The 53,540-nt window shown below is 42.5% G+C and overlaps 1 protein-coding gene across 1 annotated transcript; it reads left to right on the top strand.

Moving 5' to 3' along the window:
* The first annotated feature begins 15,836 nt into the window (after window positions 1-15,836).
* LOC115170186 (myosin heavy chain, fast skeletal muscle-like) lies at window positions 15,837-38,982 on the top strand. Its single transcript, XM_029726552.1, has 39 exons — window positions 15,837-16,064; window positions 16,428-16,571; window positions 16,808-16,964; window positions 17,169-17,196; window positions 17,513-17,621; window positions 17,724-17,816; window positions 18,740-18,800; window positions 18,938-19,036; window positions 19,383-19,486; window positions 19,887-20,025; window positions 22,988-23,106; window positions 23,259-23,408; window positions 23,502-23,672; window positions 24,353-24,656; window positions 27,543-27,607; window positions 27,701-27,788; window positions 27,905-28,022; window positions 28,245-28,368; window positions 28,991-29,127; window positions 29,535-29,790; window positions 29,983-30,225; window positions 30,579-30,755; window positions 30,845-30,990; window positions 31,137-31,227; window positions 31,500-31,889; window positions 32,009-32,135; window positions 32,765-32,883; window positions 33,037-33,233; window positions 33,354-33,537; window positions 33,669-33,834; window positions 34,614-34,738; window positions 35,059-35,367; window positions 35,562-35,765; window positions 35,873-35,998; window positions 36,147-36,317; window positions 36,608-36,712; window positions 36,808-36,903; window positions 38,421-38,552; window positions 38,862-38,982. Exons 1-39 carry the CDS (start codon window positions 15,849-15,851, stop codon window positions 38,880-38,882), a joined length of 5,811 nt encoding a protein of 1,936 aa, XP_029582412.1. The 5' UTR covers window positions 15,837-15,848; the 3' UTR covers window positions 38,883-38,982.
* Window positions 38,983-53,540: the final 14,558 nt, after the last annotated feature.

The following is a 53,540-nucleotide window of genomic DNA, read 5'->3' as shown; positions in this document are numbered from 1 at the left end:
AACTGTTGCCAAACCCTGAAGCTATTGTTAAATGCCAGCTGTCAACTGTACAAAAATTCTGAGCTTGTTTTCCAGGCAACATATCTCAGTGTTAAATATTTTACAGTAGCCAATGTCAGCAATGTGAGGACAGGGTCGACATACATTTTCAAAATATTGTGCTGTCCTGCACCGGATTCCTCTGTGTTCCACAGCATAGGTTGTCGGAGGTTTACTTTTACAGCAAGTCTATGAAAGGCTGAAATTTTGAATAAAAAAATATTTGCTTTAAAATAGAAAGAAATTCATATTTTTTTACGGCCATCTGGTGCTCTCAGTTGTGATAGATCTGGAGTTGAACAAATGGTGCTACTGGCCCGAGAACACTGTTGTAACAGCTGCGTATCCTGTACACTAATAAAACTTGAAACGTGAAACTGTTTCTCTCCATCCACAGTAACATCAAATGTCCTGATAGACGGAGAAGGGTAGGTGGCGAAGAGATATGGGTTGATGGATGACCCCATTGTTTTCGAGAAGGACCTTCCCAGAGCTACACCACAGGACAGAACTGTCAGGCAAAAGGCCCAGGACCACCGACTAACACCCAGCTACACCACAGGAGAAGACTGTCAGATATACACAACAACTGCTGTAGCTACTAACATACTGAACCCCCAGCCAAACGTAAAACATTTATAGTATTCACTCATGACTGTCGGCGATGGATTGATTTCTAACTGAGACACTTATATAAAGAGTTACAGTAATCCAGACATGAGGAAATAAAAGCATTTACATGTTTCATAAGATCAGTGACTGAGATGAAAGTCTTGACTTGAATTATATTTTAATTATACTTCTCCAGCCGGTCAATACAAATGTTATGATCAAAATTAACCCAAAATAACTAAAATATAGCATTTACCACTGGCTTCGGTAGCCAACAGAAGGTCACTACTGACATTCAATAAAACCGCTGTGAAGTTATCAAAAGCCCGACTGGATTCTTTTTTTAATAAGTTGTTAATGCTCAAATGAGCCAGCAATTGCTTGAAAATAACTTTTTCTAACATCTTGGATAAAAAAGGAAGCTTAGAGATAGGTCTATAATTACTCAGTGAGGAAGGGGTCTAGATTGGGCTTTTTAAGGAGAGGTTGGACAAAACATTTTTAAAGTGGGCTGGAACGGAGCCAGAGGTCAGTGAACTATTTACAATAGACAATGTTGGGGTCAACAGTAGGCATAACGTCTTGTAGGGACCATGTCCAAGGGGCAGGAGGAGGTCTTCATGTGAGCAACATTTTCAGGGACGAAGTAGAAGCAGTAGACGGTCTCAGAGTAGTTGCTATTCCTGAAAATAGTCTTGCATCTTTACTTCTCTACGAGACTATTGTGTGTCAGTTTAATTAACATAATACAAAAATCCACATCAAAATCTGTCAGTTTAAGATAAAGATTTGTTTTGCATGGGCTGCGTCTCAATCCACTGTATCCTCCTATGTCGGCCTTCCGCATCTGGCGTGGAAACTGGCCGAGCTACAGCGGTGTTTGTCAGACCATGAGACATCCCGAAAACCAGCCTTCTCACAAAAACATTTGTAGCATCCGAAAGGTTTAGCCTACAAACTAATTTGAAACTCGTCTGAAGTTGGTAACGCTGATGTGCCAACTTCTGTCTATAGCATCCAAAACAATATGACCCCACTGGGGAAAGGAGAGACTCTCACAGAACATGATGATGTTCCACGTTTTGTTCTATGACCCCCAGCAGTGTCACGGGACTCGTCTGAAGGTAACCCATTAAAATGAATGGAAGAATGGAGGTAGTTTTGGGCCAACAAAAATATGGGGTTAAATATGTGTAAAAAATCTATATATATCTTTCCTGAGTGTAACGCCCTGGCCATAGAGAGGGGTTTTTTGTTCTTTATTTTGGTTAGGCCAGGGTGTTACATTGGGTGGGCGTTCTATGTTCCTTTCTCTATGTTTTTGTATTTCTTTGTTTTGGGCCGTGTGTGGCTCTCAATCAGGCACAGCTGAAGCTCGTTGTTGCTGATTGGGAGTCACACATAAGGAGCATGTTTTTCCTTTGGGTTTTGTGGGTAATTGTTTCTGTTAGTGTTTGCACCTGACAGGACTGTTTGGCTGTCAGTTTTCTCGTTTTGTTTTGTATAGTGTTCTCTCTGCTATTAAATATTCTATGATGAACACTAACTCCGCTGCACCTTGGTCCACTCTCTCTCACGGCAGTCGTTACAGAATTACCCACCAACAACGGACCAAGCAGCGGAGGAAGGAGCAGCACAAGGAGGACTATAGGAAGCAGCACGCTCGGGAAGTCATGGCATCCTGGTCGCTGGAGGTGTTGGAGTCCAGGATTGACTGGACATGGGATCAATTATTCGACCACTGCAACAACCTGCCGAGGGAGAGCGACGGACACTGGAGGCAGCCCCAATAATTTTTTTGGGGGGGGGCACACGGGGAGGGTGGCGGAACCAGGAAGGAATTCTGGGCCAACTCCCCGTGTTTACGGCAGGCAGCGCAGTACTGGTCAGGCACCGTGTTATGCGGTAAAGTGCACGGTGTCCCCAGTACGCGTGCATAGCCCGGTGCGCTATAGGCCAGCCACCCGCAAGTGCCATGCGAGGGCAGGCATCACCAGTGCGCCTTTTCGGGTCAGGGTATCCTGCACCGGCTCTGCGCACTGTGTCTCCAGGGCGCTGGGAGGGTCCAGTTCGTCCAATGCCTGCTCTCCGCCCGTGCCGGGCCAAAGTGGGCATTCAGCCTGGAGTATGGGTAAAGAGCGTCAAGTCTAGAACTCCAGTGCTCCCCCACAGCCCGGTTTATCCTGTGCCTCCTCCTCGGACCAGGCCTCCAGTGGATCTCTCCAGCCTGGTCCGTCCTGTGCCACCTCCCAGGACTAGGCCTCCAGTGGGTCTCCCCATCCTGGTTAAGCCTGTGCCTCATCCTCGGACCAGGCCTCCAGTGGATCTCCCCATCCTGGTCAGTCCTGTGCCTGCTCCACGGACCAGGCCTCCAGTGTGTCTCCCCATCCTGGTCCGTCCTGTGCCACCTCCCAGGACCAGGCCTCCAGTGGGTCTCCCCATCCTGGTCCGTCCTGTGCCACCTCCCAGGACCAGGCCTCCAGTGGGTCTCCCCATCCTGGTCCGTCCTGTGCCACCTCCCAGGACTAGGCCTCCAGTGGGTCTCGGTCCATCCTGTGCCACCTCCCAGGACTAGGCTGCCAGAGCTGCCCGCCAGTCCGGAGCCGCCAGAGCTGCCCGCCAGTCCGGAGCCGCCAGAGCTGCCCGCCAGTCCGGAGCCGCCAGAGCCGCCCGCCAGTCAGGAGCCGCCAGAGCCGCCCGCCTGTCCGGAGCCGCCAGAGCCGCCCGCCTGTCCGGAGCCGCCAGAGCCGCTCGCCTGTCCGGAGCCGCCAGAGCCACCCGCCTGTCCGGAGCCGCCAGAGCCGCCCGCCTGTCCGGAGCCGCCAGAGCCGCCCGCCTGTCCAGAGCAGTCAGAGCCGCCCGCCAGCCTGGTGAGTCCTGTGCCTACGCCTAGGGCCAGGCCTCCTTCATATCTCCCCAGCCTGGTGAATCCTTGGTCAGTGCCGCCGGAACTGCCAGGGACGCCCGCCAGCCGGGCGCAGCCAGGGACACCCGCCAGCCGGGCGCAACCAGGGTCGCCCGCCAGCCGGGCGCAGCCATCGCCGCCCGCCAGCCGGGTGCAACCAGGGTCGCCCGCCAGCCAGGCGCAACCATCACCGCCCGCCAGCCGAGCGCAACCAGGGTCGCCCGCCAGCCGGGCGCAGCCATCGCCGCCCGCCAGCCGGGCGCAGTCAGGGTCGCCCACCAGACCTTCGGCACGGCCAGGTGCGCCACCTAAGAGGGCGACGCCAAGGGTGGAGCAGAGGCCACGTCCCGCACCTGAGCCACCGCCGTAAGAAGGCCCACCCGGACCGTCCCCTTCAGAGTCAGGTTTTGCGGCCGGAGTCCGCACCTTTGGGGGGGTACTGTAACGCCCTGGCCATAGAGAGGGGTTTTTTGTTCTTTATTTTGGTTAGGCCAGGGTGTTACATTGGGTGGGCGTTCTATGTTCCTTTCTCTATGTTTTTGTATTTCTTTGTTTTGGGCCGTGTGTGGCTCTCAATCAGGCACAGCTGAAGCTCGTTGTTGCTGATTGGGAGTCACACATAAGGAGCATGTTTTTCCTTTGGGTTTTGTGGGTAATTGTTTCTGTTAGTGTTTGCACCTGACAGGACTGTTTGGCTGTCAGTTTTCTCGTTTTGTTTTGTATAGTGTTCTCTCTGCTATTAAATATTCTATGATGAATACTAACTCCGCTGCACCTTGGTCCACTCTCTCTCACGGCAGTCGTTACAGAATTACCCACCAACAACGGACCAAGCAGCGGAGGAAGGAGCAGCACAAGGAGGACTATAGGAAGCAGCACGCTCGGGAAGTCATGGCATCCTGGTCGCTGGAGGTGTTGGAGTCCAGGATTGACTGGACATGGGATCAATTATTCGACCACTGCAACAACCTGCCGAGGGAGAGCGACGGACACTGGAGGCAGCCCCAATAATTTTTTTGGGGGGGGGCACACGGGGAGGGTGGCGGAACCAGGAAGGAATTCTGGGCCAACTCCCCGTGTTTACGGCAGGCAGCGCAGTACTGGTCAGGCACCGTGTTATGCGGTAAAGTGCACGGTGTCCCCAGTACGCGTGCATAGCCCGGTGCGCTATAGGCCAGCCACCCGCAAGTGCCATGCGAGGGCAGGCATCACCAGTGTGCCTTTTCGGGTCAGGGTATCCTGCACCGGCTCTGCGCACTGTGTCTCCAGGGCGCTGGGAGGGTCCAGTTCGTCCAATGCCTGCTCTCCGCCCGTGCCGGGCCAAAGTGGGCATTCAGCCTGGAGTATGGGTAAAGAGCGTCAAGTCTAGAACTCCAGTGCTCCCCCACAGCCCGGTTTATCCTGTGCCTCCTCCTCGGACCAGGCCTCCAGTGGATCTCTCCAGCCTGGTCCGTCCTGTGCCACCTCCCAGGACTAGGCCTCCAGTGGGTCTCCCCATCCTGGTTAAGCCTGTGCCTCATCCTCGGACCAGGCCTCCAGTGGATCTCCCCATCCTGGTCAGTCCTGTGCCTGCTCCACGGACCAGGCCTCCAGTGTGTCTCCCCATCCTGGTCCGTCCTGTGCCACCTCCCAGGACCAGGCCTCCAGTGGGTCTCCCCATCCTGGTCCGTCCTGTGCCACCTCCCAGGACCAGGCCTCCAGTGGGTCTCCCCATCCTGGTCCGTCCTGTGCCACCTCCCAGGACTAGGCCTCCATTGGGTCTCGGTCCATCCTGTGCCACCTCCCAGGACTAGGCTGCCAGAGCTGCCTGCCAGTCCGGAGCCGCCAGAGCTGCCCGCCAGTCCGGAGCCGCCAGAGCTGCCCGCCAGTCCGGAGCCGCCAGAGCCGCCCGCCTGTCCGGAGCCGCCAGAGCCGCCCGCCTGTCCGGAGCCGCCAGAGCCGCCCGCCTGTCCAGAGCAGTCAGAGCCGCCCGCCAGCCCGGTGAGTCCTGTGCCTACGCCTAGGGCCAGGCCTCCTTCATATCTCCCCAGCCTGGTGAATCCTGGGTCAGTGCCGCCGGAGCCGCCAGGGACGCCCGCCAGCCGGGCGCAGCCAGGGACACCCGCCAGCCGGGCGCAACCAGGGTCGCCCGCCAGCCGGGCGCAGCCATCGCCGCCCGCCAGCCGGGTGCAACCAGGGTCGCCCGCCAGCCAGGCGCAACCATCACCGCCCGCCAGCCGAGCGCAACCAGGGTCGCCCGCGAGCCGGGCGCAGCCATCGCCGCCCGCCAGCCGGGCGCAGTCAGGGTCGCCCACCAGACCTTCGGCACGGCCAGGTGCACCACCTAAGAGGGCGACACCAAGGGTGGAGCAGAGGCCACGTCCCGCACCTGACCCACCGCCGTAAGAAGGCCCACCCGGACCGTCCCCTTCAGAGTCAGGTTTTGCGGCCTGAGTCCGCACCTTTGGGGGGGTACTGTAACGCCCTGGCCATAGAGAGGGGTTTTTTGTTCTTTATTTTGGTTAGGCCAGGGTGTTACATTGGGTGGGCGTTCTATGTTCCTTTCTCTATGTTTTTGTATTTCTTTGTTTTGGGCCGTGTGTGGCTCCCAATCAGGCACAGCTGAAGCTCGTTGTTGCTGATTGGGAGTCACACATAAGGAGCATGTTTTTCCTTTGGGTTTTGTGGGTAATTGTTTCTGTTAGTGTTTGCACCTGACAGGACTGTTTGGCTGTCAGTTTTCTTGTTTTGTTTTGTATAGTGTTCTCTCTGCTATTAAATATTCTATGATGAACACTAACTCCGCTGCACCTTGGTCCACTCTCTCTCACGACAGCCCTTACACTGAGCTTTCTTATATCTCCTAGATATAGGTCAGACACTTCTTCACTGTCTTTTTTTCAATTTATGAATATAATTCAATGCATTTCTCTGGGCTATAGGAGTAAAGGACAAATGCAAATATGTATTTTTTTATTCCTAAATGGTTCCTAAAATTCTGAATCAAATATCTAAAGTATTCGTGGTATGACCATCTTAAAACAATTCCATATGTTACCTTAGTAGAATCAAACCTACATTGCAAGCTCCATGCTCTACCGACCACCTGAGCTACAGAGGACGTACACTATTATAGTATTTTACATACACGTTATAATACATTATTATAGACATTATACATACAATACCTGTCAAAAGTTTGGACACACCTACTCATTCAAGGGTTTTTCTTTATTTGTACTATTTTCTACATTGTAGAATTGTGAATACATCAGAACTATGAAAAAACACATATGAAATCATGTAGTAACCAAAAAGAAGTGTTAAACGAATTCTTCAAAGTAGCCACCCTTTGTCTTGATTTCTGAATTACCCTAGAGGCACCAACTCCACCAACTTTAAGGACTTTTGGAGATCATTCCACAAGAGAGGCGCAAAAATACTAACATCAGATGTACCTGGCACGGTGGAGATTGAAGGGATTTATCTCCAGGGTTAGCCATCCCTGAGTCCAGGTCTGGTAACTTACCTGTCTGAAGGTTAATAATGAGGTAAGGTATGGCGAACGTTTATGCAAGAGTGCTTCAAAGACAAAAAGAGCGCAATGCATCGATCTACGCGACTTAAAGGAGGGCCAGCCTACTTGCTGATACAAAATGCAATGATGTTTACTGGACCTATCATCTGTAATAAACTGCGCACAATGGCTTCAATACAGTGGCATCTTCATTCATATAGACTACGTTGTCATAGACAATAACGGGAATGAATGTTGACTAGAGTATTTGTTTTCTGCTATTTAACAAAAGGCAGGTGCTGATCCCATAGAAGAGGCCTATTTGAATGAGTAATTTCCAGTGGTGAAAAAATAACCCAATTGTCAAACTTGAGTAAAAGTAAAGTAAAGATACCTTAATAGAAAATGACTCAAGTAAAAGTGAAAGTCACCCAGTAAAATACTACTTGAGTAAAACTCTAAAAGTATTTGGTTATCAATATACTTAAGTATCAAAAGTACTTAAGTACTTTACTCCACTGGTCATTTCTTAACTGAGTTGGAAGTTGTCCCTGAGTGCTTGGTGTGTTCAGTAATAGTTTTATAGCCTTGACCTCTATGGCAGCTGTTGTTTCTGTTGGACACTGAGGATACCAGTTTGACTGAAGATGTGATGAAAGGATCTATTTTGTCCTGAAATCCACCCCACGAACAGAGCCATATTCTGAGGGACTGACTGTAATTAACTGTCAAAACTGTCATAATAACTGTCAACGTAATTCAACGACCGTCTTAATAATGTTGTATGGAATAGATCGTGAAGATGAAGTGAGGTGCATTTGTTGGATCGGAATCAGATTTGCTGCATTCATTAGTCTGGCATCTCTGTAAGGTTGTCCTAGTGTAGTAGCTATAATAATGTGGCATACAATTCTCTACACTCTTGGGAAAAGGTTTACAAGACAGTTAATCAGCTGTCCCCATAGGATAACCCTTTTAGATTCCAGGTATAAACCTTTTTGGTTCCAGGTAGAACTCTTTTGGGTTCCATGTGGAACCCTCTCCGGGAAGGCTTCTACATGGAACCCAATTAGGGCTCTACCTGCAACCAAAAATAGTTCTTAGGATAGGATAGCCATATTACCTTTTTCTAAGAGCAGTGTTTCTCACACAAACAATGTAAACTGAGGTGAACTATAAAACAACAACCTTCAAACAATACGGCTGTGTTATTTTAACTACGACTGTCTGCTTGGCCTTGAAGCCAACCTTTCCTGCCTCACTGGATTCTATGTTTAGCTGTCCCATAAATGTCTGAAGTCTCCGCTATGTATGTTGCATGGTAGACATAGTGGAGATCTGAGATCAGACGATATTGATGTAATACTTGCTGACAAATATCTACAGGCTGGGCTCATTGCAACTTGAAGCCCCTGGTATAAGTGTAACATTACTGAATACATGAAATGCTTTTATCTTGGTTGTAAACGTGTAGACTAATTGACAGCTTAGGACAATAATGTTTTTTCTGAATTTTTTTGTAATAGCCTTGTTCTGGTCAATGTTCTTAACCTATATAGTTTAAATACCCAAATAAAACACCATTTAAACCAATCACAGTTCCCAACTTTAAAGCCAATTATCTCAGAATCATATTTTTTGCAGATAAAACCTTATAGTCCCAAACTGTCATAATGTTATCATTATAGGAGCTTGTTTCAAGTAAGCGCTGACAGCATAATTCCACTGTGTCTAGTTTTGATGAACGCTATAATAAATGTATTATCATTTTATAATTTATAGTCTGAGGACAGTGGAAGGCAAGTTGATAAATACATTTGTTGGGATAATTGAGAGTAACATTTAGGTTCTGTCACTGACTCACAGACAGCCAGGAGGAGAGGTTCTGTCACTGACTCACAGACGGCCAGGAGGAGAGGTTCTGTCACTGACTCACAGACGGCCAGGAGGAGAGGTTCTGTCACTGACTCACAGACAGCCAGGAGGAGAGGTTCTGTCACTGACTCACAGACGGCCAGGAGGAGAGGTTCTGTCACTGACTCACAGACGGCCAGGAGGAGAGATTCTGTCACTGACTCACAGATGGCCAGGAGGAGAGGTTCTGTCACTGACTCACAGACGGCCAGGAGAAGAGGTTCTGTCACTGACTCACAGACGGCCAGGAGGAGAGGTTCTGTCACTGACTCACAGATGGCCAGGAGGAGAGGTTCTGTCACTGACTCACAGACAGCCAGGAGAAGAGGTTCTGTCACTGACTCACAGACGGCCAGGAGGAGAGGTTCTGTCACTGACTCACAGACGGCCAGGAGGAGAGGTTCTGTCACTGACTCACAGACGGCTCTGTACCAGTTTGCTCTGTCAGTGTCCGAGATTTCTTTCAGACACCCCTAGGTGAAACAATTAGCATGGAACATCAGTCGTCATCAGCAGAACTAACACTGCAGAACTAACACTGCTTTGTCCTCTCATGTTATGCTACCTGAATGCTGAGTACTGGCGACACCAGGCGAACCTCTGTTCAACATAGACGCTGGCAACCAATGACAAGACACTGGAACTCATCATGGCTCTGGTTCCTATGTCAGTGCTGCGGGCTAGCTATGAGCTGTGGCCTGCCCAATTCTGCATTGGCACTGCTACAACTTCTCAATCCGTCCCGGCTTCACCCTCGAGATCGTGGGCCCGTGATCCTCTGCTGCTATAATGTTACATTTGATTGATTATGAGATTGTGGAAACTACATGAGTTCCTGCAGTGTTGCTATGTGATCATGATTGTGTCAGCCCTGTGTCCCAGTAGCTATGTTGCATAGGTAGAAATAGCCTCATATACCAAGATGACAGCTCATCCTGCCTCAGCTTAGCCACCCGGTGATGCAGCTAATATGGCAGGTGGTTCGGCTAGGTTCATTGCATGCGTGTTCATACTACTTACGGTTGCCAAGTTAGATAGGAAGAATATTCCCATGTAGCAAGAATATTCCCATGTAGCATCTTGCCTCATCGAGGGCGGTGTCGTCGTATTAGAAATACGTAAGGCTGCATTAGCTGATGCTACATATAGTTAGCATTCACATATAGACCTAGTGCTCAGTCATGTAATAGAATTAACTTAGCTGGTCTATTGTAGAGCTCCTAAAGGGTGATGAGTTTACCTGCCAGTACCATGCCTCATCAAGTTTACTTCTGTATGACGGCGTCAGCCGTGGTGAATAGCCGACATGTTGCCGTCTTTGCTGTCTACTTGATATAAGTACATTGCGTATATCAACAGGTGGTTTGCTGGGTCATATTGCTTAAGGTTACTAGTTAGATAAGGAGATATTTTAATGTAGACCCACCAGATGATTTCTCATTTAGTTTCAGCGAGAACACCCGGGAGTGGGTCTCCAGGGCAGCTGGGTTCGTATTGCTTAAGGTTGCTAGTTAGATGGGTAGAATATTCCCATATACCAAGATGACAGCTCATCTTGCCTCAAGCGAGGGTACCCAGCGGGGCGTCATATGAGAAATATGAGACATACGTTGAACAGGTCATACTATACTGTACATGGTTAATATTCACACATGCATACAGTATGTCATACAGTCTTGTAATGGTAGGATGAATTTAGCTGGTGTGTAGTATACAGTCTTGTAATGGTAGGAGGATTTTAGCTGGTCTGTAGTATACAGTCTTCTAATGGTAGGATGAATTTAGCTGGTCTGTAGTATACAGTCTTCTAATGGTAGGATGAATTTAGCTGGTCTGTAGTATACAGTCTTGTAATGGTAGGATGAATTTAGCTGGTGTGTAGTATACAGTCTTGTAATGGTAGGATGAATTTAGCTTGTCTGTAGTATACAGTCTTGTAATGGTAGGATGAATTTAGCTGGTGTGTAGTATACAGTCTTCTAATGGTAGGATGAATTTAGCTGGTGTGTAGTATACAGTCTTGTAATGGTAGGATGAATTTAGCTGGTCTGTAGTATACAGTCTTGTAATGGTAGGATGAATTTAGCTGGTGTGTAGTATACAGTCTTGTAATGGTAGGATGCATTTAGCTTGTCTGTAGTATACAGTCTTGTAATGGTAGGATGAATTTAGCTGGTGTGTAGTATACAGTCTTCTAATGGTAGGATGAATTTAGCTGGTGTGTAGTATACAGTCTTGTAATGGTAGGAGGATTTTAGCTGGTCTGTAGTATACAGTCTTGTAATGGTAGGATGACTTTAGCTGGTCTATAGTATACAGTCTTCTAATGGTAGGATGACTTTAGCTGGTCTGTAGTATACAGTCTTCTAATGGTAGGATGACTTTAGCTGGTCTGTAGAATACAGTTTTGTGATGGCAGTGGTGTATAGTACTTAAGTTAAAATACTGTAAAATTATACTTAATTAGTTGTTGGGGTATCTGCACTTTACTTTACTATTCATAATTTTGACAAGTGTGTGAATTGGACCATGTTCTGTCCTGCTAAGCATTCAAAATGTAACGAGTAATTTTGGATGTCAGGGAAAATGTATGATTTTCTTGCATAATTTTCTTTAGGAATGTAGTGAAGTAAAAGTAAAAGTTGTCAAAAATATAAATAGTAAAGTACAAATACCCCCCCCAAAAAAATACTTAAGTAGTACTTTAAAGTACTTTACACCATTGCACTTGTCAAGAGGACATCCCTGGTCATCCCTACTGCCTCTGATCTGGTGGACTCACTAAACACAAATGCTTCGTTTGTGTTTAGTGTTGGAGTGTGCCCCTGGTGATCCGTAACTTTAAAAAAAAATTGTGCCTACTGGTTTGTTTATTATAAGTAATTAGAAATGATTCATGCTTGTACTTTTACTTTTGATACTTTAATACATTTTTGTAATTACATTTACTTTTGAAACCAAATACTTTTAGAGTTTTACTCAAGTAGTATTTTACTGGGTGACTTTCACTTTTACTTGAGTCATTTTCTATTAAGGTATCTTTACTTTACTTTTACTCAAGTTTGACAATTGGGTTATTTTTTCACCACTGGAAATTACTCATTCAAATAGGCCTCTTCTATGGGATCAGCACCTGCCTTTTGTTAAATAGCAGAAAACAAATACTCTAGTCAACATTCATTCCCGTTATTGTCTATGGCAATGTAATCTATACGAATGAAGATGCCACTGTATTGAAGCCATTGGGCGCAGTTTATAACAGATGATAGGTCCAGTAAACATCATTGCATTTCGTATCAGGAAGTAGGCTGGCCTTCCTTTAAGTGGCGTAGATCGATGCATTGCGCTCTTTTTGTCTTTGAAGCCCTCTTGCATAAACGTTCGCCATACCTTACCTCATTATTAACCTTCAGACAGGTAAGTTACCAGACCTGGACTCAGGGATGGCTAACCCTGGAGATAAATCCCTTCAATCTCCACCGTGCCAGGTACATCTGATGTTAGTTTTTTTGCGCCTCTCTTGTGGAATGATCTCCAAAAGTCCTTAAAGTTGGTGGAGTTGGTGCCTCTAGGGTAATTCAGAAATCAAGACAAAGGGTGGCTACTTTGAAGAATTAGTTTAACACTTTTTTGGTGTTATTTCATAGTTTTGATACTTCACTATAAGATCTACAATGTTGGAAATAGTACAAATAAAGAAAAACCCTTGAATGAGTAGGTGTGTCCAAACTGTTTTCTGCAACGGTTCTGGACAGCTGCAAGGTGGACAGACTTTTGTTCCACAGCAGCTCTATCACAGCTGATTCAGTGAATCAACTCCTTATAGTCTTGATTCAAACCAATCAGGTGTGTCAGCTCTATCACAGCTGATTCAGCGAATCAACTCCTCATAGTCTTGATTCAAACCAATCAGGTGTGTCAGCTCTATCACAGCTGATTCAGCGAATCAACTCCTTATAGTCCTGATTCAATTCAATCAGGTGTTTGTTAGTGAAAATAGCCTGTTCACACTGCTAGCAGCTCTCCAGGCCCAGTCTTGGTCCACTGCATTCATCTACAGCACACCTTTACCCCTTCCTGTCCATGTACTGTTTTACCACTCCTTTACACTGCTCACCCCATTATGAGAATCCTCAGCTTTGGCCTTTGTTACCGGGTGTACAGGTGTGCCCTCTAGCCTGGAGTGTCAGCTAAGCACAGAATAACTTTTACATTGATCTAAGATCTGTTTTGTAATTTCCCCCGTAATGGTTAAGTTGAGGACTTGGTAAACTGATTTTAAGGAAAACTTATATACCCAACTGTGGATCTAAGAGAAAAATGTCCCGCGGATACAATGACAAATGTTAAATATCATGTAAGATATCTACACACCTGCCCATTAAAATACCTTTAATGTCATTTTAATGTCATGAACTCAATTTTAATAACCTGCATTGTAAGAAGACTCTCTCTATCCACAAACGTGTCTCGAAAATATGTTGTGGCAGCTGTTTGGAAGAGTTGGCCGATACTCAATCACTTCAAAGGCTTTAAACAATACGCCATGACTGCAGATATGATAATAGCATAGCCTAAGAAATTAAAAGATTGTTTGCCTTGCCTACTCAACATGTGTCTCCTGCAGCGCCCCCTATGATGTTTCCAACAGTGACTTTATTAATACATGACATTGTCACATTGTTGCTAATGAGTTGGGAGAACGTTGTGACATCTTCATTTTGCTCGTAGGGGGATGGAATGAGACGCTGCATCTGAAATAAACAGAATGCCACATTAGTTCATCTGAACCAATTGGAAATGAATAACTTTTACACAACAATTGATTGCAGATATTTGACAGAAAATATTCACTGGATATTAAAAGCTGTGAAGTGATTGACTTGGGAAAAAGAAGTGTTGATTTGATACCACGAACCTATGTCTCTTAACAACTACAAATCACAGCACTATATACCATATTAAGGATACATCTCACATGTAATCTCCATTTTGGAGAAACAAATTGTAAGGCTCGGGTGTAGAGGGTGTGAAGTCAGGCGCAGGAAGCAGAGAGTACAGGGTAGTGTGTGACATTGTCACACACAGCGAACATAAGCCACCTCACGGAGATACAGGGCGCACACAAAAACAAATGCCCCAAACACTGGGGACTGAAAATAGTCAGAGGAAACCCACGACTGAAACAGCTCAAACACGAGCGTCTACAGAAGCAATACACAAAACAATCCCACACACAGAGCAGACGGGCCTGCTGGCTAAAATAACCCGGCTAATCAGCCTAACCCAAAACAGGTGCAAACAATAAACAGAAAGGGGGAAAAAGGGAATCAGTGGCAGCTAGTAGGCCGGTGACGACGACCACCGAGCACCACCCGAGCAGGAAGGGGAGCTACCTTCGGTAGGAGTCGTGACACAAATTCATTGTTTCAGTATTTGTGGTTGTTTTGGTAACATTTTATTTGAAGGGGATATACATAAGGCATTCATAACACTTTTGTGAAACCATTCATAAAACCTTAAAGCAAGTTTTGTAGTGTCATTCATTGTAACAATCAAAACACATGTATTCAGCGTCATTCATAAGGAATCTTCAAAATACAAGTCTTTATTTTTACGGTGAAAATGTGTAATTTTAAAGTCCATGTACCCAACACCATGACAGACACACTATTCAGTGAACAGGCTCGGGTAGTGTAACAGGGTTGGTTATGCTTCTACTAGACTCTTCAGAAATATCTATTCTAATGTTTATGTATTCAGATTGGTTGGTTGAATTTACATGTCAATAAGGTGTTATGCCATTGGCCATACTTGCAGATAGCGGGAGATTGCATTTTTCTCAGTCTGAGATTTACATGGAAGCAGTAGGTCAAGTTTTAAACTAAATCATTGCATTTTATTTATGTAAATTACAGTGTGTTCATGTTTAGTATGTACAGCAGCTCAAGGTCAGCCATAGAGCTCTACTCTAGTAGCAAGTTAGATGGACATGTCATTTGTAGACATTCCTGCAGTAGGCAACCTGATCCTCCTTAAGGTCTCAAAATAGTCTAGAACAATCAATGGTAAAATAATAAGGAGTGTGGTGCTCCTCGAAGTGGGTGGGGCTAGAGAGACACAGGCACACGGAGGTCTCTCATCCAATCCATTTCCTTTTCCAGAGTTGTCCATAATTAACTTTTGCTTGGTTGTCCCTTCAAACCAGATATAAGGAGGCTGAGGCCCCAGTATCCATGAGTCAGATACCTTCTTCCTCTGTGGTAAGACTCCTTAGATTTTTACATTTGTCTCATATTTGTGCTCAGCATCTGAGGCGGTAGCTAAATGCACTGTTTGAGTTCGTAATTTAATGTATTGTAAGGCTTTACAATATGCAATCAATTGGCATTGATTTAAAATGAAATGTGTAACATTTTACTTTAAATGTGTTTTGCTTCAAATCTGTCACTTTCATTCAAGGTCAATAGTGCTGCACCTGCATTTGTTTCAGGTGGTGGTGTAGAATGTAATTGGATTGTCAGGGCTACTTGACAGAATGCACAGTAAAGTAGAAAAATTTAAGTTACCAGTTGCACATGTAGTTGAATAGGACATGGCTGTAATGATGGAGTTGAATGATGCCATTCAAAATGTTTCTTGCTCTTCAGGGGCTAAATTACAAGGTTTCAGACTTGTGTGTATTCACAACACGCTAATGTTTCACAGGATCCTGCAAGACGTACAAATTAAACATTAGGAGGGGAAAAAGGTGAGACATGGTTTGTCTTCACATAAAAAGTGCTGAAAATAATTCTGTGTGAGATACCTCTTGACTGTGGAGGAAGCACCACAGAGTCATTCATGTTTCTTGTTTCATCGCTTTCCTAGTGATCCGTCACCATGAGTACGGACGCGGAGATGCAAATCTACGGCAAGGCTGCCTTGTACCTTCGTAAACCAGAGAGGGAGAGGATGGAGGCACAAGCCTCACCCTTTGATTCAAAGAACGCCTGCTATGTGACAGATGTCAAGGAGCTGTACCTTAAGGGGTTGATCACTGGCAGGACAGAGGGAAAGTGTACTGTCAAAGTTACAAATGCTGACGGTACTAAAGTGGTTAGTCTGATCAGAAAAGTACTGAATCAAAAAATGTTTCTCCAAATTATCAAATACATGCCAAAAGCCAATATTAAATCAATAACAAAAATAGATTTATGAGCATTTCTTTGTTCTTTTTTAAGCAGAATATAACCCTCCAACAAAACACTTTTATTGCTGCTATTTCAAAATGGTGTGGAATTATTGATAATGACAACTCAAGAATCTCTATTTGTCAGTGGGTGATAACAAAGTACTTGGATTAATTACATTTTTGTATGCTTTTAAAAAAAAAATTATTTAACTTGTATTTAATGAGCAAAAAGCTTTGAGTAATGTCCAGCTTGATCTGTGTGAAATCTAGATTTCTGACTGTTTCAGGATAAAGATTTCAAAGAAGCAGACATCTACCAGATGAACCCCCCTAAGTACGACAAGATTGAGGACATGGCCATGATGACCTACCTGAATGAAGCCTCTGTGTTGTATAACCTCAAAGAGCGTTATGCAGCATGGATGATCTATGTAAGAAACCTACATAAACATACACACGTACTGTAAATGAACATAAGAATATCCCACATGCATGAACATGAGAAATACACACATACAGTACTACACATAAATGAACAGTAGAAACCAAAACATACCAATACAGTAGACCCACATTAGTATACCATAGTACACCCACATCCTCACATAAATCCAGGTAAAAGTCAATCTGACTTTGCTAATCGCCCAATTGGATCCCTTTCATCCAGACCTACTCTGGGCTCTTCTGTGCCACGGTGAACCCCTACAAGTGGCTCCCCGTGTACGACGAAGAGGTTGTCAACGCCTACAGAGGGAAGAAGAGGATGGAGGCTCCACCCCATATCTTCTCCGTCTCTGACAACGCCTTCCAGTTCATGATGATTGGTACGAGCTCTCATGGAGAAATGAATGGATGGATGGGATCTGCTGTCTTCTAGTCTAAGTTAGAACAGTTTGCTGGGAATCTCTCATTTCAGTATCCTTGAATGGAAAATATTCCAAAATTAAATTCATGATGATGCTTATGAATACAATGATGTGCTCATATTGTTGATTTATTATAATAAGCAGCATGTTTTTTGTTTCCAGATAAGGAGAACCAGTCCGTCCTGATTACGTAAGTTGTTTTCTATCATTTCACTTGAGAAAGTGTTTCTATTCTAATATATTGGGAGACTTGGGTGTTATAAAATACAGGACATTATGAACGGATTAGGCTATCTGTAGTAATGACTGGGTGTTATAAAATACAGGACATTATGAACGGATTAGGCAATGCCTAACAATGACTTGATGAGTGGGAATATTTATTAATTATTTACTTATGTTAGAAAACGTGTCTACAGTGTATTTTTCAAAGATATTTCTTAGTGAAAGCCAATCTGACGTTCAAACATGTGACTCAACCCATCTTTCTCTGTTATATAAACCAGTGGAGAATCCGGTGCAGGAAAGACTGTCAACACCAAGCGTGTCATCCAGTACTTCGCTACCATTGCAGTTTCTGGTGTCAAGAAGGAAGTAGACCCCAGCAAAATGAAGGTAACACATTTCAGTTTGGTGTAAACTTTTTTTCAAGTGGTGAATCATGTTTTAAGTAAAGCGTTTGATAGTTTCTGAGCAACTTGTGTTTGTCTCAATCAGGGGTCTCTTGAGGATCAGATCATTGCAGCTAACCCTCTGCTGGAGTCTTACGGTAATGCCAAGACAGTGAGGAACGACAACTCATCTCGCTTTGTAAGTATGAAGGGCATACTGTGGAAGTGACCTTCAATTGGAAAAAATATTTTAGTAGTTCCCTATAGGTGCCATAATACCCATAAAACCTAGCGGTCAAACAGGGAAATGCAACCAATCGTTTTTCCACCATTTATTTCTCCCATAGGGGATTTTAGAAACAGTTAAAATAATGGCTGTGTTCCATGTAGGCTTACCCTGGTGTGATGTTTTTATAACCATGTAAATCAGAATAGGTGACTTTTATCAATATATGTCTCCATCTACTCTCAGATTTCAAAATGCTAATTAGCATCAAAGTAGACATCATGAACAACTACAAATCCCTGCAAGCTCCTGCTGGTCATCTCTAGCTGACACCTTTGCTAACAGCTATTTTGTCAATTTTGTAAATTTAAAACTTACACAAGACAGAATGTAACATTTTAAATAAATGTAGCCAGTTTATTCATTATCAAATTTAGCTAACATTAGAAAGTTTATCCAGAGATTCTGACCTTTGCATAAATTAGGCAGTCTCGTCCAGATCATCATGGCATTTGTAGTTCTTTATGATAGCCACATTAGCAGCTAATTAGCATTTCATTTGTTGTGGGAAAATACAGGCAAAGATCTTTCCCTAAAAGTCACCTTGTCTTAGATTTACACGGTTATCAAAACTACACACTAGGGTAAGCCTACACAAAACACAGTGCTTGTTTTAAGTGTTTCTAAAATCCACTATTGTGAAATGAATGGTGTAAAAACGTTTCGAACCATTTCCCTATTTGACCGCTAGGTTTTATGGGTATTATGACTCATACTGTGCTGCTCTATAGTTTAGTCAATAGATGTGCAATAAACTAACTTTTCAAGGGGTTTATCAAAGTAAAATGCTAGATTTATTTAGTTAACCTATTTCTATCCCCCATGCTCTACTACAGGGTAAATTTATCAGGATTCACTTCCAAGGAGGAAAACTGGCTAAAGCTGACATTGAGACCTGTGAGTTGGTTTTCCTTGTTTCTCAATGCTTTCCTTAAATCAAACAGAATATTTGTTGGAGATTGAATCATCAAATGTAATGTTATCTTATGTTCTCTCTTCCTTTTTCTCCCTCTCCCTGTCTCTCTCTCTCTCAGACCTGCTCGAGAAGTCCAGAGTGGCCTTCCAGCTGCCCGCTGAGCGAGGCTACCATATCTTCTACCAGATGATGACCAACCACAAACCTGAGCTAGTTGGTAAGGCAAAGTACAGGTTTAGGTGGAGTTATTCACACCTCCATCTGTGGAACTTATTCAAATGTTTCCTAGTCCACACTGTTAATATTATTACAATGAGTACATCCAAGTTAACAAGGCATCTAAACATGGGTCAGGTCGTTCAATGTCTTTTATTGGAAAGATCAAGTACTGCAATGTGATGCACTAGTCCAGGAGCCTCAGTCCACCTCTTTTGATGCTATGCACTATATACTGCATGTATCATTGAGTCCATCTATTGAGTAAAGGAGGGAGAGATACTGTAAAGGTAGGACAGCAGAATTCTCAGAGATTTAACTGACAAGCCATTCTCTGTTGTCCACAGAAATGACGCTCATCACCACCAACCCTTACGACTTCCCCATGATTAGCCAGGGTCAGATCAGCGTGGCCAGCATTGACGACAAGGTTGAGCTGGATGCCACCGATGTGAGTGATACAAAGTGTGAACCAAACTGTAGATATGGAATGGGTAGGACCACAATACACACTGAATGCATTGCGCAAATCCAGCTTGATAGCAGCTGGGCACCTTCTGTTAGTTAGGCATGTGCTTCAAGGCACTCTTCATGCCTTCACACTTCACCTTGAGGCACATACCTGTAAGACTTCCACAAGAGACTGCCTCTAAGTGCCCTGTGGAACTGTGTAAAACTCATGTTGTGCTGTCATATACTAGTTTGTTGGCCAAGAGTAATCATGTGGAACAGAGAAGCCAGTTAATTCTAACCATCCCATTTGTTCTGGACTGAACACAGAACAGTAGTGTACTGTAACTGAGTAAACTACCGTTCAGTTCTTCACTGTTGTACTTCGTCTTTAATACCAGGATGCAATTACAATCCTGGGCTTCTCTAACGATGAGAAAATGGCCATCTACAAGCTGACAGGAGCTGTAATGCACCATGGCAACTTGAAATTCAAGCAGAAGCAGCGTGAGGAGCAGGCCGAGTCAGATGGAACAGAGGGTGAGTCCCACTCGTAAGACGTAAGATATGGAAAGCATTAGTCCCTTTCCCAGTCCCCAACATAGAAATACAACACGTAAGAAGTTAACTCCACGGTAACGGAATTGTGTTGAGATTTTCATTTAAAATGTATGACAAACAAAAATCATACATTTTACAGTTTAACCACCCATTTAACTCTATGTACAATGAACACTTTTAACAATTTACACTGAACATGTCACAAAAACACATTTACAGGAAGAACTGTGCAGATGCAAAGTTTGGTAACAAGAATTTTGGTAAAATCTGCCTCAGTTTTTCTGTGCCCACTTTTTCCTAAAACACTCTTAAATATCTGCTCTGAATTAAGATTCAACGATGTCTGCAAATAGCACTGCTAGGTGATTTGAAAAGTCAAAGTAAATCAATAATATAATAATCCTTTTAGCAAAAACATTTAATAATACTCTTAGCAACAAACAAAATCTTTAATTTACAATATTTAGAAACTGAGAATAGAAAGGTTCAGTACTTTTGTGACGCATCACAGCACAGTTAAAAATATATGGCGAATAGAAATCAAAACTGGATGGTGTTCAGAGATCGATGGGAGGGAAGCTAAAGGGTGGGACTAAAAACAAACAAAAGATAAGTATTGTAAAATATCCATGAAATGTATATAGTATGTATAAGCTGGAATAAGAAGCCTGAGTGTTGTTGTCCATTAGTTTATTCCAATTAGGGGAGAGGTGGTAGGGTTAGGTGAAAATAAAGACTTTGGACATCACATTAGAGCTCAGTAGAGCACAGCACAATATAGTTCAGTACAGCAGAGTTCGGTACAGTACAGCAGAGTAGATCATAGTTCAATACAATACAGTATAGTACAATACATTATAGAGTACTCAACTTGCGTGTTCAACTTTGTACTGTACTGAACTCTACTGTATCGTACTATACACTACTGTACTGAACTATAGACTACTGTACTGTACTATAGTATACTGTACTATACTCAACAATACACTACTGTACTATACTGAACTATACACAACTATACTGTACTACACACTACTGTACTATACCATACTGAACTATACTGTACTATACTATACTATACACCACTATACTATACACCACTGTACTGTACTATACTGTACTATACTATACCTAACTATACACTAACGTACTGTACTATACACTAATGTACTGTGCTATACTATACTGAACTATACACTACTGTACTATACACTACTTTACTGTACTATACAGAACTATACACCACTGTAATGTACTATACTGTACTATACTATACCTAACTATACACTAACGTACTGTACTATACACTACTGTACTGTACTATACTATACTGAACTATACACTAACGTACTGTACTATACACTACTGTACTGTACTATACACTACTGTACTGTACTATACTATACCTAACTATACACTAACATACTGTACTATACACCACTGTACTGTACTATACTATACCTAACTATACACTAACGTACTGTACTATACACTACTGTACTGTACTATACACTACTGTACTGTACTATACACTACTGTACTGTACTATACACAACTGTACTGTACTATACACTAATGTACTGTGCTGTACTATACCATACTATGCTATACTAATCTGTACTATACCATACTATGCTATACGATACACAACTGTACCATACCATACTATACTATACCATACTATATTGTACTATACCATACTATGATATACTATACACAACTGTACCATACCATACTATACCATACTATATTGTACTATACTATACTGTGCTATACTATACCATACTATACTATACCATACTATACTATGCTATACACTACTGTACTATACTATACTGTACTACACTATACTACACATTACTGTACCATACTATGCTATGCTATACACACTGTACTATACTGTACTATAATATACTATAGTATACTGTACTATACTATACTGTACTGTGCTATACGATACGATACGATACTGTACTGTACTGTACTATACTATACTATACTATAATATTCTATACTATACTGTACTATACCATACACAACTATACTATACTGCACTACACTATACTGTGCTGTGCAATACTATATTATACTATACTATACTAAACTGTACTATACACTACTATACTGTACTATACTATACTATACTATGCTATACTATACTGTACTTTACTATACTGTGCTATACAGAACTGTACTATACTGTACGGAACTGTACTATACTATACTATACTGAACTGTACAATCTTGTGAACCGAACTGTATTTTATGACTACTATGATTTCCCATTGTAGCCAATTCAATTACATTCAAGAAATTCTGTTACCGATTAATAATTCATAAACAAAACTGATATTAGTAAAAACACCAACTAATTGGCAGGTCTACCTTTACTTGTTAATTCTGTAAAGTTTCATTGTTCTCCCTCCTCATGAGGTAACAGAATTTTAAAGCACAAGGCAATGTTTTTTAAAGATACAGAAGGCAGAAACATTTCTCCAAAACAAAATCTAAGTGTTGATATTAGTTGTATTTCTAATACCTTTTAAGACTTTTTCTGCTAGCTGTTTTATAAGGCCCCTTGTCCATCTGTTTGACCAGAGCATTTGTTTATTCCTCATTTTCAAGATGGCAAATGGTAAAACATATATATATATATATATATATATATTCCTTAATTTCTCGAAAAATATAGACTCTTAGCTTTCATTTGACACCCAATTTGACATGCTCCTATAAACTTCCCATGTTGGTGCTCATTGGTCCTTTTACAGGGAAATGAACAAGACAGACGGTGCCACATGAAAGTCAGGCAGGATATACATTTGAGACCAAATTCCAATCTCCAGAAATGATTTGAATAATGGATGTGTGTGAAAATGAAAACTTAACCTATGAAAGACATCAGAATCAAGTGATCTGTTCTCGTTGGTTTTCTCTCCAGTGGCTGATAAAATCGGCTACCTGCTGGGCCTGAACTCAGCTGAGTTGTTGAAGGCTCTGTGCTACCCCAGAGTGAAGGTCGGCAATGAGTACGTGACCAAGGGACAGACTGTGTCTCAGGTAAAGCGGTTAAACACACAGCATCAAACATTTTCTAACCACCTGAATTATTTTGGGAACAATTGCATTTGCTTTTTCATGTTGTTTTTCCCAACCTTATCACTGGACATGGTCAATATCTCATGTATTAATTTGAGGTATTATCATTGCAGGTTTATAATGCAGTCATGGCTTTGGCCAAGTCCATCTATGAGAGGATGTTCTTGTGGATGGTCCTCCGTATCAACGAGATGTTGGACACCAAGAATCCAAGGCAGTTCTATATCGGTGTGCTTGATATTGCTGGATTTGAGATCTTTGATGTGAGTATGAGACCAGAACAAGACATTTAGTTGTGATTGAGAAGGATTACAGCCTTGTATGATGAAATGATCCCTTTTGAAATTCATCACCAGTACAACAGCATGGAGCAGCTGTGCATCAACTTCACCAATGAGAAACTGCAACAGTTTTTCAACCACACCATGTTCGTCCTGGAACAAGAGGAGTACAAGAAGGAGGGAATCGTCTGGGAATTCATTGACTTCGGCATGGACTTGGCTGCCTGCATTGAGCTTATTGAGAAGGTAAGCTGTCCTGTAAGGATTATAATGGGATGCAACAGCAAAGCTCATAGGGAGCGCATTAAGAGATATTAGCATAATGGTACAATTTAACTGTTGAGAACTCAATATGTTTCCTATTATGTCCCCCTAAATGAATATAATCCTATAAAATGATGCTTGCTAATGGAATAAATGTGATCCTATATGTAAATGTTTTTACATCATATATGCACAGTCACTTTAACTATACATTCATGTACATATGTACATACTACCTCAATTGGCACGACCAACCAGTGCTCCCACACATTGGTTAACCGGGCTATCTGCATTGTGTCCCACCACCCACCACCTGCCAACCCCTCTTTATGCTACTGCTACTCTCTGTTCATCATATATGCATAGTCACTTTACCATATCTACATTTACATACTACCTCAATCATCCTGGCTAATCGGTGTCTGTATGTAGCCTTGCTACTTTTATAGCCTTGCTACTGTATATAGCCTGTCTTTTTACTGTTGTTTTCATTTCTTTACTTACCTATTGTTCACCTGATACCTTTTTTGCACTATTGGTTATAGCCTGTAAGTAAGCATTTCACTGTAAGGTCTACACCTGTTGTATTCGGCGCACGTGACAAAAAAACTTTGATTTGATTTGAAATATCACTCATTTGATATACATCTCTTTTTGTAAAGCCATTGGGCATCTTCTCCATCCTTGAAGAGGAGTGCATGTTCCCCAAGGCTTCAGACACTACTTTCAAGAACAAGCTGAACGATCAGCATCTTGGCAAAACCAAGGCATATGAGAAACCCAAGCCTGCCAAAGGCAAGGCAGAGGCCCACTTCTCCCTGGTGCACTACGCCGGTACTGTGGACTACAACATCACTGGCTGGCTGGAGAAGAACAAGGATCCCCTGAATGACTCAGTTATTCAGATGTACGGGAAGTCCTCAGTCAAACTGTTGGCTGCCCTGTATCCTGCTGCCCCACCTGAGGGTAAGACTAGGATCAAGTCAAAAGATTGAATTAAGCGATAGTTACAACTCAGACCCACATTGTCTTTAAAGCAGTGGCCACCAACCTTTTCAGAGTCAAGATCACTTTCTGAGTCAAAATGCAAGCCAAGATCTACTGCTGAGAACTTTTTAAACATGACTTAGAAAACACAAGCCTATGCAACATTCACCAATTAAAAACAGTTCTGTAGCAATGAGGTTTGTTCAGTAGGCTACAGGCCCAATATATTATCACTGTATATAGGTTATACTTGAATTGCCCTGCCAATGTTGTTCTTCTCAGACCATTTTGAAATGATATATATATATATATATATATATATATATATATATATATATACACTGCTGAAAAAAATTAAGGGAACACTTAAGCAACACATCCTAGATCTGAATGAAAGAAATAATCTTATTTAATACTTTTTTCTTTACATAGTTGAATGTGCTGACAACAAAATCACACAAAAATAATCAATGGAAATCCAATTTATCAACCCATGGAGGTCTGGATTTGGAGACACACTCAAAATTAAAGTGGAAAACCACACTACAGGCTGATCCAACTTAGATGTAATGTCCTTAAAACAAGTCAAAATGAGGCTCAGTAGTGTGTGTGGCCTCCACGTGCCTGTATGACCTCCCTACAACGCCTGGGCATGCTCCTGATGAGGTGGCAGATGGTCTCCTGAGGGATCTCCTCCCAGACCTGGACTCAAGCATCCGCCAACTCCTGGACAGTCTGTGGTGCAACGTGGCGTTGGTGGATGGAGCGAGACATGATGTCCCAGATGTGCTCAATTGGATTCAGGGCTGGGGAACGGGCGGGCCAGTCCATAGCATCAATGCCTTCCTCTTGCAGGAACTGCTGACACACTCCAGCCATATGAGGTCAAGCATTGTCTTGCATTAGGAGGAACCCAGGGCCAACCACACCAGCATATGGTCTCACAAGGGGTCTGAGGATCTCATCTCGGTACCTAATGGCAGTCAGGCTACCTTTAGTGAGCACATGCAGGGCTGTGCGGCCCCCCAAAGAAATGCCACCCCACACCATGACTGACCCACCGCCAAACCGGTCATGCTGGAGGATGTTGCAGGCAGCAGAACGTTCTCCACGGCGTCTCCAGACTCTGTCACATCTGTCACGTGCTCAGTGTGAACCTGCTTTCATCTGTGAAGAGCACAGGGCGCCAGTGGCGAATTTGCCAATCTTGGTGTTCTCTGGCAAATGCCAAACGTCCTGCACGGTGTTGGACTGTAAGAACAACCCCCACCTGTGGACGTCGGGCCCTCATACCACCCTCATGGAGTCTGTTTCTGACCGTTTGAGTAGACACATGCACATTTGTGGCCTGCTGGAGGTCATTTTGCAGGGCTCTGGCAGTGCTCCTCCTGCTCCTCCTTGCACAAAGGCGGAGGTAGCGGTCCTGCTGCTGGGTTGTTGCCCTCCTACGGCCTCCTCCACGTCTCCTGATGTACTGGCCTGTCTCCTGGTAGCGCCTCCATGCTCTGGACACTACACTGACAGACACAGCAAACCTTCTTGCCACAGCTCGCATTGATGTGCCATCCTGGATGAGCTGCACTACCTGAGCCACTTGTGTGGGTTGTAGACTCCGTCTCATGCTACCACTAGAGTGAAAGCACCGCCAGCATTCAAAAGTGACCAAAACAACAGCCAGGAAGAATAGGAACTGAGAAGTGGTCTGTGGTCTCCACCTGTAGAACCACTCCTTTATTGGGGGTGTCTTGCTTATTGCCTATAATTTCCACCTGTTGTCTATTCCATTTGCACAACAGCATGTGAAATTTATTGTCAATCAGTGTTGCTTCCTAAGTGGACAGTTTGATTTCACAGAAGTGTGATTGACTTGGAGTTACATTGTGTTGTTTAAGTGTTCCCTTTATTTTTTTGAGCAGTATATATATATATATATATATATATATATAGAAAGAAAATAGGTCTATGATCACAATGGTAATAGATCATGTGTTGTATTACTTGTGATCCACAGCTGAGTGAGCATAATAGTTTCCTTTTTTTTTACTGGACTGACGGCCTGCATCTGATAGTCAGTCTGAGGGGAGGGAGGGAGCAGAGGCGAGGCTGCCTCTCCCCCGACTCATTGTCCCTCCGCTCTCCCTCCCTCCGCTGAGAAAACGGGACACGGTCTTCCAGCTGATGGTGAAACTCTAGTCGCGCTGCATTATTTCTGTCTCATGCACCAATTCATGTTGTTACTGCTGTGACAAGAGAAAGTGAAATATTCCTCGATATTAAAAAAAGCCACAAGCCACTAATGATAACAACACAAGCGTATCAGAACACTTTGCTCTACTCATTCATTACAGCTGCAGTGCTGGTTGTAGCATGAGTGGAAGTAGGGAGAACGCGCATTTTATGTCTCATAAAAGTGTTGAACAAAGTGTTGAATAACAACTTAAACATGAACTAACTCATTAAAACAGCATCTCTCTGCTGTATTCGTTGAGTCTCTCTCTAGTCATAGTTTCAATGGATTTAAAATCTCAAAGTAGCAACTTTGCTGAGCGTCCGATTTTTCTTTTTACAGTCTATGGCGCGAGGAAACTGTACATGCATGGTGATCTAAGCTATCTGATTGGCCAGCAGTAGGCCTATACGTGCAGTTGATTTGCTCTCAGCCTTCAGACATGAAACGGTTCAAAATCCCGATCGACCTGTTGGTGACCAATGCTTTAAATTCTTTGAATGTATCACAATTTATCAGGGTTATTTACTGGGATAATTTATTCATTCAATAGGTGTTATTTTACACAATCTCATTGGCAGTATTTGCATTTGATTCTCTCATTTCTAATCATCTTTTACTCATCCACATTTGAACAGACACAACCAAGAAAGGAGGCAAGAAGAAGGGTGGTTCCATGCAGACTGTGTCCTCCCAGTTCAGGGTAAGCTCTTGAAATGTCTATATTCAGTCCTTCAAAAGGTGCATTGATTATCATAAATGATTTCTGAGAACATGGTTTGTAACCCTCTTACAGGAGAACTTACAAAAGCTGATGACCAACTTGAGGAGCACTCATCCTCACTTTGTACGCTGCCTGATCCCCAACGAGTCAAAGACTCCAGGTACAAGAAATATTGACTTGAATATTACATTTAATCAATACAGTATCAGTAACCTTAACAAGGCCAATCCTTTAATCTGTTAATAAGTATTAAAGAGACTTGGTTTGTTGTTCCAGGTCTGATGGAGAACTTCCTGGTTATCCACCAGCTCAGGTGTAATGGTGTTCTGGAGGGGATCAGGATCTGCAGAAAGGGCTTCCCCAGCAGAATCATCTATGCTGACTTCAAGCAGAGGTACACTCATGCAAACACAACACACACACAAAACACACACACACACACACACACACACACACACACACACACACACACACACACACACACACACACACACACACACACACACACACACATAAAGCTCCACGGGTTTTCCCAGCATCAGAATAGGCTTAGCTTTTATGTAATATAACCGACCTATTACAACTTGACATGTGTTAAAAATATCTCCTCATTCAGGTACAAAGTACTGAACGCCAGTGTCATCCCTGAGGGCCAGTTCATGGACAACAAGAAGGCTTCTGAGAAGCTGCTTGGGTCCATTGATATAAATCACGATGATTACAAGTTTGGACACACCAAGGTCAGTCAAATACCTCCAGCAAAAGCTGACATCAAAACACAACAACAGATGAACCATTCAACATCTCTCCAGTTGGTTTTTCCACTTAGAAAAGCCTCATGAGCTTCAACTGTAGAATCCAAAGTATAAGCTTGTTTTACTCCAATGTTTGTAAATGTAGACTAATAGTTTATAGCCTCAAAACATGGTTCAACCTATCATTTAATAGCATGGATGGTCAGTCCTTGCATCAATAGCTCTGTCTATGAATTTGAGAGTGGTTACATATCTTCAGCTCCATCCTTCTTTTTTTAAACTGAAATAGGGGCAGGGAGTACACTTTGTTATTGCTTCAACTGCTGATTTTAAACTAATGAAAAAGGTGGCTAAAACATTTAACAATTGTTTTCTTCAAATTCCTACAAGTATAGGAAATCAACTCATTATCATGTGCATTGTGTTAGAGTGGTATGGCTTCAGTTATCTGTAGCATCTACAACTCTGCAATAACTTTGTTTGTAAGCATTGCAAAGTTTATGTTGTTCAAATGAATCTAGAGTGTTGTTCCCCTGTTTTGATCCAACCCTTTCTATCTGTCCCCATCTGACTGTGGTTCCAATGGCCATGTTTACCTGTGTCTCAGGTGTTCTTCAAAGCCGGTCTGCTGGGGGTCTTGGAGGAGATGAGAGATGAGAAGCTGGCCGTTCTGGTCGGCATGGTCCAGGCTCTCAGCCGTGGATTCCTCATGAGAAAAGAGTTCACCAAGATGATGGAGAGGAGGTGAGGAAGAGTAGACATCTTGGCAAAGCTTTCTGTGAACCACCTGTATGTAATGCATTATGATTACATACTGTATATACTGTGAGTTGATCAGAATGAGAAAGTAGGTGTTATAATGCTCTATTAGTGCTGCAGTTTGGGATTCGGCAATGCTGTTCAGTTTTCATTTGTATTGGTGATATTTACCCATTCATTCTTAAATAACATAAAATGCCTCCTGATTTAAGCATGACCTGTCAGTCCTTGCATCTAGAACTCTGTCTATGAATTTAAGAGTTGTTCCATTTCCTTAGCCCCGTTCCTCAGCTGGAACACAAAGTGTTGGTGGGGGGGGTTGTTCTTCGAATCCCAGAATGTAGCTTTAAGCATGTCACTCACCATGTCACTCTATCCTCTCTGTCGACCAGAGATGCCATCTTCACCATCCAGTACAACATCCGTTCATTCATGAATGTGAAAACCTGGCCATGGATGAAGGTGTACTTCAAGATCAAGCCCCTGCTGAAGAGTGCTGAGACTGAGAAGGAGCTGGCCAACATGAAGGAGAACTTCGACAAGATGAAAACAGACTTGGCTAAGGCTCTGGCCAAGAAGAAGGAGTTGGAGGAGAAGATGGTGTCCATTCTGCAAGAGAAGAACGACCTGGCACTCCAAGTTGCATCTGTGAGTGAGAAATTATCATCATAAGGCCATATTTTCATACACATGAATACACAAAAGCGCACAATTTTTTTATTTCCCATGTTAAATATATATTTCATGAATATTGATTTGCTCTGATCTCTATGACTAAATCAAGTCTATATTTTGAAAAACAAAGTGAGGAGGCTGATTTTTCTCCTGTTCTGAAATCAGGAATCAGAGAATCTGAACGATGCTGAGGAAAGGTGCGAGGGGCTCATCAAGAGCAAGATCCAGCTGGAAGCCAAACTCAAAGAGACGACAGAGAGGCTGGAGGATGAGGAGGAGATGAATGCTGAGTTGACTGCCAAGAAGAGGAAGCTGGAGGATGAGTGTTCTGAGCTGAAGAAGGACATTGATGACCTGGAGCTCACCCTGGCCAAAGTGGAGAAGGAGAAGCACGCCACTGAAAACAAGGTCTTGTGTCTTACCATAGACAGTCTAAACAAACAATAACCCAAACCATAATCAACTCAAACATAGCTCAACAGAAATGGAATTCCAGATGTATTGTGGGTGGCGGAAAAATGAAGACACAAAATAGTGGAATAGTAGTACTCCCCACATTCATTGTATTTTTAGCTGCCCCTCGTTTATAACTTCCATTCAGTACACTGGCATGGAGTACACTGCCACCTAGTGTTGAATCTATAGAACAGTAGTTGTTGACACATTTCTAATCTGAATTAAATTAATGCAATACATCTGAAACTAAATCTCCCCTTTATGGTGAAGTGACCAAAGACACATTTTCTTGTGGCCGTTTTCAGGTTAAAAACCTGACAGAAGAGATGGCATCTATGGATGAGAGTGTTGTCAAGCTGACCAAGGAGAAGAAAGCCCTCCAAGAGGCCCACCAGCAGACACTGGATGACCTGCAGGCAGAGGAGGACAAAGTCAACACTCTGACCAAGGCCAAGACCAAGCTGGAACAGCAAGTGGACGACGTGAGTGGAGTTACACATTTTGGCCATGATAGTATCATTATCTTCTGTTGTTTAGATTTGAACAATACATGTGTGTTTTTATCTTGTAGCTTGAGGGTTCTCTGGAGCAAGAGAAGAAGGTCCGTATGGACCTTGAGAGAGCAAAGAGAAAGCTGGAGGGAGATCTAAAACTGGCCCAGGAATCCATAATGGACCTGGAGAATGACAAGCAGCAGTCTGATGAGAAACTCAAGAAGTAAACAAACACTACGTGCCATATTGACAATAATGGTTGTTCTTGACTAATTCTTGTAATTATGAATTAGCATTTACATACGATTCGTATGATACTCTCTCTTTGCTCTAAACCAACTTTGCAATCGACTTGTTTGTGTTTCTTAGGAAGGAGTTTGAGACATCCCAGCTCCTCAGTAAAATTGAGGATGAGCAGTCTCTGGGAGCTCAGCTGCAGAAGAAGATCAAAGAACTCCAGGTACAGTACAGGACCTAAGCTCCAGTGCAGGAAAGGACACACCTGAAATATTTCCTAAAACAACATTCTGGTAGCACACATTTTTTGCTGGTGGGTCAGTAGATTGGAAGATGCGGTTTCTTACAGTTGTGGTTTTGGTTCCCGCATGGGAAGCTATCTATTAAATATATTAGTGTAACTGGTTTTGTATGAACACATTTAAAAAAACATTATACTATTATTGTTTTATGTATTGTAGTATTCATCAACCGTGCTCCTGTCCCCTGTTCTAGGCCCGTATTGAGGAGCTGGAGGAGGAAATTGAAGCTGAGCGTGCTGCCAGGGCTAAGGTTGAGAAGCAGAGAGCCGATCTCTCCAGGGAACTTGAGGAGATCAGCGAGAGGCTGGAGGAGGCCGGAGGCGCCACTGCTGCTCAGATTGAGATGAACAAGAAGCGTGAGGCTGAGTTCCAGAAGCTGCGTCGTGATCTTGAAGAGTCCACCCTGCAGCATGAGTCCACAGCCGCCGCTCTGCGCAAGAAGCAGGCCGACAGTGTGGCTGAGCTCGGGGAGCAGATCGACAACCTGCAGCGCGTCAAGCAGAAGCTGGAGAAGGAGAAGAGCGAGTACAAGATGGAGATTGATGACCTCTCCAGCAACATGGAGTCCGTCGCCAAGGCTAAGGTGAGTAGTGATCTTTTGATCAAGCAGTGATGAGGAGGTTCAACTACATTACCATTCAAGTGAACTGAAGTTGACAGGAGTCTCATATATGAAGTAATGATGGAACGTTTCACTAACAGGGCAATCTGGAGAAGATGTGCCGTACTCTTGAGGACCAGCTGAGCGAGATCAAGACTAAGAATGATGAGAATGTTCGCCAGATCAACGACATCAGTGGACAGAGGGCCAGACTCCTGACAGAAAATGGTACCATCATCAACAATGAACAAGAAACCAATTCTTTCTTCAGTAAAACACAATAACATGTATTGGGGGCTGTATCCATGTAGTCCAGTCCACATAGTTTCTACTGTTCTGACTTAAACTTTAATGGTCTCACTTTTGACCCCTGGTTACATTATCAGAAAACAATATTTTATTCAGATTACTAATACTTTTGAAAAACTAAATGATTACTTATTTGATTACTTTTAAAAATGAGAAATTATGTTTGGCAAAAAATACATTGACATTTTGTTTTCTCGCAAGTTTGTTAGTTTCACCTGAGCGAGTCTGACCACTCGTCAGAGACTACTATGATGACACACCAAATGAGTTTGATGGATGCTTTGTCTGCTTCTCATGCCTCTTAAGGGGAAAGTAATCCAAAAGTAACGTAAAGTAATCAGATTACATTGCTGAGTTTGGGTAATCCAAAAGTTACATCACTGATTACAATTTGACAGGTAACTAGTAACTGTAATGGATTACATTTAGAAAGTAACCTACCAAACCCGACTATTCAACACCTAACACTGCCCTACGTAACCTAGAAATACATTTTCAATCTTAGAGAACAGAGACCCCATTAACAAGATGTCGCTCTGTCCCTGCAGGTGAGTTTGGCCGCCAGCTGGAGGAGAAGGAATCCCTGGTGTCTCAGCTGACCAGAGGCAAACAGGCCTTCACCCAGCAGGTTGAGGAGCTGAAGAGGCAGATTGAAGAGGAGGTCAAGGTAAAGGAATTTTGAAATCCCAATGTGGCCCTCGAGACAAAATGATTGCCCACCCCTGATATAGACGGTGACTAGGCCACCTTCAGAGACTTCTACTGTCATTTGTTTTACTATCTCCCTTCGTCTTTATATTTCTCACTTTGTCTCGCAAAGGCTAAAAACGCACTGGCTCACAGTGTCCAGTCTGCCCGCCATGACTGTGACCTCCTGAGGGAGCAGTTTGAGGAAGAGCAGGAGGCCAAGGCAGAGCTGCAACGCGGCATGTCCAAGGCAAACAGTGAGGTGGCTCAGTGGAGGACTAAGTATGAAACTGATGCCATCCAGCGTACAGAAGAGCTGGAGGAGTCCAAGTGAGTTGCACGGAACAGCAAAACTCAAATATAGGGTGTGGATAGTGAGTGGTAGGGGGCTCTAAAAAATGTTACGTCGATATGTATTGTGATGTTTGTAAACCCTCTGTCGTCCAACAGGAAGAAACTGGCCCAGCGTCTGCAGGAGGCTGAGGAGACCATTGAGGCGACCAACTCAAAGTGCGCCTCCCTGGAGAAGACCAAGCAGAGGCTGCAAGGAGAGGTGGAGGACCTCATGGTTGACGTTGAGAGAGCCAACGCAATGGCCGCCAACCTCGACAAGAAGCAGAGGAACTTTGACAAGGTGAAAATTAATAATCCTCAACCTAGAGTTATTTTCTGTCTGCTATATGATCAAATGAAGCATAATTGTAGCATATTTCTGATTCAAAACTCTTCATCAAGACCTAATGAAAATCCCATTTATTTCCCTAGGTTCTGGCAGACTGGAAGCAGAAGTATGAGGAGGGCCAGGCTGAGCTGGAAGGAGCTCAGAAGGAGGTTCGTTCTATGAGCACTGAACTCTTCAAGATGAAGAACTCCTACGAGGAGGCTCTGGATCATCTGGAGACTCTGAAGAGAGAGAACAAGAACCTGCAACGTGAGCATTTGACAGCAGTTCTATTGGGCTCATGTTTGACTAGTGCAATCATCAACATTTCAAATTTTTTTCAACTTAGAATCAGTATTCCTTTGAACAACCCAAAGAAGTGGGGGCATTTAGATTTGCAAGAACCTATGAAGTGCTGATTAATTCATGAATCAAATCAAATTGTATTTGTCACATGCTTCGTAACCAACAGGTGCTTACTGCCCTTCCCAACAATGTAGCAAGAAAAACATTAAATAATAGAGAAATAATAACACAAGGAATAAATACACAATGAGTAAGGATAACTTGGCTATATACACAAGATACCAGTACCGAGTCGATGTGCAGGGGTATGAGGTAATTGAGGTAGATACGTACATATAGTTAGGCATAAAGTGACTAGGCATCATCATAGACAAACAGTAACATTAGCACATGTGGTGATTTAGTGCAAAAAAAGAGACAGATAGTTACATAGTAACCAATAGCTACCCAGACTAACTATTTAGCAGTCTTATGACTTGGAAGCTGTTCAGGGTCTTGTCTGTTCCAGACCTGATGCATCAGTACTGCTTGCCATGCGGTAGCAGAGAGAGCAGTCTATGATTTGGGTGGCTGGAGTCTTTGACAATTTTTAGGGCCTTCCCTGACACTGGCTGGTATAGAGGTCCTGGATGGCAGGGAGCTCGGCCCCAGTAATTATTATGATTCAATGTCAACTTCATTGCATTGGCAATACCCACTGAAAATCTCCCAAGTCTAAACTGCTCCTGTGTTTGCGTGTGCAGAGGAGATCGGTGACCTAACTGAGCAGATCGGAGAGACTGGCAAGAGCATCCATGAGCTGGAGAAGGCCAAGAAGACCGTGGAGACAGAGAAGTCTGAGATCCAGACAGCTCTGGAGGAGGCTGAGGTACAAACTACAGCTGTTTGATGGGAAAAGCAATGTTAATTTGATCATTTGGATCCCCATGAGCTTTTGCAGAAGCATCAGCTTCTCTTCCTGGGGTCCACAAAAAAACACAAAACACAACAGGTAACAAACACTGATAGACAAGCATAGTCAAACAATTGTAAAATACGATATACAAACAATACAACTTATGTGTTACACTAGTCAATGCCAGCTCCCTGTATTGGTGATTATTGTACTCATATATATATTTAATTCCTTGTGTTATACACATCCAAATGTATTGAACACAATTCGCCTGACTGCTTCTCTTTGTCCAGGGAACACTGGAGCACGAGGAATCCAAGATTCTGCGAGTGCAGCTGGAGCTGAACCAGATCAAGGGCGAGGTGGACAGGAAGTTGGCTGAGAAGGACGAGGAAATGGAGCAAATCAAGAGGAATAGCCAGAGGATGGTTGACTCCATGCAGAGCACCCTGGACTCTGAGATCAGAAGCAGGAATGATGCCCTGAGGGTGAAGAAGAAGATGGAGGGAGACCTGAACGAGATGGAGGTCCAGCTGAGCCACTCCAACAGGCAGGCCTCTGAGGCCCAGAAACAGCTGAGGAATGTCCAGGGACAGCTCAAGGTAAAGGGACTGAGGAGAAATTTGTTTGTGAATCTGTAGAAAAGAATAGAACAGAGGAATTGAATAGAGTTGACTAATATAGTGTAGAAAGGCAGAGATATTGGGGAAATTCTTACCAATTAACATTTCTTTCACTGACCCTATCACCTCTACTTCCACAAGTCCTAATGAACCTATGTCATTGTGAACCCCAGGATGCCCTATTGCACCTTGATGATGCTGTCCGCGCCGCAGATGATATGAAGGAGCAGGCAGCCATGGTGGAGCGCAGAAATGGCCTGATGGTGGCTGAAATCGAGGAGCTGAGAGTTGCTCTGGAGCAGACAGAGAGAGGCCGCAAAGTGGCTGAGACTGAGCTGGTAGACGCCAGCGAGCGTGTTGGACTGCTGCACTCCCAGGTATGGGTCGATAGCCATTTCTAATGAAACTCAACCAAGCATACCATTTCTGCCTTGTCACTTGAAAGTTCTCTTGAGAGTCAAGAAAATGGTTTTGCCTCCTCCAGAACACCAGCCTTCTGAACTCCAAGAAGAAGCTGGAGTCTGACCTGGTGCAGGTGCAGGGAGAGGTGGAAGACATTGTCCAGGAGGCCAGGAATGCAGAGGAGAAGGCCAAAAAGGCCATCACTGACGTGAGTCCTTATGATCTATTAAATTGTATTCACTTGATTTGTATCCAAAGGCCAATGGTAGCTGGGATGGTTTACCACAACAAAGATCTCAGAGAGATGTTATGATTTGTGCCAATTGGTGCTTAATTTAAACAAACTACGATTTCAGGCGGCCATGATGGCTGAGGAACTGAAGAAGGAGCAGGACACCAGCTCTCACCTGGAGAGGATGAAGAAAAACCTGGAGGTCACAGTCAAGGACCTGCAGCACCGTCTGGATGAGGCTGAGAATCTGGCCATGAAGGGAGGCAAGAAGCAGCTCCAGAAACTGGAGTCCAGGGTGAGTTAACAGCAGGGTGGATTAGGGTGGATTGAAAGACTGACTGCTGGAAATGTATTTAATCATACAAATACACAGGAGCATTGTGTAATGACATTCTCTCAATAACCCACATAGATAATGATAAGCTGTTGTTATCATTACAGATCCCTTTAATTACAATTGTAAAAGTACATAGGAACAGACAACATTTGTGCCTCCTTGACTGAGTAGAATAATATACCTCTGTTGTACTAAGATTTGTTACGTCTGATTTCACCAACTCAAACAAATGCCTTTCTTCCACAAAGGTGCGTGAGCTCGAGACTGATGTGGAGGCTGAGCAGAGAAGAGGTGTAGATGCATTCAAGGGAGTCCGCAAGTATGAGCGCAGAGTCAAGGAGCTCACCTACCAGGTAAGAGAAAATGCCTTCCTTCCATACTTGACACTAACACAGACAGGTTTGTGTATAAAACTATGGGCCATTGATTCTTTGATCTTGTCCCACAGACTGAGGAGGATAAGAAGAACATTGTCAGACTTCAGGACCTGGTAGATAAGCTGCAGATGAAAGTCAAGGCCTACAAGAGGCAGGCTGAGGAAGCGGTGAGTCACATACTTTGTCAGCATATATTGACAAACAAATGTTTTCCCTTGTAGACATTACAAAACTTAATGTCCATACAGTTTAGTTTAGGCTTCAACCAATGCCTCGCAAAGAGGAGCACTGATTGGTAGATAGGTTAAAAAAATGGCAAAGGAATTAACATGTTACGGCTATGCTTTTCAACGGCAAGTACTGGGGAGTTTTTCAGGATGAAAAAAAACAGAATGGAGTAAATCACAGGCAAAATCCTAGAAAAAAAACAGATTCAGTCTGCTTTTCACCAGACACTGGGAGACAAATTAACCTTTCAGCTAGACAATAACCTAAAACACAAGGACATATCTACACTGGAGTTTCTTACCAAGAAGACAGTGAATGTTCCGGAGTGGACTAGTAAAGAGACTAAAGTAAAGGAGGAACGGTGATATCAGGTGTCGCTAAAGTTGTTCATGGCCAAAATCCACACTGTGAATGGGAAGATTTCCATCCCATGCGCCATCCACTTCTTTCGGTGTAGGTGTAACAGGAGTGGGGGATAATCTACACCTTTGAATTGTAGAGTAAAACAGAAACGCCAAAGCATGGCTTCTGCTTACAGCCATATTGATCGCTAAAATAGGCTACAAAAGCAAAACAAAAAACGAGTCTATCGTTCTGGACCTGTACAGGCCGTCGGTTGATACACTCAACTAAAAAACTTTTTTAACAGCCTATAAATGAAGATAAAATAACTTACAGACAAATACTCGCACCAAACACATTCTTTAAACAGACACACTCATCCAGAGCAATTAGTGTTCGGTGCCTTGCTCAAGGGAACACTGACCGACTTTCACCTAGTCGTCTGGGGGGTTTCAAACCAGCAACCTTTTGATTACTGGCCCTACGCTCTTAACCGCTTGGCTATCTGTGGCTCAGTATTAACTGTGGGTAGCTAACGAGAAAGATTTTGACTTACATCTGCTTGAAAAATGATGGCGAGACTTAAAAATGTCTGTCTAGCAATGATCAACATCCAAATCGACAGATCTTGAAGAATTATGAAAATATTGCACAATCCAGAGATTTACCCATAAAGACACAGCTAAATGTGTTGATAACATGTATGTGTGAATACCTATCTATTCCTGATATAGTGTTTTATTTTTTATTAATACAAATGTTTTTGTTTTTATTGTTTTTCTACTTTGATATTATAGAGTATGTTTTGTTTAATTTTTTTGTTATTTAAATCCATTTTAATCTCAATTTGTAACACAATAAAATGTGAAGAAGTCCAAGGGGGGTGTGAATACTTATGATAGACACTGAATGCCCCTGGAGGCAGTGGTTTTATCCCCCTTTTCACCACTCATTCTTTCTGCTGTATCATCAATTTCATATACATCGCTATCCTAAATCTGTAGATAAAAAATAACTTTAAAATACCTTAAGAAAAAAAGAATATTAATTTTCTACCTGAAGCTTCAAACTTTGAATGCTGATTTTACACTCTCCTTCTCTTTTCCTCGCCCAGGAGGAACAAGCCAACAGCCACATGTCTAAGTTCAGGAAGGTTCAGCATGAACTGGAGGAGGCTGAGGAGCGTGCTGACATCGCTGAGTCTCAAGTCAACAAGCTCAGAGCCAAGACCCGCGACACTGGAAAGGTACAGAGCTGTTACTAAACCTACACCTGACTCATGTTCAGATATGGCCACATCAACACCACCTATGATTCAGTCCTCACAGAGGTCAATAGCAAACTTTTACATTCACAAAAATATATTTAAGGTCTCTAATAAGCACATTTCAGGTAGGGTAAAAATAGATGAATTTGAAGTTGGTACTTCAAAATTGAAAATCAAAGCTCAGCACTGAGCCTTTAATGCTTGATCCATTACATTATTTCTAACTACATATATTCATATATTTTGCATGTTCATTATTAATACTCATCCATTATTTTCTTCTTACAGGGCAAAGAAGTTGCTGAATAAACAAGACCAAAGTCTTACATCATTTTCCTGTGTTGCATAAAATATGATTTTCATGGTGAAAATGTTTAACTTTGATTAAAAAACGTGTCGGCCTACATACTCTCTTTGTGACTGTGGACTCATTACTCAGCTAACAGCTGTTTCATATCATACAAATATTGTACTTTAATTTAAGGCGCGATCTGGGGTTCCAACAACAACGAAGCGGTCTATGTCTAGCTATGGCAGAAATCGTTGTTTAGATATTCTCAAATAGACCAGCTAATATCATTCTACCATTACACAGTGGTGGAAAAAGTACCCAATTGTCATACTTGAGTAAAAGTAAAGATACCTTAATAGAAAATGACTCAAGAAAAAATTGAAAGTCACCCAGTAAAATACTCCTTGAATAAAAGTCTAAAAGTATTTGTTTTTAAATATAATTAATAAGTATCAAAAGTAAATGTATGAGTCATTTCTAATTACTTATCAACCATTTTTTTATTTACGAATCGGCAGGGGCAGACTCCAACACTCAGACATCATTTAACAAACTAAGCGTTTGTGTTTAGTGAGTCCGCCAGATCAGAGGCAGTAGAGATGACCAGGGATGTTCTCTTGATAAGTGTGTGAATTGGACCATGTTCTGTCCTGCTACGCATTCAAAATGTAACAAATACTTTTGCGTGTCAGGGAAAGTTTATGGAGTAAAATGTACATCATTTTCTTTAGGAATGTAGTGAAGTAAAAGTAAAAGTAGTCAAAAATATTGATAGTAAAGTAAAGTACAGATACCCCAAAAAACTACTTAAGTAGTACTTTAAAGTATTTGTACTTAAGTACTTTACACCACTGGTCATTTCTTAACTGAGTTGGAAGTTGTCCCTGAGTGCTTGGTGTGTTCAGTAATACTTTTATAGCCTTGACCTCTATGGCAGCTGTTGTTTCTGTTGGACACTGAGGATACCAGTTTGACTGAAGACGTGATGAAAGGATCTATTTGGTCCTGAAATCCACCCCACGAACAGAGCCATATTCTGAGGGACTGACTGTAATTAACTGTCAAAACTGTCATAATAACTGTCAACGTAACAAGAAATGCTATAAAAAAAACTTCCTCTCAACTTTTTAATCATTTTCTTACCTCATAGTTACAAGTTGAACACTGCGATAGCTGAATCTGAAACTATGATGTATAATGCATCATAATGCGGTTATCACGCCTCATAAGGTCTTATTGTCATCTCATAACGATCCTGATTAGTGCTTTATAAAAATACATAAAGGCTCATACATGCTTATAACAAATAATAATGCATTATACCTGTCAGTCTTACCACCTACACCTCCAATTGACGTGGGTAATGACATCATCCACATTAGACCGTCATTCTTACGTCCCTGAATTAGGACCTTCTGATCTTCTTAGATCCCACAAGATAATTATTTGTGGAGTTTACAGGTGTGTTTAAGAACAATGGTTCTCACACAAACAATGTAAACTGAGGTGAACTATAAAACAACAACCTTCAAACAATACGGCTGGGTTATTTTAACTGTAACTGTCTGCTTGGCCTTGAAGCCAACCTTTCCTGCCTCACTGGATTCTATGTTCAGCTGTCTCATAAATGTCTGAAGTCTCCTCTATGTATGCGGCATGATAGACATAGCGGAGATCTGAGATCAGATGATTAAAATAGCGAAAGCGACAGTTTCCTCCTCACAAACTTAAAAGGTTAGCAGCTAAAAAAATTAAAAATAAGAGGGGACATAATAAAACGTAACTCATGGATGTGGCTGCCGATCACTGGTCCATTGAAATGACATTCAGAATGTATCAGAGACCACTAGTGACTCTGGTCTCTATGAGTCACTCTTGTGGTGAAAACTATCTATACCAATAAAAAAATACAGAATGAACTCAAACATTTTTTGGAAAATGTGCATGAGATTTGATGTTTTATACCTCAAGAGTAGGTTAAGTTCACATCCCAGGCCATCTGCTGTTCAGATCCAGCTATATGCCTCAGTCCACATTTAGTTTAAAGCACCATATAATTTCCTGGTTTTATCTGTTGCTAATCTGTTCCATTCATTTGGAGTTGAGGCAAACACATTGCTGCAAATCCAAGTAATACATAATAATTCATTCATTAATAATATATGCCATGAAGCAGACACTTTTATCCAAAGCGTCGTACTGTCATGCGTGCATACATTTTACATGCGGGTGGTCCGGGGAATCAAACCCACTATCCTGACGTTGCAAGTAGCACGCTATACACTCTTAGAAAAAAAGGTGCTATCTAGAACCTAAAATAATTCTTCAGCTGTCCCCATAGAAGAATCCTTTGAGGAACCCTTTTTGGTTCCAGGTAGAACCCTATTGGGTTCCATGTAGAACCCTTTTTCCCCAGAGTGTTCTACATGGAACCCAAAATAATTGTATCTGGAACACCAAAGGGTTCTCCTATGACCTATGGGGACAGCCGAAAAACCCTTTTGGAATCCTTTTTTTCTTAGCTACAGTTGGCTGCAATTCTACTCATTTTGGGAAGGAGAGAATTTTTTTTACAGCTAATTTCCTTCAATTTTGCCATAGGGGAATGGCAAATGTTTGCCGTTTTTAATATGATAACTGATGATCAATGGGCCTCACCCCGGTCTGTAATTCGACGATGCTTACTACAAGTTTATGTAACCTTCTTCAAACACCATGGCTGTGTTATATTAACTGTAACTGTATGCTTGGCCTTGAAGCCAACCTTTCCTGCCTCACTGGATTCTATGTTTAGCTGTCTCATAAATGTCTGAAGTCTCCGCTATGTATGTGGCATGGTAGACATAGTGGAGATCTGAGATCAGACGATTTTGATTTAATACTTGCTGAAAAAGATCTACAGGCTGGGCTCATTGCAATTTCAAGCCCCTGGTATAAGTGTAACATTACTGAATACATTAAATGCTTTTATCTTGGTCTTAAACAGGTGTAGACTAATTGACAGCTTGGGACAATAAGGTTATTTCTGTGTTATTGACATAGCCTTGTTCTGTTCAATGGTCTCTACCTATATAGAAGTCTAAATACCCAAATTCATTCAGACCTCTTTGATGTAAAGTCCCCTCCGTGGTTCTGGCACCGGTTACAACAGATATTTTTGCTTATGAATAGATCTGTGGACACCGTAGATTGAAATCGCTTACATTGAGCGGGAACCCTGATTCTCACAAACACAGGAGTATGTCTCATCTGCCTGTATGAAGCAGGATGTGAAATCTGACACCATGTCACGACTTCTACCGAAGGTGGCTCCTCTCCCTGTTCGGGCGGCACTCGGCGATCATCGTCGCCGGTCTACTAGCTGCCATCGATCCCTTTTCCTTTTCATTTGGTATTGTCTGTCTTGTGTTTCACCTGTGTCTAGTTTAGGTTAATTAGTGGGGTATTTAATCTCGCCCTACCAGTTTGGTTTTGTGCGGGATTGTTTGTGTACCTGTCGTTGGTTTGGGTTGCGTTTTATTTTGTTCTGTTAGACAGGTGTATTTTCTGGACTGTGTTCCGGATTATTTTAGTGGGCTGCTGTTGTGGTCCTGTGTCTGTTCTATGGATGTACTCTTTAATAAACGCCTTCTCTATATTATTACTCTCCTACGCCTGACTTCACACCCACCTCTCCTAGGGAGCTGTTGACACACCACTTAAAGCTGGGATGTACCTTTTAACATTTCATTTGCTCTTCCGACTGTCCATCAACTCCTGGCTGAACCCTATGTCACAGCCTGTAATCCTTCCATCCTAGCGCAGTAGGAGAGAGTGGTTTAATCACTGTAGCACATTCAGAGATGGATTTATAGCCAGTAATCTATTTAGGCTGTATTATATTTTATTATTTAAAGACTATAGAGACTACAAAGAAATACATTATGAAACATTTGTGTGTGTGACATGGCAGGGACATTAATTCGCAGCATTTAAACAACAGTTGATTGTATTAAATCATTATAGTCTATAAATTGAACATACAGTCTGTGTCTTAGAATTGAATACAAATTAAATAAAAAAAAATGCCTTATAAGGCTCCATCTACAGCTCCTTTGAATTGATTTGTAGAAACATGAGTTTGGAGTCTGTGGCTTCAGGCTCATGCGATGCTGCCTGGAGAGCAGGCCAGCAGCGGAAAATACCCTCTCAGTGCTTGCAGAGCCACTGGGGATGCGAAATACCCTTCGGGCCACTCTTGTCAGATTAGGCAGGGATGAGCTTTCCCTATCAAAATGGAAAGCTCATTGAAAGAGGTAATATGTCAGGCCTATTGGGCCAAAATCAACAATGACAGCCTATTGTATAGATAATATGAAAATTAACAAAACTTTTAAGAGATCAGATTTTTTAGTTTATTAATACAACGACACACTTAGCTAGCTACTCAACTCGTTGCTTTCTGTTAGCATTTGCACCTAGTACACCGTCATGCTTTTGAGATACCTGTCTTTTCAGATTCCACACTGATTTTTTAGTTGTGGACATCCCTGCACTTCTTCTCTTGGTCTTGGTTCTCCTCATCTTTATAAGTCACCTTGATTTTTCACCTGTGTGTGTGTTATTAGATTCCTTTATGAAAAATATTTAGCATACTAGATGACTGTAGCTAAAGCAAGGGGGCTATTAGCAGCACACAAGTGGACTACAAATGCATGCTCTGCCGGGCATGCCCTGGGCTCATGAAGTTATGGAGCAAAATTGGAGTGGGCGAGAAGGCTGACGCTCCAGCCTTTGGGAAACCCGCTCCACGCTCTAGTCTAATTGGCTCCTCTCACATATTCCGGTCCCAAGAAACTGGTGTTATTGTTATTAATGTTATCGTTATAGGAGCTCGCTTCAAGGGAACGCTGACGGCATAATATGTCTAATTTTGAAAAGAAATGCGATAATAAAAAATAATCATAATTTTATCATTTACAATCTGAGGACAGTGGTAAGCAAGTAAATACATACATTTGATGGGATAATTGAGAGTAACATTTATTGTAATTTCACAAACCAATATACTGCACTGGTCATGCTGTTCCCTAAAGAGTGTACCACGCAGGCACATTCTCTCTCACACAGACAGGCACACACACTGGTAGACATAGAATGTAAAGTACTAGCGGAAGCCCTGGCAGCATGCGGACTACTGCAGTGATTCTCTTACTACACACTGAGAGGTTCTGTCACTGACTCACAGACGGCCAGGAGGAGAGATTGTCACTAACTCACAGACGGCCAGGAGGAGAGGTTCTGTCACTAACTCACAGACGGCCAGGAGGAGAGGCTCTGTCACTGACTCACAGACGGCCAGGAGGAGAGATTGTCACTAACTCACAGACAGCCAGGAGGAGAGGTTCTGTCACTAACTCACAGACAGCCAGGAGGAGAGATTCTGTCACTAACTCACAGACAGCCAGGAGGAGAGGTTCTGTCACTGACTCACAGACAGCCAGGAGGAGAGGTTCTGTCACTAACTCACAGACAGCCAGGAGGAGAGATTCTGTCACTAACTCACAGACAGCCAGGAGGAGAGGTTCTGTCACTAACTCACAGACAGCCAGGAGGAGGAGAGGTTGACTCACAGACGGCCAGGAGGAGAGATTTTGTCACTGACTCACAGACGGTTCTATACTAGTTTGTTCTGTCAGTGTCTGAGATCTCTTTCTGGCTCCCCAGTAACTTCTCCAGTAGATAGCTGTCATTCAGCACATCCCAGGCCGTCAGTATCCTCTAGTATTCAGACCACTTGATTTTAACAACATTTTGTTACATTACAGCCTTATTCTAAAATGGATTAATTATTTTTAAAAGCTCAGCAATTTACACACAATTTACACACATGTCTGCAGCATTGAAGGTCCCCTAGAACACAGTGGCCTTCATCATTCTTAAATGGAAGAAGTTTGGAACTACCAAGATGGCGGAGGAAAGCCTTTGTCAGGGAGGTGACCAAGAACCCGATGGTCACTCTGGCAGAGCTCTAGAGTTCCTCTGTGGAGATGGGAGAACCTTCCAGAAGGACAGTCATCATTGCAGCACTTCACCAATCAGGTCTTTATGATTGAGTGGCCAGACGGAAGCCGCTATTCATTAAAAGGCACATGACAGCCCGCTTGGATTTTGCCAAAAAACACCTAAAGACTCTTAGACCATGAGAAACAATATTCTCTGATCTAATGAAACCAAGATTGAAACCAAGATTGAACTCTTTTGACTTAATGCCAAGCGGCACGTCTGGAGGAAACCTGGCACCATCCCTAAAGTGAAGCATGGTGATGGCAGCATCATGCTGTGGGGATGTTTTTCAGCAGCAGAGACTAGGAGACTAGTCAGGATCGAGGGTAAGATGAACGGATCAAAGTACAGAGAGAGATCCTTGATGAAAACCTGCTCCAGAGCGCTCAGGACCTCAAACTGGGGGCGAAGGTTCACCTTCCAACAGGACAACGGCACTAAGCACACAGCCAAGACAACGCAGGAGTGGCTTTGGGACAAGTCTCTGATTGTCCATGAGTGGCTCAGCCAGAGCCCGGCCATGAACCTGATCAAACATCTCTGGAGAGACCTTAAAATAGCTGTGCAGCGACGCTCCCCATCCAACCTGACAGAACTTGAAAGGATCTGCAGAGAAAAATGGGAGAAACTCCCCAAATACAGGTGTGCCAAGCTTTGTAGCGTCATACCAAAGAAGACTCTAGGCTGTAATTGCTGCCAAAGGTGCTTCAACAAAGTAAAGGGTCTGAAAACGTATATACATCTATCGTTACAGTTGTTTTCTTTTTTATAATTTAGCAAACATTTCTAAAAAACAGTTTTTTCTTGTCCTTTTGTGATGTCATTATGGGGTATTGTGATGTCATTATGGGGTATTGTGATGTCATAATGGGGTATTATGTGTAGATTGATGAGGGAAAAAAACGATTTAATCAATTTTAGAATAAGGCTGTAACGTAACAAAATGTGGAAAAAGTCAAGGGGTCTGAAAACTTTCCAGAGGCATTGTTTAAATACAGTACCAGCCAAAAGTGTGGACACACCATTCTTTATTTTTACTATTTTCTACATTGTAAAATAATAGTGAAGACATCAAAACTATAAAATAACACATGTGGAATCATGTAGTAACTAAAAAAGTGTTAAACAAATTAAAATATATTTTATATTTGAGATTCTTCAAAGTAGCCACCATTTGCCTTCATAACAGCATTGCACACTCTTGGCATTATCTCAACCAGCTTCACCTGGAATGCTTTCCCAACAGTCTTGAAGGAGTTCCCACATATGCTGAGCACTTGTTGGCTGCTTTTGCTTCACTCTGCAGTCCAACTCATCCCAAACCATCTCAATTTGGTTGAGGTCGGGGAATTGTGGAGGCCAGGTCATCTGATGCAGCACTCCATCACTCTCCATCTTGGCCAAATAGCCCTTACACACCCTGGAGGTGTGTTGGGTCATTGTCCTGTTGAAAAACAAATGATAGTCCCACTAAGCGCAAACCAGATGGGATGGCATATCGCTGCAAAATGCTGTGGTAGCCATACTGGTTAAGAGTGCCTTGAATTCTAAATAAGTGTCACCAGCAAAGAACCACCACACCATCACACCTCCTCCTCCATGCTTCATGGTGAGATCTACAAATGCGGAGATCATCCGTTCACCTACCCTGCGTCTCACAAAGACATGGCGGTGGGAACCAAAAATCGCAAATTTGGACTCATCAGAGCAAAGGAAAGATTTTCACCGGTCTAATGTACATTGTTAGAGCTGTTAGAGCTGTTAGAACTGTTAGAGCTCAAGATCATGTATGGAAAAATGTAGGCCAGTGGAGATTATTGTAGTCTCATTCCCATGTTCCGCTCCTTGATTGGTGGAGAGGTGGTTATTTATGAACTGTTAGTTAAAGCAATGCTTTAGGCTTCTCCGATTTCTCTCCAGGATCTCTTTCAGGCACCTCCAGTAACCTGTTCAGTGGCAGTCAAAAAAAGGCCCCTTGCATAGCCTCTTCGAGCCTGGGCATTTAGTGCCCTCTATTGGAGAATAGTTATTCTACTTGTTTAGAGATGTGCTATAAATAGCAAGGTCCATTATTTTGGGAGATTTGTGGTAAATAGCAAGACCCATGAGATGGCATGCAACGAAAAACATCTTCAAACATTTTGCAATGGAAAACATTTTTTATTTCTTATTGGATCAAAGTATTCCCTCCCTCTTTCAGTCTGTTTTACTCTTTTTGGTGCCTACTGAACACAATATACTAGAAGGGATGCTGGACATCCCTTCTAGATCAGAGGGGTGTACTTCAAAGCTCGTCAGTTCTGTGTTCCACTCGGTCAGTTCTGTGTTCCACTCGGTCAGTTCTGTGTTCCACTCGGTCAGTTCTGTGTTCTGGATAACTGTTGACACGAAGGTGACCTTTTAGCCAGATACCCTTCTATGGCAACAAATGCTGCAGCTCTAACCTCCTGATTGAAGTGTTTGAGCCGTGAGTTGTGGACCAATCAAATTAGATTCCCTCATCATCCTCTTCTCCAGACCATATTTGAGGAAGACGTCTGATTAAAGATTTTATTAATCAAATGTTATTTTGTGTTAAAACAGTAATAGTCACAGCACACATTTAGTAATGACAGGATGCATTTGCAAACTTCAAATGCAGAAATCCCACTCTGGAACTTTAATATGCCCGTAGAGTATATTATGTTCAACAATATATTGAAAAATAAGCAAAATCCCCCAAAAAACATATTTTCAATATTCATGTTTACATTTTTCAATATTCAAAACTTTACGTAAGAAAATTGTTCTTGAAATCAAAATACTACTCATATTACAGAGCAAATGCTAAAGCTTCATATTAAACCAATATTGGCTTTGTTGCAACTACAGATTGAACATTTGGAGTCCCTCTTGAGGCTATGTGGGACGTTAGCGTGCCCCCCGTGGCGCACCCTATCAACAGCAGGTGCATTTCAAGAGCGGCAAATTTGAAACCAAATAAATGTCCAAATTCTAATTTCTCAAACATACAACTAACTTACAGCCTTTGAAAGATAAACATCTTCTTAATCTAACCACGTTTACTGATTTCAAAAAGGTTTTACGGGGAAAGCATAAAGTTAGGTTATGTTAGGAGAGTACATTGACAATAGCTGTGTGCAATGCATTGTCGATTCAAAGACAGGCGTCACCAAAACCATACAATCAGCTAAAATTATGCACTAACCTTTTACAATCTCCATCAGATGACACTCCTAGGACATTATGTTAGACAATGCATGCATTTTTAGTTCTATCAAGTTCATATTTATATCTAAAAACAGCGTTTTACTATGGCGTTGATGTTCAGGAAATCGTTTCCCTCCAATACCGGCAGTCAAGTCATGACAACAAAATAATTAATTAATATTAGAAAACATTGCTAAAATATTATATTGTCATTCAAAGAATTATAGATTTACATCTCTTGAACGCAATGGACTTGTCAGATTTAAAATTAACCTTACTGGGAAATCACACTTTGCAATAATCTGAGCACTGCGCCAGAAAAAAAGCATTGCGATACAGTCTAACCGCCATGTTGGAGGAATCGAAAATCGAAAATACTATATAAATAATCCATTACCTTTGATTCTCTTCATCAGATGTCACTTCCAAAGAGTCCCAGGTCCATAACGAATGTAGTTTTGTTCAAAAAAGCTCATCATTTATGTCCAAAAACCTCCGTGTTGTAGCACATGATCTAAGCCAGCCGGACTTCACTTCACTTCACTTCAAGAACGGAAAAAATATATTTCCGTTCGTTCAAACATGTCAAACGTTGTATTGCATAAATCATTAGGGCCTTTTTTAACCAGAACATGAATAAAATTCAAGGCGGACCATTTGGTTTTCTTTTAAAACGTTTCGGGATGAGAGTACCCACCATCAAATCGCGCGCCAGGGGTCTAATGGGCCATCACGTTCCATGACTCTTATTCGGTCAGATCTCACTGTAGAAGACTCAAAACACTTTGTAAAGGCTGGGGACATCTTGTGGAAGCAATAGGAAGTGCCAGAATATTCCTATCCCCCTTTGTTTTTCAATGGCATAGGCTCAAAGTCAATTCAACACATCAGGTATCCACTTCCTGTCAGAATCTGTCTCAGGGTTTTGCCTGCCAAATGAGTTCTGTTATACTCACAGACACCATTCAAACAGTTTTAGAAACTTTAGGGTGTTTTCTATCCATATATAATAAGTATATGCATATTGTAGTTACTGGGTAGGTGTAGGAGGCAGTTAAAAATGGGCACATATTTTTTCAAAAAATTCTCAATACTGCCCCCTAGCCCCAACAGGAAGTCTGTAAGGCCAAAATGTCTTAAATATGCCAACTTTTATTAATTATTTCTCTATCATGATTCTAGATACAAATGTCAAATATACTGCTCAAAAAAATAAAGGGAACACTTAAACAACACAATGTAACTCCAAGTCAATCACACTTCTGTGAAATCAAACTGTCCACTTAGGAAGCAACACTGATTGACAATAAATTTCACATGCTGTTGTGCAAATGGAATAGACAACAGGTGGAAATTATAGGCAATAAGCAAGACACCCCCAATAAAGGAGTTGTTCTGCAGGTGGAGACCACAGACCACTTCTTAGTTCCTATGCTTCCTGGCTGATGTTTTGGTCACTTTTGAATGCTGGTGGTGCTTTCACTCTAGTGGTAGCATGAGACGGAGTCTACAACCCACACAAGTGGCTCAGGTAGTGCAGCTCATCCAGGATGGCACATCAATGCGAGCTGTGGCAAGAAGGTTTGCTGTGTCTGTCAGCGTAGTGTCCAGAGCATGGAGGCGCTACCAGGAGACAGGCCAGTACATCAGGAGACGTGGAGGAGGCCGTAGGAGGGCAACAACCCAGCAGCAGGACCGCTACCTCCGCCTTTATGCAAGGAAGAGCAGGAGGAGCACTGCCAGAGCCCTGCAAATGACCTCCAGCAGGCCACAAATCTGCATGTGTCTGCTCAAACGGTCAGAAACAGACTCCATGAGGGTGGTATGAGGGCCCGACGTCCACAGGTGGGGGTTGTGCTTACAGCCCAACACCGTGCAGGACGTTTGGCATTTGCCAGAGAATTCGCCACTGGCGCCCTGTGCTCTTCACAGATGAAAGCAGGTTCACACTGAGCACATGTGACAGACGTGACAGAGTCTGGAGACGCCGTGGAGAACATTCTGCTGCCTGCAACATCCTCCAGCATGACCGGTTTGGCGGTGGGTCAGTCATGGTGTGGGGTGGCATTTCTTGTGCTCGCCAGAGGTAGCCTGACTGCCATTAGGTACCGAGATGAGATCCTCAGACCCCTTGTGAGACCATATGTTGGTGCGGTTGGCCCTGGGTTCCTCCTAATGCAAGACAATGCTAGACCTCATGTGGCTGGAGTGTGTCAGCAGTTCCTGCAAGAGGAAGGCATTGATGCTATGGACTGGCCCGCCCGTTCCCCAGACCTGAATCCAATTGAGCACATCTGGGACATCATGTCTCGCTCCATCCACCAACACCACACCACAGACTGTCCAGGAGTTGGCAGATGCTTTAGTCCAGGTCTGGGAGGAGATCCCTCAGGAGACCATCCGCCACCTCATCAGGAGCATGCCCAGGCGTTGTAGGGCAGTCATACAGGCACGTGGAGGCCACACACACTACTGAGCCTCATTTTAAGAACATTAAATCAAAGTTGGATCAGCCTGTAGTGTGGTTTTCCACTTTAATTTTTAATGTGACTCCAAATCCAGACCTCCATGGGTTGATAAATTGGATTTCCATTGATTATTTTTGTGTGATTTTGTTGTCAGCACATTCAACTATGTAAAGAAAAAAGTATTTAATAAGATTATTTCTTTCATTCAGATCTAGGATGTGTTGTTTAAGTGTTCCCTTTATTTTTTTCAGCAGTGTATATGTCAACAATCCTTTCATTCTATTGGATTAAAGTTCTTGAAAACATTTTGGATTTGAGATGAAATGTTTCATATGAGGAGACAGTACAGAATGTCAGCTTTTATTCGATGGTATTTTCATACAAATCTGTTTTACCATTTAGAAACGAAGGAACTTTATGTACTGTATCTAGTCCCCCCATTTGAAGGTGTCATATGTATTTGGACAAATTCACTTATAGTGTAATAAAGTAGCCAAAAGTGTGGTATTTGGTCCCATATACCTTGCATCCCATATTCCTAGCACGCAATGACTACATCAATATTGTGACTACAAACTTGTTGGATGCATTTGCAGCTTGTTTTGGTTGTGTTTTGAATTATTTTGTGCCCAATAGAAATTAAATGGTAAATAATGTATTGTGTCATTTTGGAGTCACTTTTAATTGTAAATAAGAATGGAATATATTTCCGCACATTAATGTGGATGCTGCCATGATTAATAAGGATAATCATGAATGAATCGTGAATAATGATGAGTGAGAAAGTTACAGAGGGACAAAGATCATACCAACAAAACATGCTAACGTTTCACTATTACCAATAACAGGGGAGGTTAGCATTTTTTTTGGGGGGGGGTGATATTCACAATTCATTCATGATTATCCATAATCATGGTAGCATCCACATTAACGTAGAGGTATTATTTGTATTTTACATTGTCCTTTTCAGCACAGTTCCAGCATCTATCATGGATGTGTAAGCAGGCCAGCTCAGCACAGCTCATGCTTGGTTCGTCTCAGGTCTGTGAAAATGGTACTGGAGTCATGTCAAAGGGAAAGGCAATATTCTGCCAGTGGTTTAAATTAGCTGAAGATTGTAGTGGCTCTTGAAAGAAAATCAAACCATGGATAACAGTTTAAACTGGCATATAGACCACTTTGCGGATGAGCACCCATCTGTCATTAAGTTGTAAAACACTGAACTTCCCTTTTAAGAGGAGCAGAGGGAGTTAAAGAGCCATTTACATATATGTAGATGAATTGAGAAAAGCAGAGGGTTTCCTCTAGTTTGCTGACTCATTTGTCTGTGTAAAAGGCGAGTTTAAAGTCTGTGTATCGACACGTTTGTTGACAGTGGTCGCAGTGACATCTTGAAAATTATTTTGTCATCTGACATCAGACTTGTCGTTATCATTATGGAAAAAGTATAAACAAAAAAAATGACAGCCTGGTGGTCCAAATAGCTGTATTTTAATGACAATAAACCCATCCGTTAAAACATTTATTTAGTATAGTTATGTCAATCTAGCAAACCAGGCAACTAAAAACAACTTTCTAAACAATGTCTGGTTGGTTTCTAGCTAGCTAGATAATAATGACCAGAGCATACAGTAGCTGACAATGTCTTAACATTTGCAAATTTCTTTTAATTATTACAGGAAGATAAATCACAACAATATCATTATTTATTTATTTATTATTATTAACAAGGTAATGGCGAGCTAACTACACAAAATAGCTTACGGTTGTGAGTCTCAGCGAAGGTCTACAGACATTCTACCGGAGTATAAATTAAATGTAGTTTTGACCGGTGACATTTGTCACATTCTAATTGTCTACAGACATGTCGTCAGACCAAGCAAGTATTAACCAGCCTTAAAGCAGTAATACACAAAGCAAAATAAACATTTCCACTTTTGATGAATAAATTCTTCCTGTTACCAGTCTTCTGATATTTTTTTAGCATGGTACCCATAGTTCATATAGCAGTGGACAGGAAGTCAAATTTTAACAAGGAGATAAACACAAAGGCTCATCCTTAGTCAGGTTCAGGTAGGTAGGCCTATGATGTCAGAGCATTACATCATCAACATGCGTCACAGTTCCAACAGATCAGTGTGTAATGGAACCCACTCAAGCTGTAGATAGCTATAAAGCCAGCTTGCTTGAAAAACACGTGGTGGTATTGCAGAGGTGTGGTAAAACATGAGTCAGCTTGGTGGTTTGAAACAGAGCTAATTAAATACTAGGGGGATTTTTTTAACTCTTCTTTTTAAAGCTGCTTTCACACGATATACGCCACTCATGTCTTGTTCATATGATGTCTCAAAATGTGTGTTGTGGGGAAGGTTCTATGAGGACTGTCTCAGTGGTCCTGAAGGAAGTATGGGCTCCTGAATTGCAGGTGATGGTCATTGGTTGGCCCTTGAAGGATATACTATTATGTAGGCTGCATAAGGGGGACACCTAGTCAGTTGTACAACTGAATGCATCTTCTGCATTTAACCCAACCCCTCTGAATCAGAGAGGTGCGGGGGGCTGCCTTAATCAAGATCCATGTCTTCAGCACCTGGCAAACAGTGGGTTAACTGCCTTGCTCAGGGGTAGAACAACAGATTTTTACCATGTCAGTTTGGGGATTTGATCCAGCAAACATTTGGTTACTGGCCCAACACTCTAACCTCTAGGCTACCTGCCTAGTGGTTAATAACAATAACAAATGAATAACCCATATATAGCCAACTGGCCCAACACTCTAATGAATAACCCATATATAGGCAACTGGTCCAACACTCTAATGAATAACCCATATATAGCCAACTGAAATACCACATTCATAAACAGTGCATTTAAGTCAATATTTGCAAGTTGATATTTTGACATTACCCTGACTTGACCCTCAAATATCTTGCTCTGCTCAAGGGGTCTCCT

The sequence above is a fragment of the Salmo trutta genome, chromosome 31, assembly GCF_901001165.1.
Source record: "Salmo trutta chromosome 31, fSalTru1.1, whole genome shotgun sequence".
In the NCBI taxonomy this organism is placed as follows: Eukaryota; Metazoa; Chordata; class Actinopteri; order Salmoniformes; family Salmonidae; genus Salmo; species Salmo trutta.
This window is presented reverse-complemented; position numbering and strand designations above follow the sequence as displayed.

Excerpts from the sequence above, each read along its gene's own strand:
- LOC115170186 (XM_029726552.1), top strand. The coding sequence starts at position 15,849 with ATGAGTACGGACGCGGAGATGCAAATCTACGGCAAGGCTGCCTTGTAC. Across the intron at positions 28,023-28,244 it reads TATGCTGACTTCAAGCAGAG|GTACAAAGTACTGAACGCCA; the intron begins GTACACTCATGC and ends CTCCTCATTCAG. Across the intron at positions 36,904-38,420 it reads AGAGGCAGGCTGAGGAAGCG|GAGGAACAAGCCAACAGCCA; the intron begins GTGAGTCACATA and ends TTCCTCGCCCAG.